At 32.0% G+C, this 72,089-nt stretch overlaps 3 protein-coding genes and 1 pseudogene across 4 annotated transcripts; 3 read left to right on the top strand and 1 right to left on the bottom strand.

Moving 5' to 3' along the window:
* The first annotated feature begins 17,397 nt into the window (after positions 1-17,397).
* On the top strand, positions 17,398-18,685 carry LOC134274349 (olfactory receptor 51V1-like). Its single transcript, XM_062756625.1, has one exon. The coding sequence runs from the start codon at positions 17,398-17,400 to the stop codon at positions 18,619-18,621; it is 1,224 nt and encodes a 407-aa protein (XP_062612609.1). The 3' UTR covers positions 18,622-18,685.
* Positions 18,686-34,620: 15,935 nt separating this feature from the next.
* On the top strand, positions 34,621-36,370 carry LOC134274358 (P2X purinoceptor 7-like). Of its 2 annotated transcripts, XM_062756639.1 has the most exons (4): positions 34,621-34,886; positions 35,293-35,409; positions 35,520-36,002; positions 36,107-36,370. In XM_062756639.1, the coding sequence occupies exons 3-4, from the start codon at positions 35,775-35,777 to the stop codon at positions 36,368-36,370; spliced, it is 492 nt and encodes a 163-aa protein (XP_062612623.1). In that variant the 5' UTR covers positions 34,621-34,886; positions 35,293-35,409; positions 35,520-35,774. The 2 variants fall into 2 exon arrangements, with proteins under 2 accessions (XP_062612623.1, XP_062612624.1); XM_062756640.1 differs by having other exon boundaries at positions 34,621-35,409.
* On the bottom strand, positions 35,867-39,863 carry LOC134274357 (uncharacterized; annotated as a pseudogene).
* Positions 39,864-65,587: 25,724 nt separating this feature from the next.
* Positions 65,588-70,450, top strand: LOC134274348 (mu-type opioid receptor-like). The gene is made up of 2 exons (XM_062756624.1): positions 65,588-65,855; positions 69,015-70,450. Exon 2 carries the CDS (start codon positions 69,015-69,017, stop codon positions 70,203-70,205), a length of 1,191 nt encoding a protein of 396 aa, XP_062612608.1. The 5' UTR covers positions 65,588-65,855; the 3' UTR covers positions 70,206-70,450.
* The last annotated feature ends 1,639 nt before the right edge of the window (positions 70,451-72,089 follow it).

Here is a 72,089-nt window from a genome sequence, read left to right as displayed (position 1 = left end):
TTGGTAACTATAACCAATTCAAAACATAATAAATGGTATAATATATCAAAATTAAAATGTTCCAAAACATTATATTTCTTTGTAACAGATTGTGAGGTCAAAGGGCTCCAAACCTTTGTATTTTTTCTTTGACTGTATATGTTGTTCTTAAACGAAGTACCTTTGCACAATGTTGCAGTGAAAGATTCATCATATCGGCGGATCCAAGTGAAGGATCTGGGGAATGGACCTCTCCTATTATTTTTATAGAGTATACAAGGATTATTCCTAACTTGTTTTCACTCATTAACATTAACATCAGTTCACCACCTTTTTCCCATTTGTTTCTACACCCCAAAGCTTACAATTTTTTAATGCTGTCTCATAGCATTTTCATTTATGAGTGAATGAAAGAAAATGTATATAAAATTCACTATTAGAAAAAGGTTAAGTATTATGGGTTTCAAATAAAAGATTACACTGAATTTTCGGTGCATAATTCTTTTCTATTGATTGATTGAATGTATGTTGTTTAACGTCCCTCTTGAGAATTTTCCACCCGTAAGGAGACGTCACCATTTGCCGGTGCAGAGCTACAAATTTTGTCCATTACTCGGCACTCAGGGCCATTGAGCAAGGAAATTTTTTTCCCCAGCACTTATCGCGACACGGGACTTCGGTTTATACGGTCTCGTCTGAAGGACCGGTCTCCACGTCCCACAGTGGGATTGAAACCCGCGACTTAAGTATTGACTCTTTACTTCGCGATTCTAGAGCAAACGCTCAAACGACTGCGCAACGCGGGCGACTAAAATTTTCCGATGAGAAAACTTTAAAACTGAAAGTCAGGCGTGGCTCTACAATAGATAAGATTGGTGAGAGGGGGGCGGGGTTCGGAACCACTGGTAATTAAGAGTTAATGAATCAAAAAAAAATTTTGTCAGTTTTCCATGATTACACAACCATGCGTGATACTTTATGTTATTGCTTAATGTAACTTTTTAAATGAATAACAAGAAAGACATACAACAACTTTAGATAACCTTTTTACAATATTACCAGTAGTAAAGAAGAAACTCGAGTACTGTGCAACATACATTCATGAGTGGTGTAAATGAGATGATGTATCTTAATAATTCCAAGGAACTTTAAAAAATTTGAAATCAAATCCCCCCCCATCAACGGCATGAAATTTTTTCTACATTTTATACAACCATTCCCAACGATAAATTATACTTGTTGACTAGTATCGGCCATAGAACTTACGAAACTACGCATGAAGGTGATTAAGGTATATTTCTGCATAAGCAAGGGACGACGACGATTGTAAAGTTAAAGTCATCATGTTTATCAGAGAGCTTGGTTATAAGATTACCATTAACATCTTTTTCAAGTGAAATATCCAAAAATAAAATAGACGAGTCATACTCTGTGGTATCTTTTATCTCAAGCACACCGGGATACATGTATATCGTATCGACATAAGAATGGCAATTACAATTGTTAATTGACAATAAGTCGTCAATATATAGAAATGTAGAGTTTTCTTCCTTTCACGTATAAGATTTTGGACAAATTCTGCTTCATATCAATACAAAAATAGGTCTTATAATTATGGGGCGCAGTTGGTACCCAATCTTGTGATTTCAAATTGTCCAAAAGTTCCATGGAAATTCTAAGTATCCAAATCTGGTTTAAACCACTTCTTGACTATATTGTTGCACATTACTCTTAAAGTTTCTCCTTCATTACTGTTAATGGCTTATTGAGGACTAAAGAAAGAGGCTTGGTTGAGCATTTACTGGAACCCGCTCTGTATCTTTGTAAGAATTTTTATGAAGTTTATGAAGTTTTGGAATCCAATATAGATATAATAGTTGAAATTCATTGGTTCTTTGAGATCTAAAAAAGTATTCTTCAAAACTGACATATGATTTTGAAGAATTTCTTCCTTAGAAAGGTAACTATGAATAAAAGTTGGATTACCACTTGTAGAATTAAATCAAAGTTAATATAAATTCTCTCATATTTAGCTTTATACAAGTACAAACAAACAAATTATATGGCTTTGAATTTCCGTGAGTTTACTAAATTTGATATCTTTGAATTTTTTAACATCTATTTTTAGTATCTTTTTAACACTTTGTTGAATGCTTTTAGAAATATGTAGAATCAGTTGATCCTGGTAAACACCATTCTATATACGATTCATGGCTTTCCTGTCTGTCGAAATGAAGAATTTGATTTGCTAGTGTCTTTGTATCTAGCTTTCTAAAAAGGTGAATATTGATATTGATCCCCGATGGAACTGACAGTTATTGATATAGAACTCCGATTGATCTGACAGTAAATAATGTTTTCTTTTTGTAATTAGTAAAAAATACTTTATACTGTATTTGTCATATTTTTCTGAATGTTTATTATAAATATTCTTTATGTGCCTATGAGCACTTATTGTCCAATGTTAAGAGGAATAATAGACCCCGTAGAATAATGGCCGAGATCGAGTCATTTTTCAAAGTCGATAAATCATTCTTAGTCATTCTCCGCGTTGATAAAACATCCTTAATCATCTTCTATTTAAAAACGTCTTCTTTGCCTGTAAAAAAGGCAAGCGCCGAACGTAAAGAAAAATGACCACCCCCTCCTCTCCTTATGATAATGACTCCTTTAAGATTTGGAGCGGATGTACCTGTATTTTTCGTTTTGTGAAAAAGATTGGGAATTGAAAATCAAATCGCCCGTGAACAAAACATTTTCAAATGGGATATACATAACATGGTACAAGGGTGACATGTTTGTCTCAATTTATCTTTTGAATAAATGATCCGCCATCTTTGATAAATTGACATTGGTTGACTTCAACTTACAATTTGTGAACATGATTTCATTTTGATTTGACAAATGCTTTTGTTTAAACTTCTATGAGAGAGAGAGAGAGAGAGAGAGAGAGAGAGAGAGAGAGAGAGAGAGAGAGAGCCTTAAATACCAATTCTTATTAGCCATGAATAGAAATTAAAAGTTTGTGAATTCTTCGAATCATTGTATATAGATCCCTTGCAACCTATTCGTATTTTTTCTCTTGTTCATTTCCACACAAGGTCTATCCCAGTCAAACCTCTATCTGATCCATCAATGTTTACCGACGCTAGTCAGAAATATATAGTAAATAAACACCTTGTATGTCCAATACTAAAGAAATAGAAAAATGTTATAAACACGATTTAACTGTGAATTTCAACTTTCACCAGTGCATATGTATTTTGAACTCAGATTGACAAATAACTTATTGAATAATCTTTCTTAGATCTCTACAAGTATGTTTCGAAACGCTATTCTTTTGAAATAATCAAATGGATCAGAAACAAGTTTTGACATTAACGAGTTTCTCTTCATACCTATAAAACAAAGTTGTTATGCACAATTTAAAACACACAGACACACATACATAAAAATTTTATGACCTTTTTTATTTCATAAAACTAACCGATTCTTTGTCCTGTGTTATTCAGATAAATTTGCAAGCATTGAGTGATTCAGAAAAAAACATGTTTTCGACCATTCTGCCTACCTGATATAAATTCTTGGACCTCACTGTTTGTGGAGCCAGTATAGACAAGATACATATATGCTTATTTTTCATTGACACCTCATCAATCCTCTGGGATTTTCGGGGGTCCGTGTTTTATGCTCTATTCAAATATGTTTATTGTTTGTGGATTTTTTCGTATCGCTGCTACTTATCTTTAACTTTTTCGTCACAAATAATAACAATATGTTATAAAAAATTAAAAATTAATGAGAATGTATCAGATAATAGAATTGACTTCTAGCATCTGATTCACATGTACTTTAAATTATTCAAAAATGGGAGTAAATATTTTATACAATGGACAATAATCGACCGCACAGATAATGTACTTTTGTGCTAAATAATTAATGATACGTAAAGTATGCCTGTGTATTTTAAGAAAAAAATCTTTAATGGATTGCAAATATGTAGCATGCAAATGTTAGCATTGTCATTTGGGTGGATTTTATTTGATGCTTTCATATATTTCGAATTTCAGGATATTCCTTGATACGGTTTCAAAATACAAAAACGGCGTCTATAGTAAATAGCTAATTTGACTGCGATTTTTACGTTTAAAACATTTATTTTAATTATTTTAATTGAAATCTGAAGGAAAGATTAAAGAAATTCCAAGGAGGAAACGGATCTCGACACATCTTGTCCTTACGTAAGTCTCTTGTTACATTATCCTTCTCGTTGCTTTTAAGGATGGAGGCAATTCACGCGATGATAGCCTAGTGTTGGTGAAGCATGAAAAAAAAAATTAAAATCTATTTTTAATTTTTTACGAGGATTTAAGATCCCAAGATTTTTCTCAAATATCTTGACTTAATTAAAGTGAGATTTATGACCCTGCTGTCTTATATATATTTGAGCAACCCGTTATACTTTAAGCTTTTAAAAATGTAATCTTATGCACTTTTAGAATCATTTTGTATTGATATTGCTATTATTGATGTCTATGAGTTGGGAGCTTTTTTGCTAAATTATAATTTCCTTTGATTATTTTTTTTAGTATCGTTTGTTTATCGATAAAAATTAACGTACTTGTAACAAGTAATACATTACTATATACTTAGGCTTTTAACATTAAAAAAAATACTTTTAGACTCATTTTGACGTGAGCAAAGTAGTGTTTTTACACCATTCAGTGAACTATTGCTGTTGCTGAGTAATAATTACATGTATCTGAATCCTGATACTTACACTCAAATTAACCTCAGTCTTGTGTAAACCACAAAATTCTTCCATCACTTTTTTGGCCAGAAAGTTATTTGTTATGTATAAGTAAAATTTTCACATTTAGTTACCCCTTCATGTGGTCTATTTGAAACCTTCTACTCTTAGCGTTTGAGAGATATTATGTATGTGGGAATTTTAACAAGACGCAAATGTAGCAATTTGTCCTGAAAAACTGACATTTTATTTTTAACGAGATGTAACTTTAGCAATTTTAAAATGCTCACTAAAAAAACTATTACAAAAAAAACTGTAGTAATTTTTTAGCGATATTCAATTTTAGCGATCTCAGCACCCTCGCTTAGAATGCCAAAATTAAATCCTCGCTGAAAATTCTGCATATACGTAACTTTCTGATCATTCAACTTTTGCATTATCATAGTTCCTTCACAAGCAGAAGAGTGCTTAAGTTTCGCTCGCTACATTGTTTATAACGTGCATGATCACAATTTATTAAGTAGTTGTATTGTCTTTTATTAAAGAATGTCCCGATTTTTTCTTGGTCATGTCTTATTTGTTTTCATTGGCATGGTGTACTCATGGTTTTAATTTTCAAACGTATGTTGCTTTACTTACGGTACTAAATTGATAAAATTGAGGACACTTCCAAACAACAGTATCATTGAGAACACATGTAGTAAGGAGTAGATACTTACTGAGCTGGTTCGAATTCATAGTGTGACTCGGAGACCAGATATTCGTATGAAACCGTAAAAACCGAGGTCGTATGTCGCAGTAGGCGCTGGCACTGCTCAAAGGCCATAAATGCCAAGTACAGGTCTATTTGCATCCTCCTCTGGCAAGTGGTGACGTTGAATTTGCGCTTAAAAAATTCTCAAAGGAACGTTATACAAACTTGTTACAATATTTACCTAATACAGTGTACCTATCAAAATTCAAATATCGAGATACTAGTAAATGTATAAGAAATTCAAAAGAATATATATATATATATATGTTCCCTTCCTTCTCACAATTGTACAACTTGAGACGCTTAACTGAGTTTAGAACCAAGCCAGGGTCATATTTTTGACAGATAGGGAGCTTTAAAATCGATATCTTGTTTTCTCCTTTTCATTTAAGTACACGTACATAATATTGCCTGTACATAACATTTTTAAACAAACGAAGCCTTAAAGATGTCTTTAATTAAGTAAATGGGATATATTTTAAGGAATGTAGTTTTAAAAATATTAAGAATAAAGATTTTTATTTCAACGCATTAAATCTTGTAAGCTTTTGTTAAAAATACACGTGACATCGGTTTATACGATCTCTTCTTAAGGACCGATCTCATTCATTTTCCACAGAGGATTTCGAATTCCCGAAGTAAGGATCAACTCCTTACTTGGCGACGCTATAGCAGCGACAGACGCTCTTACCACTGCACCACGCTGTCGACCTGTCTGTCTGTCTGCAAATAACTTTAACCTTGTCCATAACGATTGAGCGGTTGACTTTTATGTATTACTGGTGTATTCCTTGTTAGGAGACCCTTTTCAAGTACTTTTATAATTGACCTTGGAGTTTAACCCGCTTTTGCAAAAATTATCAACCTTTTACCTTGGCAATAACTTTGAACCAGTTGATATAAATGCTTTCTGACTCAACATGTGTGTTCACTGTCACAAGATACTAGTACATGTATTTGAAAGGGTATAGTATATTTTTAACTTTTTTAGCTCACCTGAGCCGAAGAAAGTATTCTTGGCTGAAAGGAATTCAAGTTGGTTTAAATGAAGGGCCACGTCCTCTTCCAAGGGGAGATAATTATGAATTAATGAAAAATTAATGGCATCTTTTCAAAATCTTCTCAAGAACCATTAGGCCAGGAGAGATGAATCTCATGTGAAAGCATCCTCAGGGAGTGTAGATTCAAGTTTGTTCACATCATGACCACCGGGGGTGGGGCAGTAGTGCAACAATGGTTAATCAAAGTTTTACATAGAAATATATACGATTAAAAAAATCTTCTCCAGAACCATTGAACCAAGAAAGATGAAACTCAAGTAAAAGCATCCTCAGGTAGTGTAGATTTCACTTTGTCAAATCATGACCCCCGGAGGTAGGGCGGGGCCACAATGGCTGATCAAAATTTTACATAGGAATGTATAGGAAAAATCTTTTTCTCCAGAATCATTTAGCCAGGAAAGATGAAACTTATGTGGAAACATCCTCAGGTACTGTAGATTCAAGGTTGTTCAAATTATGACCCCCGAGGAAAGTGCGGGGTTACGATAGCTGATCAAAATTTTACATAGGAATGTATGGGAAAAATCTTTAAAAATCTTCTTCTCAAGAACAGCAAAGCCATGGCATAATTGATGATATTTATATGGAAGCATCCTAAGGTAATGTAGTTTCAAGATTGTTCAAATAAGAGTTCTTGGGGGGGGGGGTCAAATTTTACACAGGAATATATACTAAAATATCTTTACATGTAAATATTTTCTGGAGAACACCAAATCCATGATTAGTACTGTAAATCACTTTTTATTCGCGAGAACTTTATTTTTGCGTAATTACGCGAAACGGTATGCTCGCGAAAATTTCATTCTCGCGTATAATGGAATTCCTTAAGATTATATAGAGCGATGAACACAATTGGTAAAAATTTTGTCTCGTTTATAAAGAGTCAATGGCTTTCTCGCGAAAATAAGGTGTCGCCAAAATTAAGTGATCTACAGTATATGGAAGTATATGGAACTAATGAAAGCATCCTCAGGTGGTATAGATTCAGGAATTTTTCAAATTATGACCATTGGGTTTAGAGTGTGGCCACAATGAAGGACTAAAGTTTTGCATAAGAATATATATGAAGAATATAGAGGAAAAATTCTTCTCCAGAACAGAAAAGTTTTGTTCAGTCAAACTGAAATGTAAGCATCTGCAAGTAGTGAAGGATTAAATTTATTCAAATAATGTCCAACTGATGAAGAGAGGGGGGGGGTTGTTAATGAGGGGTCACCATGGGAGATCAAGAAATATGTTAGAAAAATCTTTAAAAAATTTCTTTTTCAAGCATGGCAAAGTTATAATTGTATGTTTTATTGATATACATGTAGTGAAATTCTCGAGTAATAGAAAATTCAAATCCCCCTCCTCCAACAAGTGAACTTTTAATACTGAGCTGATTTGTGCTCAGGTGTTTTAATACTGAGCTGATTTGTGCTCATTGGCCAATAGGCCTCTTGTTTGAACTTTTGACGACCTAAGACCTTGACCATTTTGATTAAACTTTAATCTTAACCATAATTTTTGAACAGTACGTTCTAGCGATTTCATATTTCACAGGTGTATGTCTTGTGAAAAGACCTTCCTTTGGATAACATCAATGTTGATCTTTCGATCTTGGAGATCTTGAATCTTTGAGCTTCATTTGCAAAATTCAAAACGTTGTCTGTAACTTTTGAGTTGTTGGTGCTAGGGCTGTATATTTCACTTTGATATTTTTATAACAAGGCATTCCCCTGAGTACAATTATTTTACCCTTTGACCTTGACCTTGGTGTTTTAACCACTTTTAAAACACTTTAATCATGTTAATCTTGGTCATAATTTTTATAGGGTATATATCTTGTATATCTTTTTATGTCTTTCGTATAAGAAAAAATAAGAGATTTAAACATTAAAATTTCCTAAATCCATCAAAAAAATATAGTAAACTTTGGAAAATCAATCCATATTTATAGAGAAATAAATATAGATATAGAGAAATAGAATATAGATATAAAAAGAGGCGACTCTGCGTTTGTTCAGTCTTCTTTCTTTTTGTAGGTCTAGCTTTTACAAAACATTGCAAGGTTTATAATAGATTAAAATCATGGTATATGCCTACAGAGAAATGATGTTATTATAGACGGGGATGCTAAAAAGGAAGCACATCCCGGATACCATTTCCGAGTTCTTTCTCATTAATATATTTGAAGAGTAAAAGATCAAAGAAAGCACGACGAATTTATACCACTGATTCAAAATAAAGATGATTTTGGTCTTAATTAAAATGTTGCTTTTCCTGTATAACGTGTATAGATAAGCCTTTGTTTCAAATGGCGTTTTCTTTCCTTAGATTCAGCTATTACAACCATTTTATGTGACAGCAAAGGTTTTGCACGGTCTTTCCACATATGATATTTATTTTCACGTCTCGAAATTTTTCTATATATAACACGGTGTACATAGTTTTAAAATCACCCACTTACGTTTCTTTGCTAGAACATCAATATCTTTGATAATTCAGCAATTAAAATTTTGTATTTTTCAATTAATGCATACTTTGATTGCAAATTTTATGCGCCATTTCTCTGAAACCATACTTGCAGTAGCAACCATGTAAAACGAAGCTTACTTAATGCGTTTTCGAAATGATGGTATTATTTTACAAATTAGGAATTTACCAGATAATTGAATTAATGAACGCAAGCATAATGGACTTTGCGGTGTTTGCATGGATACAAAACGTGCACAAAAAGGATTAAGGAATGTACGGAACATTGGTTTCACCCACCCTTGACTTGGACGAAAGGAAAAGTTTTTTTTGAAATTGTAGATCATCGTCCGAAATCAGTAAAATAGTTTATGATTCAACCACAATTAATTTGTGCTTTAAAATTCTAATTATGGAAAATAGTATTTTTACCGAAATTAACGACACAATTTATAATAAGAAGTCACAATGGAATTGTAAGGGCGCACGTTTAGTTTCATTGATAATACAAATTCTGGGATTCCAATCACCCTTTAATAAATTTCAAATATCAATATTCACCATAATGGTATCTAAAAAAATAAATTGAAATGTTAACTCTAAAAGAGATTAATCATAGAACAGGATTATACCGTTAATAAAGCCAAAAGTAATGTCACAATAACCGGTCTTTATATCAATAGAATAATCCATGGGGATTATATATGATCATCTTATTTCTTTGCACACTGAAATTTTTTTCATAGACTTAGCCCATCATTTTGATACGCTACTTCCCCTATAACGACCTAATATGTACTCATGCGATTTCATTTCCTCAATTGTAAATGAGTTTTAAAAAAAGAACATAATAATGCTCTCCTCAATTATAGTTATCTTTCCTATCATTGATTTTATATTCCATTAATTGTAGAAATACCTTGTCGAGTTGACTAAGGTTGTTTTTTTTTACCAGACAGGAAACGCCAGTAACAAAGTTGAATTGAAATGTATTCTTATCTATCGAAGTTCGATTTCTTTATATAACACCAACTCTATAAATTACAATGCAAGTATCAATTATACATATAATTATGCATCTAAAACGAGAGATGTCTCGCCAAAGTATAACAAAAGATGTGAATTGACATATGGTGAAAGAAAATTATGATCAGTTTTATGTAAAGATTAAACGGAAATTTAAGCGGACATATGTTCACAAGTAAATGTAATTTTTTTTTTTTTAGGTTTCTACTTGGACCTTAAATGACGGTCCTAAAATTGTTCCAAATAACTTATTAATCGATTGGAAAAAGTAAAAACAATACAAACAGATATTTGATTTGGTTAAAATTGTCTTAAACTATTTTGCTCGGAACATACTGCTTATAAAGTGGTGAAAACCGTTGGAATCTATCATTTCTGATTTCTTTTAATTACAGATGTTATGCCTGAATGCTATACATAGCTAACCTTTGAGTAACTCTCTCTAAAATAAAAATTACACCTCGGTCCTGTCGTTTTTTTTTTTTTCAAAAATATTTTTATGGCTCTGCAGAAAATGTAAAAAATAATACGAAATAAAGAATTATGTGTAAAAAAAATCTTATATATATATTGTTTTAAATTAGAAAAAACAGTTAATGAATTGACAAAATAGGGTCCTCAGCAGCAACTGTACCTGGGAAGTTAATTACCGTAAGATTAGAACCTGTTTATTTCATTTTTGTTATTAAATGTTTTAGGAAACAACTGATAAAAAGTTTGTAAAATTTGTTCTCAGCAATAATTGTCATGATTTTGATCATTTTATTTTATAAACGATAGAAATATAAAGGAAATAAACTATTAACAAATTCATTCATATATTCGACATTAAATGTGATAGATACAGTTGATATCGATTTGATTGAACTTAAATAATTGTAGATGTACATCCTGTTATGGCATAGACTTTCAACAATTCAAAGGCGATCATTTTTAATTTCTAAAAATTGCATATTAACAAAACAATTGGGTCCGATGTATGCTGAAACCGTACCTTCTTTTGGAGAACCTTGCTTCCAGACAACTTTGCTTGGTGATACCGTATACAGAGTCATAAACTCATATATAGGAATATGAATCTTGGTTTTATTGATAACCCATCAACAAAGAATAAATTTTCAACCAATCGCCAGTGTGATAAAAACATGGATTTCTAGAGAATTAAATTATAATATTAAAAGGGTATAAAATCTGTGATCCGTTTAGAAGTATATCGGAAAATTGCGAATAGACTAACGAACTATAAACATCTTTTCTCTCAAAAATTCTTTTCAACGAATAGTCTGTTTGCCTATTCTATAATGAAAAGATAAGTACAGGAACAAGAATTAGGAATTATTTAAGCAAACTTGACAATTGAATCAAAGGTAAGTTTTATTTTCATGCTGTTTCATCAAATGAGCATCAAAGAATTAATAGAATGATCTTTGTCTCTTTTTACATAAGATTGATTATAAGTCTAATTAATTTTCTTTATAGATCACGAAAAGTTCGAAAAAAAAATATGATTGAAAATTCTACGTCAACAACAGAACTTTTCAGTCATCTACCAAACAGCTCCGCTCCAGCAAATATTGCAATGTGTTCCATCAATGATTTTGGGACCTGTTTCTTAATCCCTGTTTGCTCGATCTTGACGTCCATTTCTCTTACCGGAAATACGGCAACTTTTATCAACATCCTTTATAGACGCATGTATAAAGATGTAACATACATGTGTATCCTTCTCTTGGCTCTAAGCGATTTGATTTACGGCAACTTTTATCAACATCCTTTATAGACGCATGTATAAAGATGTAACATACATGTGTATCCTTCTCTTGGCTCTAAGCGATTTGATTTCCAGTGGTGTAATGTTTACAAAAATGTTTGTTCTTTACCCTAGAATGTACAGTTTCTATTTTAATATTCCCCTTTGTGTTGTGTTCTTTTGGGGTGTGTTTACTCCATTTATGTGGAGAAGTGGCAACCTGGTTGTCATGGCATACGAGAGATATTCACTTATTTCTGACCCATTTAAATATCATACATTTCACTCAAGCCGCCTGGTATTAAAAAAATCGCTCATCATATTGGTTTTCATGAGTATTCTTACCATTTTATATGCTGTCGTTTTGTCCTTTATCAAAGTATGTCCAGACTTTCTTCTGGTAACCTCTTATTTTGCGTACATCGGTGTACCTCTAGTTTTTAGTATATTCGGTATGTTGCTATACTTGCATTGTTCCAAATTGAGAAAAATGAAAACACTGCCAACAATATCCCTGAATTTGATTAACAGAAAACGGTCTGTGGAGCTGACAACAAAAGTTTACCTCATTTGCTTTGCTTACGTTTTTGGTCAGTTGCCCTTTGTGCTTAATGATGTGGTGATAGTGTTAGTGGAGTATCAAGTTCTGGATTCCTATCAGAAATTGATGAATATCCTTTATCAGATTGGAACAGTTACAATGCTGGCAAACTATGCTTTCAATCCCTTTATCTACTTCCTTTCATTTGCACGATTGGCTTCTTTTTGTGGGTCTTAGGACTTTTCAAACAGCTTATCTCTTAAAAATGAGCAAAATAGAAACACCCATTACAGAAGCAATGAAGTTGTAAGAAATTTATTTCGTTATTATTAAACTATCTACTTTATGAATTACATATTACTGCTTAAGCTTGATTTTATCTGTTCTTGTAAATTTGTATTAAAAAAATGTGCTGTGCATACTGATTTTACTTCAGTAATTTTTTTAATATGAATGTTGTAACGTAGTTTGTCTACTTCTTATAAACATGTAGTTCTGAATAGCAGTTTTTGTAAATAAAATATTTATTGTTTATTAAGATTTAGCCTTTGTTGTGTTTGATAAATACCTGTATACATGATGCGTCTTTTAAATAAAGATCTTCAAACTGTTTTGTGGAATAATATTATTGTTCATTTATATAAATCAATTAATACATCTTAATTAGGATACTAAAGAAACTTCGCAATTTTGGGGATTATATTTAGCAAACTATGAAATGAATTTCAATTCGGATGAAAAACAGTTAATTTTTTGTATTTCTTAAATACATGTAAATGTAGATTTAAAAAACTGTTTTTCATTTTCATCATTGGATTTCTATCGCACATCACTTTGGTAGTTTGGAATTTTTTCTTCTTACAGGACGCCGGCTACTTTATAAAGCAGTTTAAATCCACAAAACCCTCTAACCTTCTGAGGTTAGCTTATTTAAGGAGGCTAGGGGTCAACAAATTAACCACCAGATGTAACTTTTTTTAGATATGATATCTTAAGCTGTCAACTATCATTTGGCAAAGAAAAATTTCAAACATTTTAAATTAAAATTTGATTATTTTTGTATATCTATATATGGAGCTCTTCTTCTAAAGGAGACAAAAATAGTCTAAAAATGGCCACAACCTCCCAGCCCCTTTAGATCAACACGGAACCCATCAGAGATGGGATCAGGTGCTGTCAACATTTTACGTAATAATAGATTCAGTTTTCTGATAAGATAATAGAATTTGCAAAAGAATGACTTTAAATGTGGTTTCGATATTCCTCTTTCATTAACGTGATTGGCAAGAGCTTTTCTCGTTTTAAAAACTGTTTGTATGTTTGTTGAGAATGCTCTTGCATATCGAATCAAATGAGAGATATACGCCCCATATGCAGGTTATTATTATATATTGCTACACAAGTCAGGGAAAACGATTATTAAAAATCAAGTTAACCATAAAAGTTTGTTGCAAAGGTACTATATAAATGTCTGTTTCTTGTAAAATATCCAAAAATGAAACAAATGTGTACGACTTTATGGTATCAAGCTCAGTGGGATACATTGAGTATACCCGATATACATATACGGCAAGTATTTGTTGCTTATTGTACCTCGACGATGTAATTAAATATTAAACAAAAATATCAAATAGTAGGCTAGAGCAAATGTTTTCTTCTGCTTTTCATGTACAAGATTTTTATAATTTCTGCTAAAAATGAATTTAAAAATGTCTGCTAATAAAGGTACGCAATTGTTACCCATGGGTATTCAGGCAGATTGTTGAAAGTTCTGGTCTCCTAAAACTGTATAGATATTGTCTATCTATTGCATCTTTTCAGTATCAACTTGTGAGAACAAACGAGACTTAGCTTTTTTGAAAAAGAAAAAGTGATTTTGCAAATGACCTGCGACAATGGACGTAAGATTATGTTTCATTTTTATTCAAAACTTAACAGTTTTCAATGATGTCAAAAAGCCTAAACTTTTATCTATTGCGGACAGTAGGTTTATATAAATCGTTGAAATGTCGTATTTTTTATGTTTTTGGTTTTAGTAAAATGTTGTGATTTCGAGTTTTCTAAAAGCTTCTTGAAATTTCTTAGAATAATAAAATATAAATAAATATAACCATATATATATTGAAAAAAAGTTTAATTTTAAATGTTCGTTGAGCATTGTCGAGTGATAGTTTACCATTTTCTGCACCAAAGTCTAAATAGTTTCCTATATACATGATTATGTACATGTATGTTATATGGCTTGTTTGATTGATTGTTTATCGTCCCAAATTTTTCACACATATTGAGAGACCACCATTTGCAGGTGGAGAGTTTCAAATTTAGAGCTGTCCTCCACACTTACGGTCATAAAGCATTGAGAAATTAATTTTCGAGCCAGAACCTACTGCGACTTGGAATCCTAGTTCTTACGATCCCCTTATTATGGACCTATCTTCATGTTACCCTATGGGATTCATGTACATAATAACCACATGAGTAAAACAGCGTCACCCTTTTTGGTTATGTACTGCGTCTTTACGAGACAAACATAATTGATGTATTAAAGTTATCTCCCAATAAAAATCTTCACTGTATATGGTTAAATAATGAACATCTTTGTATTGTGTATAAAAACAGTATTATTATGTTGATATAATGATTTTTATTCGATCTTTATGTTATTGATCATGAATACAAATTTTTTATTTGTATTGATTTTATTCATTTGAATTATTAATTTTTTGATAGTATTTATTTTATTTATCTTGTGTCGTTTGATTTTATCAATGATTACATCTCATCTAAGTGCATAACTTGACATAGCATCAAAAACTATTTAAAATCTTTTGACCTTTGCTTCACCCTTAACTGGGTGGATTTTTTGGTGCAAATTGTAAAATTGAAAATGATAAAACATGTAATACACCTTGTGATAAGATAGACAACTCTATCATCAAGCTTTCTCTAAGTTCTTAAATGAGAAGAGGTTGAGCGATTTAGTTCTAAATTTAGAATTCTTGTGCTGGAATGACAGTTTGAAGTAAAATAAAGAAGGTATTTGTGTGGATGTCATGACTTTATTTTGGTAGTTTGTGATGATTTTGCTTTTCAACATGAACAATGGTTTAGTATATCATTATATTAAGATTTACTTCATGAACAAAAAATTAATGCTCTTCCATTAATGGATATTTTTTAAATATTTTTTTTAATTGTTATAAGCTAGATTACAATTGAATATCAAATTAAAGTACACATTTCCTCCGTTTCAAATGATTGATTATACAACTTCCTAGTATATCATTTTAAAAATATTTTGATCAAAACAATACAACGAATTTAAAATATGTTTTATCCAAAAATTTGTTTGTGTTTCCTTTCCATGATCTTTTTCATTTTAAAAACTGGTATAATTCTTTCTCAACTTCACATTTATGAATTACACACATAGGAAATCTACTTTATTCGTGTTTATGTATTTCTTCTTTAAATATTAAGACAAAATTGACATGTGATTTGAACGTAAAATATAAGACACCGGAAACACTGCCACATCTTTTTCATATTTGAATGTTTTACATATTATGGATGAGAAAGGTCAATAAATACCTATATTGCATGACATTAAACGAGATGACTATGAGAATGGTTGGAATAGTTCGTGATTTTAAGTGACTTGTAATGCAATCAAGAAACCAATAAAAGTTTCACCTGGTTTATTGTACACGTATAAAAAAGCCGATTTAGCTCAGTTTTGTAGGTAAAAAAAAAATATTTTCGGGATATGACGCGTAACTTTCACGTTTTAGGGCGAAACTTTCGCTTTATCATGCAATTTTTTTTACCTTCTCTACAAAAACGAGCTTAGTGGACTTTCAAACGTATAACAGAATATAAATGTATGTAGGGTTAAAAGAGTCATGTGATTGTAAACTTTCTAGCCTGTTCAAAATTCTACCTAATTCTACCTGATTTTTTAATCCATTACTTTGAAACTTATTTTGATAAACAAAAAGACAAAAAAATACCAAGAATCTTACTCATTTAAAATCATCTTGAACTTGTAAAATAAATTCAATATGCATAAACAAAATATAAAATTTTCCTTAAAATACTTTTTTTCTAAATTGATAATTTCCATATGCATGTCCAAAACGTTGACCTTTATTTTTTCTTAAATACATTTCCTTTAGCTTCCATGGTTTTATATCGTCTCATTGCTGTCTTTTTGTGACCCAGTTGCTTAGATTTTGATGTCAGATATGGTCATAAACAATAGTGAGATTTAAAGTATAAACAGGTATTAGAAAACAAAAAATGCATTTTTAAATCAATCTTTAGATGGTATATTCATAATACCTAACGTTTTCTACATTTTCTTTCCTAGGCCTACGTTTTGTCTAACGTTATGTTGTTATGTTATGTTATCCTCTCCGTACCCTGGAGGACGCATGAGACCGTTTTGTCTAACGGAAGGGAAAAAAAAATTTTTTTGCCTCTTGTGTGTATTAATGTTCCTGAAAATAATACTTGTTTAATTTTTTACCGCTGAAAGCAATGCCTCTAGAATTTCAATTTCATTAAACATATAAATTACAGTAACCACTTTTGAAATTGAAAAAAAAAAAATATTTGAGTGAATTTATCCAATCATCTTATTTGGGAGTGACTGCTTTTAGTTAGTGAAATAAACATCATAATGTAAGAAAAGTCATCTAAGAAGTATAAGTAATTCTATAGAAATTACTTTTTCAGTTTGAAATTGGTTACTGAATTATCCACAAGCTTTGTAAATCGAAAGCACAGTAGGAGAAAGTATCTATCTCGGACTCTAAGGTAAACGATTTTGGTCTATTTACATCAATGCTGAAACTCTCTCTCTCTCTCTCTCTCTCTCTCTCTCTCTCTCTCTCTCTCTCTCTCTCTCTCTCTCTCTCTCTCTCTCTCTCTCTCTCTCTAAAACATGTCTACATGTTTCGAGTTGATATTTGTTAGATAGTTTCTTTTCATTTTTTTTTAAATTTGTACCCTCCATTTTAGAGAACATTGCCTGTAACACTGATGCAACAGAGAACCGTTACGCTTTATATACAGGGCATCATGGAGAACTCCTCATCCCAGCTGCAAGACTTTTCAAGCTCCACAACTCAGTTGCCGGACTTTTCAAACTTTACATCTCAGTTGCCGGACTTTTCAAACTTCCCATCTCAGCTGCCGGACTTTTCAAACTTCATATCTCAGCTGCCGGATTTTTCAAATTCAACAACTCAGCTGCCGGATTTTTCAAATTCAACAACTCAGCTGCCGGACTTTTCAAACTTAACATCTCAGCTGCCGGACTTTTCAAACTTAACATCTCAGCTGCCGGACTTTTCAAACTCCACAACTCCGGTGATTGTCACCTTCTGTTCAATCACTGACTTCACTTCCTGTTGGCTAGTTCGTGTATGTACCATTTTGACTTTGATTTCCTTGACAGGAAATACTGCTACCTTCATCAACATACTATATAGACGCAAGCAGAAAGACGTAACATACATGTGTATCCTGTTGCTGGCCGTGAGTGACTTTTTGACTAGTGCCGCTGTCTATTTGGGTATGTTCTTGCTATTTCCACTTATGTACAATTTATATTTCAACGTTCCTCTATGCATTTTGTTTTTCTGGGCGCATTACACCCCGTTCATGTGGACGGGTTGTAACCTAGTTCTTTTGGCGTACGAGAGGTACTCTCTGATTACTAATCCTCTTCACTACCATTCTTCTCATACAAGCTCCCGTGCGGTTAAAATATCCCTGATTTTACTTTTGGTTATGAGCTTAATGTCAATTTCTTACGCAGTTACTTTATCTTTTATAAAAGTTTGTCCGGATTACCTTTATGTCGTGTACTATTTCGCTTTCATTGCTGTGCCGCTGATTTTGATCATTCTTGGTTTGTTGCTTTACTTGCATTGCTACAAATTGTTTAAATTGAGAAAACTCCCGAGAATATCTATGAGAGCCATTGAAAAACGCCATTTTGCAGAACTTACAATCAAAGTATATCTCATTTGCTTAACCTACATTTTTGGACAGTTGCCCTTCTTGATTAACGATATATTAGTACTATTGATAGAGTACAAAGTTCTGGATTCAAATGATGGGTTAACACATATTCTCTTTCAAATAGGAACAATCGCAATGCTTGCAAACTACGCTATAAATCCCTTTATATACTTTTTATCGTTCAGTCGATTCTTTCTTCTTTGCAAATCTAAAACGGAAGTAGTTACAGAATTGACGAGAACCAAAACTGAATCTTCTGATAATTATCTATCTTAATACAGCCACCTCCAAATGAAAACTAAACAAAAACGATTTTAAGAAAACTTCAGAGCTCTTCAAAAATTACACATTTAAAATTACATTGATGAAAAATGAAAAAAAGTATCTTGCTGAAAAAAATTACATATATTTATAAGTTTATTTAATTTTCAAAGACCGTATTAAAATGTGTTTACATTTGATTAACTTAAATATAAATCACAACACGCATTTGATTATCTACACTTGATATTATTCTTAAAGAATTTCGTAATGTTAAATAATAAAATGCATGTTGATGTTTGCAAAACTATGGATTTATCTTAAGTTTTATCAATTTGGTAATTTTACATAAATTTTAGAGAAATTTCACTTCAATGTTTGTATAATTCTTTTTGAAGTTGGTTTTTTACTAGTATGTTTATTTTTCCGTACATCGGACACAAATTAACCATGCATCGGACACTTTCCGCAGCAAAGGTAATCACTACCATTTTCATAAAGAACCCAACTGAAAGATGTTTTTTGTGGAAATAGAAAATAAAAATTTTCAGTCAAAATACAAGTGATCACATATGACGTCTAGAATCTGACTCAATTTATTTCTCCAAACCAGACTATCTTAACCCATGAGAAAAAGGCGCGAATTACAGCATTACAAGCATTTTAAAGCATTTCTAAGGCAAGGTGAGGTATCTTGAATCGTTCTTCATTTGTGCAACGATATCATCAATTAAAATTAAGTTGAGGGTTATTTCTTAGATAAAATATAAAAGTATATCCATATAAAGGATTCTAAAGCATTGTGATAAAGGTATGATATTTTTTCGGTCGAAATACCGTTTGTCCGATGCATGGTGAATAATGTCCGATCCATGGTGAATTTTGAGTTATTTACAAAAAAATTGATTTTTGGTGATATTTTCTCAATAAAAGGCATATAATTGTGTACCAAATTTATATTTTAATTACATTCTAAGTGTTAAGCTCCATTTTGATAATTTTCCGTCGGTAGCGATATCGCTAGAACTTGTTGACGTACAATGGTGTCCGATGCATGGTGAATTCACCCTATGTTGAAATTTCCTGGGGAAATATTTTCCCACCTACCAACAGTCCCAATAATTTTCCCCTGAGTGAGATGGCAAGCAAACATTAAATTATTTTAAAGATTGCCTGATATCAGAGTCAAGTAATATCCCAAATTTGTTTAAAGGTTTTTTTATATTATTTTTTGTACAGCTGGTCAATGTATCACAAATGAACCTATAAGAGATTCTTGTCCATATCAGACCCTCATGATCTCATCTATAATCTTTACAACGAGGCACCTAAAGATGTCATCATTTAAAGTTTCAAATGCTCCATGTTTTGTGATTCGAATCTTATATGAATGATATTACTTTGCTCTTTACCGGGTGTTGTATTTATTTGATGACTTCCTGGATAAAATTTTGTGTTGTGTTAATATTGTTAATATTTACTCATTTTATGTAAATTTATTATATTTTTATTAATGGCAATATGTTTTAACTTGCGGGCGTAGATCTTTCGATTCACATCTAACACCTCTTTATTGGTTATTGTTAAAAAAAGGAAAAATCTCTCTCTCTCTCTCTCTCTCTCTCTCTCTCTCTCTCTCTCTCTCTCTCTCTCTCTCTCTCTCTCTCTCTCTCTCTCTCGATACAACACTTTGTCAAGAAAAAATTCAATCAAATTTTGAAAATATCTGTACATGTATACAAGGTTTCTGAAACTATTGAAATGTTTAAAACCTAGTATATAATAAAATAAATATTGTTTCACTAGTGCTGAACAAATGCAGGTGTAGGATTGTTTAGGCTTATTTATAAGTTAAAGTGTTACAATTGTACTATCTTTCTCGATTTTAGTTTATGGTAATTGTCAACTTTTGTTTTACCCCGTCATACTTATATATTTGGTATTGTAATATTTGTTGTGAATTTAAATTGTCAATAAAATTATATTACTTTACATTCTTTTTTGTGTTATTAGAAAGTTTATAACATGGTCATATTATGTATAAACCATTTATTATTCAGTAAGATTCAATAGAAAGATTCTTAGAGACTGACCAACCCGTGTAATTATAATAGAGAAATATTAAAGGCTTACACGAATAAAAAAAATAATTAACATTGAGCGCACCCAGAGCATGCTTTTGGGGGATGTTAAGCAAATATGCAAATGATATCGAACATACTGTGCTTCACAAATTAGAAATGACAATGGAAAGGCTGAAATCATCTCTTGTGGCATATGTTGAAAACATCCAATAATTAATAAGAATAGTACCACTTATTAATTCAAAATAATGATTCTTGCCTTTGTAGCTTACTTATACTATTAGAAATTGTAAATGATGTTTTAGCAAGACTTTATTTAATCCTTATTAAAATACAAATCAACATAAGATTTTTTGATGCATTGGTGATTGCTAGCTGACTTTATTAGATAACTTCGAAGACATAAAATATGCAAACAACCAAAAATAAATAGCTTAATTTCTAAGAGGTTTCAAAATCATATCATTTTCAGAATAATCAACAGTTATAATGAATTTAGATGTCCTACACTATACTGGGTTCCAGAGCTTAAACATTGTAGAATATAGTGGGATATAATAATAATTGTTCTACGAGACTTCTTTTATTCCTCATTAAATTACAATCAGCAGTGAAGGAAACATCAGAAGTTCTGTGTAATAATATATGAGAAGTTTTGTTTTATTAAACTTAGATACTGAAAAAAAAACTCTAAAGAACTTTTAGAAAATTTGATATCAAAAACTTTTTTTCCAAATCAATAACAACCAAAGTCTAATCTTATGACACTTTGCAAATATTTTTGGATATCACAAAGAACATTATATCATGTAACTGATTTTCTGAACGTACTTTATTAACTCTATCTGTTTCTATGTACAAGTAAGCCTAATATTTTTTTTCAAGTTTGGACTCCTCATTGTAAAAGTCGTCCTACACTCTGTTAGAATTTCCAATGGTGCGAGTTAAGCCAGATGAAAACCTATCCTCCTTCTACAATACACATGTATTTTACTCTGATTGTCAAATTAAGACATACCTACATGTATTTATACTGGTATATACAGCTCCTTTATGTATTTTTTATTTATTCAGTTCATCAAGTAAGTGATAGGAGAAACACCCAGTGTTATTTATGGCGAAAATATTCTTTTTAATCGTAGAAAGTTGATTATTTTCTTCCAAGTTTTTAATGACTCTCCTCTTGGGAATTCAAGACAAGATTATCCCTCTTTATCTGAAAGACGGAACAAAATCGACTTGATTCTAGAATTGACGAGGGTGTAGTGCTCTAGATCATATCCTGAAAAGAAAATTTTTTTATATGTCAAGCCCTTGTAAATATTTTTTTCATCTAATATGCATGAATTTTATAATTAGATTCAGTCTTAGATATATGGGTTTGTTCTAAAAATGTATAAATTATTTTCAATAAGTGAAAGATGTTTCTAAAATTGCTCTTTAAAAGTTTTGATTTGGCAAGCTTAATATTTTGATTTTGTATAACAAATCTGTCCAATGTTTATGTATACATTGAAACTTAGAACAAAAATTATCACTTTTGGAAATTAAAATAGAAACAGACACTGCCCCCTTTAATGTTACCTTTGATACAATATATATGTTTTCTTTTCACCTATATTTTAAAAAATGGGTTTCTCTTTCACTAAATGAAAGGAAGTGGCAAAATATCAGCGGCTAAAAACCATTATATGCATTATCTCAAATTTAGTTTTTACTGTACGTTAAAGCAAGACTCTGAATTTAGAACTGTTCTTGTTTTAACCTTTATAACCTCCCGCTGCCAGGCAGGGGTAAAGGGTGTCGTACATGATTCATGATATACATTTGAATTATTTACGCTGAAGTTACAAAGAAAACTGAAGTCAAAGAATTGTTTATGGAAAAAAAAACGTGTTTTAAAATAGCTCAATACATTTTCTCAAGGACAAACAATCTGAAAAGGTTAACAAGTAATGATATTTATTTTTAGAACTTACAGTTTCTCTTTGTGAAATTATGAATTGTCTGATTTCGTGAAAACAGGGTAATTACCTAAACTTATATTTTATGCACATTGAACAAGGATATACCGATCAATATAGTTGAAATAACGTTATATTATTCCATCATGCATTATTTATTGCTTATATATATGTGAGTGATTTCTAATTTAAATAAAGAAATAATTAAAAAAAAATTCCTGAGATTTAAGGCTTCAAATAAATGTCTTTAAATTAACATTTGTGATTGTATCTCAAATACTATAGATATAAACCATAAAGAAGTTTACAAGAGGATTATTAGAAAATAGTAGAAATAGAAAAAAGTAGAAATCAAAAACTAATATATATTTAAATTATAGGTGCTGTGAGTACTGTGCTCATACCCCGCCTCCAATATTGTTAAAATGGCAATGAAAGTCGATGCTTTGCTCTGAGGTACCCGAAATAAGTGTCAGATCAAAAGGTAAAAAGGAAGATGCACAGTGGCCGTATGTAACAAAGATTCTGTTTAAGTTTTATTAAATTTCATTCAGTGGTGTAAGAGGAGTTGCGGATAAGCGATGGGTACCTTTCAATATTATAGAAAGAATAGCAGTACCAATGTTTTGCTATGGGAAACCCGAAATATATGTCCGATCAAAAAATAAAAAAGGAGATAGACAATGAGACTATGTAACACAGATTCTGTGAAATGAGATATATGGAGATAACGTACAGCATTCAAACTCAAAAGTCCATTAAACAATACAAATTAGGAGCAGAGCAAACACGGAGCCCCAAAATATCAGAGGTGGGATCAGGTGACATGGAGGAGTGAGCATCCCCTGCTGACCGGTAACACCCGCCGTGTGCTCCTTGTCATGATTGAAAAATATCTGAAAAATCCGTCGACAATTCAGTGTTTAAATAATGGCCTAACAATAAGTTTGAAAAACGGTAATCAGTATTTTACTTTATGAAAAATTGTATTTGCTGACAAGGTCATTGTATCGACCATAGATTTTAGGAAATGATGACTTTAAATGAGACTGCTGATATTCTTGTTTCTGCAACTTGTTTTTCAATATCTTACCTCATTTAAAAAATTGTTTATAAGTAGAACATGCTCTTGCATATCGAAACAACTGAGAGATATAAATCCCGTATGCAGGGGATGAAAGTTTCATTTAATTTTATTCAGTGGTTTAATAGGAGTCGCAGATAAGAGATGAGTACCCCAAAGCGTAACGAACGGACGGGCGTACAGACGGACGGACGGACATCCTGATCAATATATGCCCTCCCTATTTTCCAGCCGGGGTTAAGCGGGGTGTATAGTATTTCTTATTTGATTTTTTTCTAAAAGGAAATGGGTTTGTCTTTTTAAATGGTACCTGGAAATGTCATAGACAATACACTTTACCGACATTAATTGATCAATATTTTCCTATTTATGTATTTTCTTGGTTTCCTGTGATATCTAGCTGGAAGTGGCATTATCATACCAAATAATATATGAAGTTAATTATAAGGAACATCTCTATTAAAGGGGTACACATGTACATTATAGTCATCAATTTTGTTTCTTGATATATACATGCATTTCATCGACACTAATGATAAACCTAAATTTATTTTTTCCAAACCTATAAAAGTTATAAATCATATCATTTCTATAAAAGAATTTTTTTAAAAATTGTCAAATGAAAAACGGCGCTTTTAAGTTAAGTGAGTTACAATTCTATTCGAAAACAGCTTCTCTTGAAAGTACAATGTGCAGACAAAAATGTGTCAAAGCTTATAATTTCCAGTGCAAAGCGCTGTACTTATATAGCCTATTTCTTTTTAATACTCTTTTGCTACGAGTCACGCTTTTTCGTTGATTCACGAAAAAATAAAGGCACAGACGCATGTTAAATAGCTTCAATTTTACAGATTCTTTATATCGAAAAAGGAAGAAAGGAATTCATTTTTACACAAATGGTATAGTTCACTGTCCTCTAATATCAAATCATAGACAAATTGTCGTTTTGCGATACTTACAAATAACTCAAACAATGAGAACTTTGCTTAAAAGTACAAGAATAAGGACAACCAAAGGGGTACTGCACTCATTAATATATTGAACAGAGGAAACTATAAAGTACACACTGACAATTGTAATTATTATACTTTATAAAAGGACTTTGATTGTTACTTAAACGATCCTTTTTTTGTCTATGTTAATTATGTCACTGCAAGGTGTGAGAAATTTCTGGTCCTCATAAATATCTGTTACAATGGAACATTCCCTTCCCTTTTATTTAAAAAAAAAAGATTTCATAAGCCAAAAATAGTTTAACTAAATCAGTTATAAAAATCGACATCGGTTGGTATATTTTTCAAGAAAATGAATCTGAGACTCAAATACCCATTTCTAAGAATTTAAAAAAATTTTACCTGCTTGTAAAAGGGTATCATAATATTTTAGAAAGCATGTTTTAAGTCAATTGGAGGTCATGCCCTTGGAAATAACACAGAAAATATTATTCAAAACAATATTTCCTTGTTAAAAGAAGCAAAGCACGTGTCAGTGTGACTCACACACTGACCATTAGAAAACAAATAAGAGTTCTTCTAGTGCAAATTGCAAGAAAAAGAGTACAAACTTTATTGACCACTTACTCTATTGATCTTTTGTTTTGGTCACCAAGACGCAGATCAGCTGATGTAATAAGCAGACGGATTATAAATAACAAAATACCTTAATTGAATAATCAGTCTGATATTTATTACTAAACCAATTATACACTGTATAATCTACAGATGGTTATCAACACCGAAGACATGCTTAATTGCTATATGGCTGAAAATCTTTTGAGTAGCGTCCAAGTTACCGCATAAGAAATGATAGGATCACATCGAACTTACTTCAAATAAAAAATCATAGAGAACGGAAGTAAGATTAAAGATATTCCTATAATAGCTGCATTTCACGAATAATTTCAGACAAATTCCGGCATTCAGTAGAATTAAGATGCATATAATTTTGTATAATAAAATAAATTGTGACAAGCCTCTAGTATATTGCATTGAAATCCATTCAATATTTTGGCAAGAGTTTATCTGGCGAAAAATTCTATTTGGCATTTATGGATTCTTCTTCCTTCACTAACGAGACGTTTTCCGGGTAATAGATAGCAAAATAAAATAAGTTTTTAACTTTGTAAATACTTTAGGTCAGAATACACTGCAAACAATAAAATCTGGACACAGTTTTGTTCTTCATTGCTGCAGAAATCACAGATAACTTTCATTTATCTTAGAAATATTAATGAACACAATTTACCAACAAAAACAAAAAACAAACAAAATTTTTCTTAAACCATGCTCATAGTTTAAAATTTATATGTAAATATTACTTGCTTATCTGTAATTTACTTTATTACTGATTTCAATGTACACGAATTTTTCTAAAATTAACTTTTTATAAAGTCCCGATGCACTCTTTGAAGATGAAAACATTAAACATTCTCCGTGCATCTAGTGCATGCATTCTTGAAGGGAGTTGTACAACATGAATTTATACAAAGGATGCACGAATTCTGTCAGATGCATGTTTGCCCTGTTGTAAGATTACTTGAGATATATAGACTTGTCCATTGTAATCTGAGGATGCTTGGCTATAAAAATCACATGCAGTTCCTGTTTTTGTCTTTCAAGATATATTACAAACGTCTGAAGATAATAGTTGGCGAAGAAACTTATAACAAATGTATATTACACTGAAATGGTTGTAAAAATACATGTTGTAAACTTGAGTTGACAAGATAACAAGTTCTATTTAGCTGGTATTTTTCGTATTGTGTAGAATTTTTCTGTTGTTTCTAGAACATTTTCTAAGACAAATGCTTTAACCAGAAGTGTTTGTATAAGAAGTCTACTGGTATGTTATTGTAATTATAATAAAGAAATACGATTCATTGTATGATCTGTTTGTGAATAAAGTCTTACTTCAATTAGACCAATTCTTTGAAAGAATGTCACAATTTTTACAAAAGTAGCTGTATTTTTTAATCATAGCATTCAACATAAGTTTCTATTTTAATAACCATGGGAAACCGGTTGTGGTTGTTGAAGTTAAATATACATGTGTATTAAGTCATATTGAAATAAGACCAAAACTGAGAGAGAGAGAGAGAGAGAGAGAGAGATAGCGTAATAGAATTTTTGACTTTAGATAGGACGGATGGGGGAAACATTTATATATCATTACTAATTCATAGGTTTCTAACGAGAAAACCTGAAAAAAAATAAAAACGAATGCGCATGCAATGCAAAGTGATATTGTTTATCACATAGATAGACCTGCTTATGTTCATAAAGATATTTTCTTGGTGAAAAAGAAATGTGATTGCTAAAAAAAAAGCCGGTTACTCAAAGAACCCATCTCGTATGGTCCGAATATCGAATACTATAATCAATATTTGAGCACTAGGAAAAATGCAAATTATGTAAGAAATGAAGACAAATAATGCTTTTATTATTATTAATTGTACACATAAATTGTGTAAAAATTTCTATTTAAAAAACTGTCAAACACGTTCTACTTTTAGCTCCACGCTATATTGATATATTTTCTTTATCTTAATTACTAGCAAGATTTTAAACCCTTTTTATCTTTTGAAAACGATTGAAGTCATAAAAAACACAAGCAGTGGCAGTGCATTGCTTTATTGAAAATCAGAGATATGATTAAGAATCAAGATTCAAATCAATTAAATGAAACATGTTATCTCTTATATGATTTAGTAACAACATTTTTTAAAACTATAAAATGTTAAAAATTGAACATGATTTTATTAGCATAATGGACAATTAAATTTCAGTCCGCAGCACTGAGCACAGTGAAAGTAGAATATATATGTAAATAATCATCATAACTGTATAACCTATTAGTCGGATCTACTAAATCGATACGTGTATGAGGACATGAATGAAAATTGATATATTGCTTTCAAATGACCACCAAATCGAACAATAAGAATATCTTATTGTTCGCACATGATCAAAGTTCCGCTAAAATTTATCAATTTTTTGTCTCCATTTTTTATGTCTGCAATTCTTAACTAAGGTATTTTTAATGATCATAAAAAATTTGAATGTCAGATTTTAGAAACAAGAGAGATTTAGAGCTTCTTTTAGGAGTTAAATTTAATTATGTAAACAGGTCCCGTGCCACGTTTTTGTCTAGTTGGGTTAAATTAAGGAATCACTGTCTAGTTTTGAGAGTATGCCAGGGCATCAACAATTGTGGGAAACATGGGATAATTTGCATAACGGGCGAAGCCCATTATGCTAAAATTATCCCATGTTTCCCACTATTGTTGATGTCCCTGGCATACTCTCAAAACTAGACAGTGATTCCTTATATTTCCATTTCATTGTGAAATAAAATTGTAGATTTAGACTTTAAAAATGTAGACATAGACTTAAATCACACGAGGACCTCCATGCTAATTTCAATAGTCCTTGCCCACTGACGTCAAACACAAAGGCAGTCGCACGAGATTTACATGCATATTTCGCCTCCTTAGCATCAGACACAGAGACAGATGCGCACGAGATTTGCATGCATGTTAGGCCTCCTTAGCTCCTGACCTATCGACCTGTCTAATTTACATTCCGGCAGAATTATCAAGAAATAAACTCCGACAACTTTCAAAGAGTTATCACAGAGAAAAAAATTAGAAATGGAAATATTATACTATGTTAGCTCAAAGCAGGCTGTTTTTATTTTCAATAAGCAAGTAAATTCTAAATACAATTAGACAGTTTCTGGTGGTTCGTTGAATCTCGTTTTCTTATTATAAACATGGTATTTTCTATACATAAACAAAATCAAACCACGAGCTTTGTTTACATTAAAGGGAGTATTAAGCTCTGTATATCCTTTGTAAATCAACAAAACACATGAAAATGTTTGCTGATCATTAGAAGTGCCTTAGTTAAGATTAATAAACATTAAAATTGGTCAAAAATTTTTTTGTTGAAACCGTAGCCATGCCCCTTTTAAAAATTATGACAGGCACAGAGAGCTGAATGATAGATGAACAGAGAAACAGAAAGAAAAATGGTCAGTTATGACAATCTTTGAAATTGAGGCACAAAATTGTCAGTGTGGTAATAGCTGATTTTCCTCCTTGTAAAACAGATCCAACAATCTGAAAAATAGGAAAACAAATAATAGAAAAGTAGCATAATCAAATTTGCTCCAAAGGGAACCATTCCCTATGTTTTAGTTAATTAGTAACTCTCATTCAAAATCCTGGAGATTTCTCCAGTGGCATAAAAGATAAAGGTTTTATTCTTCATTATGTTATTGTCTGAAAGTCAATTTTTGAAATTGTTCGAAATTTCATCTAGCTTCCATTTAGATAGGACATAAAGCGTTTTAATTTCAATTACTACTCTTTTTCAGTAGTATTCATAATAAAAAAAAATATGGATATAGCTCAATTTTATTACGGCTTTCTTTCAGACAGCACAACATAGTAAAGGTTTTTCATTTTCCCCAGAATTTAATGAGGTATTGTGTTGCATTTAAGTTTCCATTAAGTAATGACAAGCATATCTTTAATTTCAAAGGTTTCCCGCATTAATAAATTAGTATTTTAACTTACAATTATAGCTACTAGTATTTTTAGTCCAGATTCTAAACCATAATAATCTTTTGCTAATCGTCCCTTATAGATTATTTTTTTTCTTTAATACTGGGAAGTCACCTCTTGCCGCTGGGGGACTCCACTCATTTAGCACTCGGCCTTTTCTGTCAAATCGAGAAAAAAGTCGACTTCACGTAGCAGGCCGAGTGATGTTACGATATGTACTCGGCACGTATAGCCTTTAAGCAATTAGAGGTCTTTTTGTGCAAACATCTACTGCAACATAAGACCTCGGTTTATACGGTCTGATCCTTAAGACCAGCTTCCTTGCTACACAGAGGATTCGAACCCAGAAACTAAGGATCATCTTACTGGAGCATCCGTCTCCGGCCACTGTGCACTGAAACATATTCCTTACAGGTGTTGAGAACTTTAAGTACATTAAAGGATTCGTATTCAATGTTCTTTGCTAATTCAATGCAATCTCAAGAAGTTCAAATTCAAATTTACTAGGTGCACACAAATAAAAAATTATAACATGATTATTTTCCTGTGATCATATTTTTTGTAACGTGATAAAACCAGGTATTGCGGTTTTTCATTCATGTGTAAAAAAATTCTAAGGAAAAATACTTCAAAGTAGGAAAACCTAGTTAATAGAGATGAAATAAAAATTGAAAAATTATCTATGTTTTTATGTATTTGCAACTGCAATTTTCGAATGACGTAATGTGGTAACAAGTTAAAACCACAGTTGCTCAGTGTTGTCTAATAACATGTTTGTTTTTGTTTTGTTTTTTTTTACGAAAACCGCGAAAAGATTTTGATAAGAATTGACAGCTTTTTTCTGATTTACAAACATTTTCGATTCAGGTAGTTTCATTGTATCAAATATCTTAAACATTTAGGCTGAGGTAAACCCCTTATTGGTATAGACAATAATTAACGTGATTCAAATTGAATGCTTTTTCAAAGTTGTATATTTCTATGGAGTGTTAAATTATAACTGCTTTATTATACATTATGGATTTGTTTTATTTATCTGATGAGAATTATGATATAAATGCAATTTTTTGTTATCCATATTCGAAAAAATGTTATTCATATTTGAAAACCAGGTAAGTTACTGACAAACAGGTTGATGATAGAAACTAAGATTATCAACTGTCTCGTTTAATGTCATAATTTCGGAAAATTTATGGTCGATACAATAACCCTGTCAACAAATACAACCTTTTTAAAGTAAAATGCTGACTGACATTTTTCGTACTAACTGTCAGGCATTATTAACTCCTGAATTGACTTCCTTTCCCGTTATTTCCCGATCATGACAAGGAGCACAAGGTGGGTGTGACCGGTCGGCATGGGATGCTTAATCCTCTATGGTGGTCGATGCCACGTCTGATGTTTAAAAGACCCGTGTTAGCTCTGCTCCTGATTAAAACCCATCATTTGATTTAAAAACAGTATCATAGCAAGATCGACAAGAAATGATGTACAGAACCTGACAGTATTTGTGATAGAGGTGTAACAATAGGTTTAACTCCAGTACTATGTTTACCTCTTCCTTAGCTCTGATAATCTAAATTAAAGATAATGGGTTATTTTATTGCATGTTGTGTATCGAGAATATTTGAGAATGTGTCGCTCTACAATGAATTAATATTTTTAAAATAACTCATCGAGAACTATTCCATTATAAATATTTATTACAGCAGGCACACAGAATTCATAATAAACATCTACTTTAACTCTAGTTTCAGTTATCTGATACATGTATGCCATTTGATTTTAGGAAAACATAAACAAACAAACAACCCTAGTTTCAGTGAAATTTGGATAGTGTTAAAAAGGTGCCATCGGTGTTAATTCTATAATAAAATAGTACTCGATGAGTTATTTTAAAAACATTAATTCGTTGAAGAGCGATTATTGATGCATTTTTAAAATTAGGTGGTTTTGTACTGAACAAGATTTATGAATTATAAGTTCATTTATTCTCTTAAAATACCTCTGTATGGTATAAGAGGTACGAATTTAGCACAAGTACCACATTAACACATATATAGATCCACATAAAAAAAATGCAGAGTTATATGACTGCCGTCATGAGAAAAGGGCCCTTATCTTTTGACGTCACAATGCTCAGAAAACGACGTCAAAGTCGCGGTATTGTAAACACGGAAGTAAATGTTGTCGACTACGTTTCGTACACAAGAAATAAAACTGGATTTCAAAGTGTTATAAAAATTCTATGTGTGTTTGATACGGACATTTTTAAAATATATAATATTATCATAAAATTATTACTATTTAGTAGGTAAATTCACTGTTTGATAATAATCTATTTAATTGAGTGTGTAACTTGATGTTGATGTACGCGACATTGGACATGCACATTGCTAGGAACAGCGATAAAAACAATGTCTATGCCTGACTAAATTAAAGATGCTGCATATTTGTTTTTTGAGCAATTTACATATACATGCTTAAATCTGATTCATGTTCAGAAGTTTTAATATAAAAAAAGGTATATTCCATTTTGCACATGTATATTTCTTTTCAGAGAGAGCAAGCGAGAGATCTTACACACATAATATTACCCTTCTTTATAAACGCAACTTTTTGCTGTAAAATTTAAACCGGGGTACCATAATTTAAAATGTTAAGTCATTTTAATTTTAATCCATAGTTAATCGTACTAATTTACCCCGATTGCCAGACCACATGAACTGTCGATTTTCATCTATAAGGGGGGGGGGGGGATGAGTAGCCAGGCCAAAAAAAAAATCCCCCAATACCGGTAAAAAGACAACCGTTTAATTTTCAAGCTAAAAGCATAACTCCTCTTTGATTGGATATAGATATTTGTAACATGAGACATTAAAACCTTCTACAACAGCAATAAATAATTCTATACTAAATTAAAAGCGAGAGAATATGCTAACGATATGCTTATATGCTAAGGATAGAGAAAAAATACGGAGGGAAAATTGGGATGCCATAAAATCTTTGCTAAAAATAAATTTTGTTTCAAAAATTAATTTGAAATAATCAAATAAATGTAAATACATGCAAAATAAATGTATGGTAAAAGTTGTTATTGTTTCAATTTTCTTAAATTGTTCCGATAAATGGAATCCCACTCGGAACTGAACTCAACTGAACTGCAATATATTTCAGAATTAAATACAGCTATCGAAGACTTTTCCCAAAAGCAAGTATACCCAATGTTAAAGAAATTAACAATTTTACATCGACAGTGATATTATGAATTAGAATATTTCTAAACCAGAAGAAAAATAAAACAATATAGATTAAGCGAAAAACAAGTGATTCTGGGTGTAATTTCCAAAAGTTGTGAAAACGTTTAAATCATGAAACACATTAACATCAAATGTAGACAACAAATTAAAGAATTCTAAATTTTAGAAAGATGAAAAAAATAAATGTAAGCACTGGTGATGTTAAATGCGGAAAAAAAGAGGTTTGTGTAAAACTTTCATGAATGTAAAAAATATTTTACTGACTATTGTAAATATGATATGAAATTTAAGCACATTTTAATGAAATCTTGGACGCTGAGTCTAAACTCTGATACATGTATCTAAATACCCCGCATATCTCGAGATCAATTTCTTCCGTTGTAATCAAAATACTTAAGTCTATTTCACAATCTTAATATGGCTTTAAGGAAAGGAATTAATAAACAAACGCAAATATTCTTGCGGTTAAAGAAAAATATTGTCTATTATGTAGTCGCACGCAAGTAGCAGGGGTAGGGGATACATGGAAAGTCCAGTTGCCCCCCCCCCCCTCTTTTGCTGCAGAATACTCAAGTTCGCGCACTACAGGACAAGACAATAAAGAGTCTGAACCTAACCCCCCCCCCCCCTGGAATTTTTGAGTTTAGACAGCCCCACCCCCATTTTTAGTGATGATTTTAAAGGGAAATTGATTTTTTTTTCTGACTTGTCCCTTCCCTCGCTGTGTGGGGACAGCTAGGCGGAAAAAAAAATCACGTGGTGTTTTTTATTCAATTTCGAAATATCGGGAAAGTAGTATGTTTTGAAATAATATCTAAGAAGAAATAATTTGTCTAAATATTTAGGAGAAAGGTGTAATATTAGAGCGGTAGATTAATACTTAACCACATCGCCTCGTACAAAAACCATAAGCGTGTGTTGGACGTAATATTTCATTATTGGTTAATACAATCGCATTGAAGTGTGAAACCCCAGGTGTCAGGTTAGCCGATGTCACGGAGGAAGATGAATAGATGACCTTTCATGGCCGTAGACACCCCCCCCCCCCCCCCCAAAAAAAATATGTAAAAAATATATTCATTCAGTTTTAGTTTCAAATCGATTTCGTCAAACTTGAAATGGTAATCTAATTTTGCACAAAAACGTTGAGTATCGTTTAGTGTGCATATATATATATTGAAAAAAAGAAGACAAGAACAGTACAGATAACCATCTCTTTGGTGACATAATACAAAATACATCTTTTATACATGTGTTCTGTTCAAGTGAAACAGAGCACGGAAAATCAAATGAAGAAAGTGAAATGTAAAGAAATATTTCTAACCGATTTTAATTGTGATTTACTAAGTAAGAGGTTAAAAGAAAGATTCAATTTTAGGTACAGTTTATAAACCATTCATAAGACAATCCTTTCACGTGATTACTATTTGCCTCTTTATTATGTTCCTACTTCATAACTAAAACAGGTGAGGAAAATGAATTATATAAACAATGGAAAGTTGCTTTAAACATTTGAAAATATTCAAAATGTAAAATACGCTTCATGCAAGTAGAGAACATATTTCTTTTAATTGAGAATTGTTATAAAGGAATAAACGTTTTTAAAAACAAGTTTACATGAAACTTTTTTGAAAACAAGTTTACGTATCTTGGCGTATCAGAATTTATTTCTCATTTTATTTTTTTGGCGATACAGAGAATACAGTTTTTTTTTATATCCTATCGTAACAGTTAAAGTCGAGAATTAAGTTATGTGCGTGTGTGTTTGTGAGTGAATGCTGACTCATAACCGAAAATTATACTTTTAAAAAAATTCGGGATGGATGTGCTTTTTTGCGAGGGGATGTCCCAAAACGTAACTAATCGGCCATTTCCGTACAAATGGGGATATCCCGTTTTTGCCATTCGTAACTACTCGGCCATTTTCCGAGAAAGAGTAAATGACAAATACATCCATCAAACTTTGTGTTTGTGTTACTTTAATATGGAAGTGATATGGTCTACATAAGATTATAGGTGTGTGCAAAAAACTAACTTCAGTGAACTTATAAAATTAATTAAAGCCATGTTAGCTATAACTGACGGTAAAATTTTGCATGCTAATCTGTTCTGAAACATTCACCTACTTGTTAAACTAAGATAATACTAAGATTCTGGAAAGAAAATGCAACATGATAAACAAAAGAAAGCTGTTAATTGCATTCCTGCTGTGCACGTTTTTGAACTGGCCATTGCCTTCATTATCTTTCGGACACATGAGCCGATTATTCCCGAGTGTAAGCGGGATGCTGATAACGAGGTCAGACGAAGATGGAATCTGAGGTAAGAAGGCTGCTTTGTCTTTGTTTGCAATATTTTTGAGTTAGCTGAATAACTTTCAAGCTAAAACAATGTAATATACTGTAAATATAAATGAAAATTTAGTATTAAACATTCTGAAAATAAGAACTCGTCAGAATCTTGCAAACTGCTTCATTTACATATAATGAGGCACCAAAGAGGGTTTTTTGTAATCCATATGAATAGCTAGAAAAAATCGTATTTTGGGAATGTTTACCATTTTAATGATTTTAACCCATAAAATATGGATATGTAAAGGATGCCTTTATACAGATATGACACATTTTACCTGTTAGGGAATTTTAAAAATACATAAAGGATATTAAATAATGTTTTGATATTGTGAATTTGCAGAAAATATTATAGTTACTCTATTTCTTTTTTAAAGGACTCAAATAGATCTAGAAGTGATGTTGAATTTAATAGTTCATCGTCAGAGTACTTGCCAGAGCCAAATATAAGAGGAAGAGGAAATACTAGTAGATCAAGACGGGGTCTTACAGCTGTATGTATATTTACCTTACAGAGTGTTGTAACCATTGAAATTTTAATTTTAACTTAGCATATTACATATTATTGAAGAATTATTAGTTACTTTATTAAAAATTGTAACAGGCACTAAGAGGTCGAAATAGAGGGCGTGGACGTGTTGGTGTCAGGAGAGGGAGGCGTGGTGGGCATGCACACCAGGGGCCAAATAGGCAACAATTAGCAATCAGAGCCAGACAGGAGAGGCAAACACATATAGAAGTAATATTTAAACTTTATTTCAATATTTATATCATTATAAATAAATATATAAATACATATAATTCATATATACAAAACTACTAAATATATAATAAAATATTGTGGGAATGCATTTCATCAATGGACACTGAGGGATTAAGAACAGTCCTGAGACTTGTTTGTTCAAAGCAACCCTCATTTATGCTTGACATAATGGAAACGCTTGAGGGTGGTGGACCAGAACAACCAGGCTCTGAGAGCAGGACTGCACCAAGCTGGTGCATCTGCACTTACTGCAGGGAGATGCCCACTGACAGAGAAAAAGTGTGCTGTGGCAAAACAAAGCAGAATTGTCAGTCAAGGCTACCAGTAAGCATACATTTTTTAAAGAATTATACTGCATTTGAACCTGGCAGGGAAATTCAAAAATCAAAGCAAATTGTATGTTAACATAGATCTATGTATATTTTCAGGATTTCTACACAGTGGTTCTTGATGAACTTGTTCTTGAAGTTGCCATGCGGTACTACAATGATGTACTGGCTGAGCCGAGAGATGACAACATCAACAGATCTCGGAGGTATGCTGCCTACAGACAGTTCATCATGTGGGTCCATGGCAAACTTGGGGCAGGCAACAGAAAAGTCATCCCTAGCTGTTGTGTATGGCGGATCAGAGACACTTTCCCAGAACCATCGGGACAGTATGTTGGGTATCTGGAAGGTGTAATGGACTAGGAGGAAAAGATGCTAATCACCAGTTTTCTCACTGAACCTGGATTTTTTTTCTGCTACAAGCTGAGATGTTGGTGGTGGTGGTATTGGTGCCAGAACTGAAGAGATTCTCCTAGGGTCATCAGCCTCGAGAATAACTGGTCTATTCATACCAATCCCATCCAACAGTCTATTCTCCAGGCATTTTCTCATGAGGTCCTCTGTATATGGGTAGCTTTTGGACTTTTTCACCTCATAAGTTGCCCATCTCCCACTCTTCTTACTGTAGTACCTCTGGTGTCTACAATATTTTATTAAAACAATTATATTTATAGAAAACCTTTCACTTTGTAATGTTATAAATAATTGCTATGATAACACACAGTTATAACAATAAATGGAGATAAATACCTCAAGGATCCATCTTTATTCTTTAAGGTATCTCTGTTACAGTTACAGTTGTGATCTAGAGCTGCTATTATGTTTCTTCCCTTGTACACTGGTGGTGTGTAAGAATGTCTTTTAGAGGAATATTTCAGAATAAGATTCTGAAAATTCTCTAAGACAGCTGTACTCCTATGTAAAAACAATAACGTTTTTAAAAGATAATAGGTATGCAATTTGTAAGGCACACAAACAAATATAAAAGTTAAAAGCAAACAAACCTGCAATTCAAATAATAAGGGATTTTTTTCAGGAGTCTTTTATCTTTAGCAATGTCCCTTACAGCAACATGGGCTGGTGATCCAGCCTCTAACCACCCCTTTTCGCGTTCTTCTGTCAGTGGTCCATGCATGCAGGAACTTTTGGAACCAATTCGATATGGTAATATCCACTCATGTTGATTAACAACATGGTGAATAACACCCAACCACATACCCTACAAATAAAAAAAAATCTCCACTGCAAAATTCAAATTTAAAATGCTTATTTGGATTAAAATTTATCTCTTGTAATTTTCAATCCATACTTACAATAAATTCATCCTCTGTCTCTGCTGTGTCTGCACAAAACCAAAAGTGGTTGACAATTTCTCTTGTCCACTGTAGTAAGGGGCGCTTTGATTTCTCTTGCCCTGCCTTTGAAGAAATTTTAAGCATGATTTAAACAGTGAAACAAACAAAAGAACTTTCTCTATTTTATCATAGGTATATGTATTAAATGGTTTGCTTACCTGAATAATTTTCTTTCCCAGATTTTTACAGCCATGCCAAATATCAAAAGAATGTTTGATATGTGGATATTCTCTCTCTGTAACAAACATGTAAAATGGCTTTATCATTTTAATTTAATTTCTTAACTAAAGTTTGTAAGTCAATAATGGATAAAAGATATCAACTTACTCATCAGTGCTTCGACTTGAACATGGGCATCTGTAACAATCTCTGAAATTATTAGGCCTTTGTCAAGAAGAAATTGTAATCCTCTCTGAAAACAGGCTTTCTCCAGTACTGCGCTCTTCCCCCCTGTCATATGCGTTTATCCATGACAACAATATGGAGAATTTTGTGTGTGGTGTTTTCCATAAATGTGTAGGTGCAGAACTGGGCTGAGTGGCCTGGACTATCCATGCGCCCATCCCCTATAACAAGATTAAGGTTACATTAACGGTTTTGTCAATATGTTACTATACCATTCATGTTTGATGAATACTTAAGTGTACTAAATATGCTTATTGTATACCTAAAATCACCAGATTCTTCCCTTGAAATTCATTCATGATTTCATTTTGATGAATTTCCCATATCTGGTCGATGCTTGGCAATACATAAGTCCGTTGCATCTTGCAAAAGGAAGACTGTGAAGGGAAAGGAAGCTTCAGAAACTTTGCAAACATTGCCATTTTTTGGAAGTTGTTCCCGGAAGCTATTAAGGCAGCCGATATCAAAACATCTGTGCTATGCAGGCCTCTGTTCAAAAGGGGCTGTGAACTCCATTTGTTTGCAGTATGCCCTTTCCCACAAACCTGAAAACAGCCATATAAAAAATAATTTTGAAATTTTACAACGAAAGCTTTAATAAAAATTGAATACTTGAAATTTTATTTACAATTGAAAAAAAAAAAATGAAATCCCATCCTTTATACTAACCCACTTAAGATAGACTGCAGAGGATACTGTTTGCAGATTCATTTGCACAATGTCGCCACATCCTTTAACTTTGCAAATGGTGGGCACTGTTGTCCTCGCAAGTTCCATTAATTGCTGAGTATTGACCAAGACAGGATGATCCTCAAGTAGTGTCCCAATTTCATCATTGGTTCTCAGTCTCTTAATGTTGGGACCAAGTTCTACTTCTTGTTCAGTGTCTTGAATGTTATCTTCATCTTCCTCATCCTCTGATTCACTGGGCAGAATGCCATGGTCCAGTCTAGAGATATAGCAAGTCATACATTTAATGAAAACCATTGCATGAATTATTTTTGCAAAAAAAAAAATTGAATTCTTTTAAATATTTTAATCAATTATCTGTATTGGGATAGTGTCAGGCTCACCTCAGTGAAAGATGAAAACTTGGTTCATAGTCATCATCCACTGCATCATCTATGTCATCTTGCACCTCAGATGAATACACAGTGAGACTGAAAAAAAAATGATATATACAATGCAAGTTCATTTTAATTTATTGAAAAATAATTTCATTTGCTTCATTCAATTGACTCACTCAAACGGATTCAAGAAACTGCTTGAAAATGGACGACATGAAATTTTCCTACTGCTACTTGTGGCACCAACAGAATCAATGTCCTCAATTCCAGATATTTCACTCTCCTCTCTAAAAATATTAATTGCTCTTATTTGAAGATTTTTAAAATCATATTTGCAAAATAAATATCTTTTGTGCATCAATGAAGAAAATTTCATTTTTATATTGTACATACCTTTTCTTAAATTCATCTGTTGACATAAAAGAAATTTCAGATTCTGAATCTCTCCTAGCAATTTTACATGGAGCAGGTGTTGAAGTGCCATGTGGAACAAATTTCCCTCTATCGTTAGTCTTCAATGTTGTCTGATTACCCGAGTTTTTCTCAGCATAACTTCATTAAAAATATTAAAATATCTAAATTAAATATTAGAATTACAAAATGATGGAATTTTATGCATTTAAAGTATTTTGTATTCACAATGAGTACATAAATTAATTTATCTGGGTTTTTTTAAAAACTATTTTGATATTTCGTAAAATTTCCCTTCTTGGGGCCCCCCTGTGAACAGGACGAAACCTAAATGTTTACACCACAAGATATACAAGATAACAGTAATCTCTAATATTCTGATGAATTAAACATTCTTTTGTTTTCATATTTATTACTCTTAATCATCAAAGTAATATAAAATGATTCAATAATCTTTGTAAAAAAAGCGTAGAAATAAACCTACCAGTCCAGTAATACTTTCGCCATTTCAGCATTATTCTCGATGGCTAATTGGTTTTTTAGTTCATCCCATTGCTCAATCTGATCCCCAATTGAAATTCTGCACTTGTTCACGGTTGCATTTCTCTCCTTTTTGCGTCTTTTTCTCTCTGAATCGGTCAATTTTACTTTCGGACCACGCTTTCCCGACATTGTGATGATTGTTTACAAGATTGGCACATGCGCAATTAGAGCATTCCGAAGTAGTGACCCCAGGGGTCACTGAATATCGAGATAACGACTTTGGAATTAGTGGCTGGCAGCCAGTATTTCAGATCTTACATTTTATTACCGGTTTGATGGTTTTGGAGGCAAATTATCACGAAAATTAATTGTTACAATAGAAAGGAAAAGCTATGCACGTAATTAGCCGTGTTTTCCCCAATTTTATTTTTGGTACCGTGAGTTATAGCTAACATGGCTTTAAATTACACTAGAGAGCATAAGAGAAATATTATTTATCGTTCACGGAAATGGCCGAGTAGTAACGATTGCCGTTTCTACGCGCGCGGTGTCCTTCTGATCTCTCTCTCTCTCTCTCTCTCTAAAATGTTACAAGTACTTTATATTTTTTATAAATTGAGCTACATTATTTAGAATAAAAAAAATGATTTGTGTTGGTTTAATAAATTATTATTTTTTCCTACTGGACACATTATAAACCGTTCTTAGATTCTGTCTAGAGTCTATACCAACAATTCCCTTCATGAAATTACTAAATATGCTCTAAAATAGAATTAAAATAGTAATAACATACGAAATCCCTTAGGAATAAGTACTCACTAATCGATTGGAAGAAAAAAATTAATATTCAATCAAGTTTATAATCCTCAAAACGTTTTATGTTATTTAAATAACGTAATTTTAATTTTTTCCCCCCGGAAATTGAATTAGACGCAGGCGACGTCATTACTTTTTCCGTGAGTAACGTCAAAGTAATTTTGGTGTAAACTTACTAAAATGCTTATAAAATACTGAAAAAATGAGATATTTTCATAATTTATGTATATTTGCATTCAGAAAGAGTCCGGCTATCAAAATTTACTAAAAAGTCAATTTATGAAAATTTGACCTTAAGGGCCCTTTTCTCGTGACGGCAGTCATATAGCTTTTAAAAATTCACACTTAGATTTTATTCTGGTGAGTACACTTTGATTTGATGTATTTATGTTTCAAATAATGCCATCAGAGTAAAATCCAAATTATCTATGTATTATAAGCCAGTACAGGTAATCTACTTCAAGGTTTATCCGTGAGGTTTCCACAACTTGTCAACACCCGGATAATATTACTCTACTGACTTATCTGGTTTGCCAAATGTCTCACAGTTGAGCTTTTTTTCAAGGCTTAGCCCCGCCAAGGTTTGAACTTACAACCTTTTGTTCTTATTGTGTTACTGCAGCTGCAAAAAAGATTCAAAGAGATGAGAATGTTTAAGTAGCTATCTTAATTAGCCGTGGAATAAAGATTTCCTGGTTCGCAGTATTTATTAAGTACATTTTTCTGTTGGAATCTGAAGCAATAACAGCACTTCCGAAGATGAAATTGCCGAAAATCAAATTAAAACAACAAAATCTACTTACCAGCTCTACTTAATGAAAGAATGGTGCGTATATGCTGACAGGTCAGAGTGACACAAATGAAGCCCTTCAAGACAGTGTGAGGAAGTTAAAGGGAAACGAGTACATAGAAACTGATGTCTTGGTTTGTTGTTGAAGTAAATTCATTTGGCTTAGAACCCAATGTTAGCAAAATAATCTTCATATTGAGTAGATGAAACTGATTCATGTCGAGTTCTCAACATCAATTATGCAGAAAATAAAAAATAGAATGGTAACCTTTTTGAATTTCTTTCTATTTCTTGGGCAGTATGAGAAATTATAGGTTTCTAATGCAAGAAAGGAACACTTTTAATTCTTAAAAAATCTCAAGTCGTCAAAAAATAAATTTCATTTAAGAATTTTTTTTTTAAAAAGCAAGTATTAAGCACATTTAGTGAATTTGTTGCTTATCACTTATTGCACTTGTGTATAATAGTACTTCGCCTTTTGCACCGAATGAAACTCAAGTAATCTATTGACGCTCAGATAAGATATGAACAATTTAGTTACACTATAGCTAAAATACAAGAATTCCTAATGAACATCTATGAAATATCTTGACAAATTACTTTAATCTGTACCTTTTCATGGATGGCACCAAGGGGTATTTCTATGCAATGAGAGAGGATACCATTACCACAACGATTTAATCAAATATACATGAAGGACACTAAGATCGATTTATTCCTATAAAGATCCATTAGATTTGTATATACATAAGTACTAATCTCTATACGGGGAATATTAATCTGATAGTTTGCAGTGTAATTATATGTCAGTGCACTTTTGTGTCCGCAGTGCTTCGCTTTGTAGTTCAGTCTCAGAAAGAGAATAAAGTGAACAATACAGGGATATTATTACATAAAATTCTCTTAATACACATATAATTGTCTTGAAAGATACATGCATATAAATTAAGACGTATACATAAACATGTTATAGATATGTTTCACTTCCTTTACACATATTTAAGGTTTCTATACTATATTTTCTACGTTCTCAGGATACATATTACATAATTGTTTAAATCAAACAATGTGTTAGAATTCTGATGGACAGTAATTTTGCACCTCTATTGGTCGACCTGTTTTTATACCGTTGAAAGCGAATTTATTTTTCAAAGTTATGCATGAAAAGAACACTTTTGCTGTGGCCCTTGATCCGATATTTAGATTTATAAACATCATTTGATAAAATAACAAAAGTTATTTTCATTCAGTGGTCGACTTAATATATCCCAGCAAACTCGAAATTAAAGACACCACAAAGTCTCGCGCATGCATTTTGATTTTTAACTGAATACACATGTAATTGGTTTAATAATTATAACATCTATACTATACGAGCAACGGATCAATTTAAGCTTTTCCATCGCCATGAAATCGAATAGGACCATAGATTACCTCATTGTCTGTCTGGGCTTTTTTTTTCAACCAGTCTGTCCCTCCGTCTGTCTGTCAGTCTGTCTCACTTGGTTTTCTGCATTTTGTATTTTGTTCTGCTTTGGTGATTTTTGACGGAATTATTGCTCTTTAAATTTTTAAGTGGGATAGACTTCCAACTTGATTTTCTATAAAGTTTCCTTAAATACTTCGATACTGAGCTGCTTTTTTAGTAAGTGAGTCGACCTTCTGAGTTGGTGGAACTAGATAACACTCGCTGACAAGGGACCAGATTTGCTGATGTAATGTTCCATGAATGCTTGCTAAAAGCGCCTGCTTACCGTGTGTTTTTGTTTATTCACAACTGATTCGATACGCAAGAACATCCTCTTACTAGAGCAACCGTCTCCGGCCACTGTGCACTGAAACATATTCCATATAGCCAATTTTTAAACCGAGACAAGCTCTTTACAAATACGTGGATGTTACAAGTCATTAAACCTCATAGAAATTACCTTTTTGCAATTTTTTTGATTAATTTCAAAGACCCATTTTTTCTTAATACAACCTATCATTGCTTTTTATTTTGTCCAAAAGCCTAAAAACAATGGCTAAGTCCCAGCTCTTATACTAATTTGATTTAGTAGTACTCCGAACACCTAACCAAAAAGGTCTACGACGGATTTTTCTGGTCAATAGCGGTTGATTACTTTCACTAGTTACCTGATCGACCTCTGCAGTGTCCAGTTGCTTTTTCGCCAAGTTCACGATTTAGTTTGTTTTTTAAATCTTTCAGATACGTTGATTTTCCTTATCTTTTCATTTTACATTGATTTCTGTAATTTTAGCTACTTAAAAATGTCATACCTGCATAAAATACTCTTTCATAAAAATGGCATTTCTTATATAAATCAACATATCCTCTCCCCTCTTTCTTCTTTAGCAATCAATTTATTTCTGCAATATACACAATTATCAAATGCTAGGAATGAAGGATATGGAGATAACGAACAGTATTCAATATCAAAGTCCATAAAACAATACAAAATAGGAGGAGAGCAAACACGGACCTCCAGAACATCAGAGATGGGATCAGGTGCCATGAAGGAGTGAGCATTCCCTGCCGACCGGTCACACCCACCGTGTGCTCCTGTTATTGTCGGGAAATAACAGAAAATCCGTCGACAATTCAGTGTATTAATAATGGACTAACAATTAGTATGAAAAACGTCAGTCAGCATTTGACTCAATGATAAATTGTATTTGCTGACAAGGTCATTGTATCGACATAGAACTTAGGAAATGATGACTTTAAACGAGACTGCTGATATTCTTGTTTCATCATCTTGATTGTCAATAATTTACCTCTAAAATTGTTCATACGTAGAACATGCTCTTGCGTATCGAATCAACTGAGAGATATAAACTCCGTATGCAGGTGATGAAGATATATTGCTGCATAAGTAAGGGACGGAAACGGTTTTTAAAAGTTTTTTTTTAAATGATTGAATAACTAAGTTTTTCTTTAAATTCAAGTCATGGATGCAAACTTTCGTACAATTAACCAAGAGATAACCAACTGCCCACTGTGATTAACTTCTTTTATCTCATAAGTGTGGGGGATACAGCCCATTAGATAAACTTATGCTTTATCCACGGGTACATGCTTTATCAATGGCACTTCCGGTTTTGACACAATCCCTCGCTACAAGATATTATTTTATTCAAACTTTTATTTGTGAAAATTATTGCCCTTATAAAATAAATGATAAAGAGCAATAATATCGTTAAAAGCAAGAAAAGGGCTCGTATATGTAAAAAAAAAAAAGCGTCTTATTTTATCAAGGAACCTGTATTGGCGAGCCTCGCGAATATATACACCATTTCAACTTGTTGGATAAAGCCAATATCAAATCACACAATATAGATATCCTCTATTTATTACCTATTTTGAAAACACAGATGACCTTACATTGACAGGACACTTTTAAATTTTTGATTTCTTTGAAGTGTTTAATTTTCTTGTCTTTATAAATCTGAAGTTAGAACGGTTCATTTTTAACATATCAATATAATTTTTTTTTACATCAGAGCATATTAATACACTGAGGGTGGCAGTGAGTTATGCATGTCGTGTTTTGATAACATTTTACACATCACATAGTTTATTTCAATCACGTGCATCGTGGACAATTTACTTCTCTACACTAAACCAAATTGTGATCAGTAAAACCATTATTCGCTTAAAATAAATACAGTTAAAGGAAAAGTATGTACTTTTCCTTTGAACCGTTCCAAATTGGAGTAAAATACAAGTTCTATTTTATGCGATACAAATAATTATATTCGAATCAGATCCAAAAAAGAATGCGAGATAGTTTATGGCTCTTACGACTAAATTTCACTATTACGTGTATAGTTGTTTTTCCGGAAGTTGATTATTGCCTCTTGACATGCTTTGAAGGTGTAAGGATTTTTTCAACAGAATAATTGGTATCAAAAGATATAAAATTCTAGTTAATGAATTCATTGATTTCGTTAAAAGAGGAAGCCGCCCGCTAGCATCCGTATTTAATTATACTGACAAGTTTTAATTAAACGTTTATTTACCCTGTAAATTACATCAAAATGGTTGACTCTTATATTCATCCTTATCCCTGAGTATTTTACATCATTGAAATTTTGTCGGATATCATTAACTTGTATCAATAACATGCACAACATAAACGATTGAAAAGTTTTAAATCAATATTAAATTTAATATTTTCATAAACTTTCAAAGGCAAATGTAATACATTCTGAAGCAGTATCCAAAAGAAAACAAGCCGTTGAGAAAATGTAATTGCTTATGCATTTCTTTAATAATATACGTTTAACAAAATATACAATCAATCATAACAATAATTTTATGTTAACGTTTCCTTTCTGTTTACTTTGAACGTACAAAAGTACAAGGGAGCTGAGGCAGCAGACGGTGGGCAGTCACCATTCTAACTTAGTTTCTCGTCTTTTCCTTCAAGACAAATTACTTATAAACCTAATTTTTCTCCCAATGAGCACAAGCATATCGTATAAGTTTGCTTCTATGCCTTCTTTGTTAAAGTCGGTATTCTTTAGTGGCAGTTGAGCTTTGCTACTCTTCTACATTTTGATTTTCAGCTGTTTTTCTCAGTACTGTCTTCTGTCTTTCCTTACCTGCTTTCAAGCAGCCTACCACCTTAAGGCTATTTTACAATTGTCTTCCTCTTGTGGTGTGTGTCAGTTTCATTTCTATTGTACTTTACAGCTTAGGCTGTCCATTCCAGATGTTTCCAATATCCTTTCGATTGTAACGCGTCGTTGCCTCAGGATCTTAATTCTATTCCTTTTACGCTCCTCAATTGGAATGCGTTTAGAAGTTTTTGTCTACTAGTATTTTGGTGATGATTAGCAACGTTACACTAGAATTTCAAAGTATACCTTTAAAAAAAACTTTTGATAAACATCCGCATATATATTGGCAAATGGCTTATTCGAGAATTTTGATTTTGTAAAAATTATGTATATCGACTTGGCATTATCAATTAACAATACTTACTTTTATGCATATGTCGATTCGACTTGAAATTATAAAATATGTTTCATATTTAGATGTTTCACTGACTATAGACGATAAGGGCTGACTAATAACTTAATTGTATAACAAACAAGATGATTTCTATTTTCCATTTATCGTCTTCCCTTATTTTTGTAGTAATATTCTTTATTTTCATCTCCCAACTTATTTGATACGCAAGAGCATGCTCCGAGTATGGTCATTTTAAAACTGAGTCAGGCTAATGATATATAAGGAATTTTGCAATTAAATTTTGTGGCTGTTAAAGTGACTTGTTCGCAAATCCATCATTGGGTCGTGTTTTGGCCGAGTTGTTCCATACCTATTGTTGTTACTTTGGTTTATACTGAAATTGACTATGGAATACTCCGTCTACCTGTTTAGTACATAGATCTCACGGAGCGTGTGATCGGTCGATAGAGGATGCTTACTAGGACTGGGACGATATATCGAGATATCGTGATATCTGTAAGGACGATACGCATATCGATACACATGAAGAAATATCGAAATATCGCCCATGAAAATCTGACTTCTAAGTTGTATCGTCCCAGCCCTAATGCTTACTCTTCCTAGGTACCTGATCCCACCTCTGAAAATTTCCAGGAGACATTGTACATTCTCTTTCACAGCTTTGTATTGTAAATTGATTCTTTAAATAGAGCAACGTTGTTACTCAATACATTAACAAAATTGCAATTGGCAAAAACGTTGTTTTCCCCCTCCATACTCTAACACAACTTAATTTTATCAATTCATCTAACAAGCTTAAGACAGTCAAAATCCCATCTAATTGAAATAATTATTTATAACTACAGCTCATGCCTTTGTTGAATACAAAAAAAACTATATTTAAGAATAATTATGTTAGCAGAAATTTAATATAAGACGATGTACAAAACCTATTGTTTCCATTTTCTCTAAAGCTGGGGTATCCTGATAAAATGTAACAGATGTGTTTGTTGTGGAATCAGTGTATCGTAATTGTTGTCTGTCAATGATTTATGTTTTGGCAAATTATTCGCTTCACAGATATATCGTGATGTAACAATAGAAAAGAGTTCGTCTGGTATATCATGTATATATAACAAGAGACAGTCTGTCTTTCTATTGACTTTTCCCGTCTTTTATAACATTTCCTGTGGAACATTGATGAAAGTAATGTAAAAGATAAGTTCTGATATTTGTTTAACAATGCATAATCAATGAACGTATTCATTACTTCCACTTTATGAAACCAACCAAGAGATCATTTTAATTACCAAAGAAAAAAGACAGAAAGAAAAATCCAGTCCAAGCAAAATTTATTCTAAAAAAGCAAACACGAAAGTAAGTTAATTTTTATTCCTCATTGTGCTCATCTTATAGAAGATTTGGTCGCATATACATATATTTTTTTAGACCTGTCCATCTGTCTGTCTAAATATCTACAAAATTTGAAACTTTTCCATAACGTTTGATTGTTTTTAGATGTGGTTTGTATATTACACAGGTGTATTTCTTTGGGTACCAATATATTTGACCTCGACCTTACAGATTGTCTCATGTTTGTAAAATTTTACTAACCTTGGTTTAAATTTTTTAACCTTTGGGGCTACAGCTTTCATACTTCATGTTAATTTCGTATGATAAGTTTAGATCTTTGGGCATATTTTTTTTTTTACCTTTTCCACGGAGTGAGACAAACGTTAAAAAATCTTGACATTAGGTTTTAAAGATCTCCATGTTTCATGGGTGTATATGACCGAACTAGTCCATTCCTTGGGTACCAATAAAATTTACCCTTTGACCGACTCTTAGAGTTTGACCTATTTTGAAAAACATTTAATCATGGTCAAAACGTTTGAACATGTGATGCTAAGGCTATTAGATGTCATAGATTCTTTCTTTCTGCCAAGATTTTTTTTGGTTCCAATTGTTTTTTTAATCTCTTGTCCTTGACCTTTCTTGCAGTTGAGTAATTTTAATCTTTGCCATGAGCTGTCATACGGTAGCATCTGTGATTTTGTTTTCAGGTGCAACTCGAGGATTGTTACCTCATCTTTATAAGTGTTCCTGACAGCAGTGCAATATGCACAACTGTGTTTGTTGGCACCGTTTTTGATAAAAATAACAAAAACTCTTACTAGCTAGTGATTTTTATTTGAGAACTATGATTGATTTCTTGCACTTAATCACATTATAGCCTTGGAGCCGAAAATAATAGAGTAAATGGAGAATGCACAAAAGTTGGCAGTCGGGGGGTCCTTGAAAAGTAAATGTATCTGTCAGCCAAAGGTAAGGATTCTAAAGGAATCGGAATATCAGTTTTGTTTTCGAAAAACCTGAATGATCGGAAGCAATATCTGACTGCATCTTAGCTTGCTAGCCTTAAAAACTTCGACCAGAGAAAGACAGCGCCAACCATTGAAAATGTGTACATACACAAATATATTAAATGAAAATAAAAATGCACTATTTCCCGATATTTAAAATGCAATGTCAAATAATACTAGTCGTGTACCCTTAACATATATTTTTAAGAATATCATAACAAAACATTCCCACAACTATTTTGAAAAGTCCACTTGGAACTAAAAAATTAGACCTTATCTATTGATACTGCCATGTCAGATGGCAAGACAATTAAGTCCAACCTGCAGCGTGCATATGTCAACTGCAAAAGAAGTTGATACAATTTTTATATATATATTTCTTTTTGAAGTTGAAGTACTGGTATGTAGAGAACCGATGCAACTTTCAGTGCACAAAACATGTACTTTGTGTGCGCGTGTGTGTAGGGGGGCACAGTTTTCCATCTTAGGTACTACATGTATTTAGTATTTGGAAAAATGTATAAAAAAAAAAAATTTAAAAAAAATATTTCAACGCAACGTGTACAATACTGTATAAATAAAATTTCAAGTTTTGAAGACAAACAACTGCTTGCAAGCTTATTTTTAGAATTCTGAATGCTATAAATTAACACTCGTATCGACATTTTACTCTTCACCGATGGAAGTAATTAAAGAGTGCAGTAATTATTCATAACACAGGTGCGCTGTCAAGGAACAAATAATACTGCACGGTTCTTCGTCAGCCATTTGGCACTGTATATAACAATAGGGTAAACAGGTACTCATTTTGCCATCTGTGGCACAAAACGAAACAATGACAAAGAAGTCAAAACGTTTCCAAACTTGTGTTGTCGGTTGTTCTTACACATCATCAACTGAACAACTTAACTGAAAGTTAAAACATTTGATAAAATAAGATGTTCATGTACATGGAAATTATTTCAAAAATTAATTTCTGATTTTAAATAATGATATACTACCTGAGAAGACACACACCTAGACACGTGCACCCACATAAGGTTTAGGAATCTATTCCCCCCCAATAAATCCTCATAATTAAGACACTTGCTCTACAAACCTAGATAGATACACACTAAAAATGTTCACTGTTTTCCTAAGAGAAAATTGTCAGACGTATTCTCCATTAATCAATAAAGTATTTATAAAAACGATAATGTAGATTTTTCATTAGAACGTATTTCAAAAGAACACTTAAGTGCCAGTAATGAAACTCAAGAAAATATACGAAGTCATGTTCTGTATATCAAAATTGAAAACTGAACTCCAACAAATTTAATTATGGCGACAATGTGAGATATCAGTATCTGTTGTTAATCTGTTGTATAATCATTTTATTATCAGTAATAACCGAGATATTCATTATCTCGAAAGAGTCATGCAACTAAACTTCCCAAGAGAGTAATATCGTTTGATTTCCGTTAGTCTCATTCGGAATCAGGCGCCGCGTGTATTCGGAGAAAACACATTGGTCTTTGTGGATGTGTTAGAATATCTATCATTTTGTTTGAATACATTGATTACGTAATATCCGTCACTTTAACTACTGCACAAGTCAGCTGTGCTTTTAAGTTGTCTCACAAAAAAGTGACGGACGTGTCTTGTCTTAATTTCTATTTTGCACGTCCACCCACAAAGCTTTTAAAAAAAAGAACTGAATCTATTTCAAAGGATTTTTTTTCATAACACATTTTGCATGACAACTAATATACAATCCCAATAAAAATTTAAGTACAAAATCCTTGTATGTAAAACTGTAGATTTTTTATCATCAGATACGAAGCCAAAAATAAAAAGGTTAGAGTTGATTGAGGTTATAGGTTTCAGACGAAGTATAATGAGCTCTACCAGCATAATTGTAATATTTTAGTTGGGCTATACATGTAGCTCCTTTAATTACTAAGTTTTGATGTTGTTGACATCAGTTGATACTATTAGATCTTTTTAGATAGACCTACATGTACATATAACGAGAAAATACATAGCATGCAGTAGGAAACTATCAAAATAATCAAAAAAAGTATCGTTATATGATTACAAAACACACGTCTTCAGAGTTCATTATACGCGATGTCGGATGCGTGCGGAGACACCGTATTTTGGTTAATTAAGAGGCGTTGGGGTAAGAGACCGATATTCTACATGCAAGTGTTGGATGTCCTCCAAGACGTTTATCCTGTACGACTTCATCACTTTTCACACAAATGTGGATCATTTTCCTCTGAAAATATATTTGATTTTTTTTGTGGGTTGTCAACCAGCACGTTGCTTTTGATTATTTTAACGATATTATACTCTAAAAATAAAATTTGGTAAAAACGATAGCAGTGATGACAGAAAAAATATGTTGAGGGAAAAATCTTATTAAAGAATTACAAAAACTAATAAAGTCCTTAATTTGTTTTGGTGATTATTCTATAGGTACCTGTGCATCCCTTAATATTGGATGTACCTATTCATTTTTTTTTTTAAATTACAAAAATCTTTCCTGTCAAAAAGTCAAGTTCAGATATTGAAGAAAAACATATTTCAAAAAAATGATCTAAAAATATTGATGAAGATATTAATGTATTATTTGGACAAATTTCTTAGAGATTAAATGCATACACATACAAGGAAAAATGTATATCTCCCTTTGTAGGAAAAGAAACAGCATTAGATTTTTTATAGAGCCAGATAATTATTGTGAAGAATAACAACTTTTACTTACCCTGCTTAATTGTTCTTTTATTTCATTTTAAGTCATTTAACAATATTGCTATGCCTAGGCACGCAACGTAGATTCTTACGCATTGCAACATTTAACAGAAGAAATCTTACATTTCAATAGCGTTATACATTTTGAGAAAAATGAAAGGTTAGACCTTTTAATAATATTTTAAGAATTTCATTTCCTTTTTCAGATTCATTAGATATTACATATTTGAAATAAGGAGATAACGGACAGTATTCAAACTCAAAGTCATGCATTTAAGCAAAACAAATTTGGAGCAGAGCCAACTTATATTTCCAATGACATTATAGGTGGGATCAGGTGCCATGGAGGAGTGAATCCCCTGTCGACCGATCACACACGCCATGTGCTCCATGTCATAATCAAGAAAACTGGACAAATCCGTGAACAATACAGTGTATGAAAATAACCTAAACTTACTAGTATGGAAAACTTCTGTTAACAGTTGACTTTAGAATAAGTTTTTATTCTTCGTCTTTATTATATCTATTTCATATTCATAACAGCAATTTCATTTCTATTCCATAATCATTAAAGAGTCTTATGATAGTTCATTTCTATTTCATAATCAATAAAGAGTCATATGATTAATCCAATAGAAAATTTGATAGTTCTTTACAATAACAGAGTTATTCTTTAAAATAACAGAATTACTTAAAGCTAGTTTCATTAGCATGTTAAAAATGAATACTGTAAAGCATATTGCTGCATAATTTAAATTTTAATTGTCATATTTACGAATGCATTTGCATTGCGCCTGGTTGACTTCTTTTTCTGTAATGCAAGTATCTTACTCTTTATTGTATCAATGTATGCATTCGGGATTTTTAAGACTTTTTATCAGATTCTATTTTGAATATGTTTGATTGCCTTTTCTTAGGACGACTTTGAGAAATGCCTACTTAATATTGTATAAAAGTGTTTTCAGTGCTACTATGAAAATTGACAAAATTTTAAATAAATTAAAAGAAACGATGATATTTCTCTAGATTAAACACTGATTTTCGAATTCATCTAAATTAAATTGTCTACTTTTAATACATTGAATAATAGTTTTCTAATAAGTCTCAGGTGTCGAATTTTATATTACTTTTCAGCAGTGAATGTGTGGGAATATAGACACAGCAGATGTGGGTGTTCTATGGATGTTTACGACATACAGAAATCGTAATTGTTTACGACAACAGAAATGAGAATGTTTACGACATTATAGGAATCGGAATTGCTCCCATCAGATGTATTAAAGGATTATGTACTAAATTGCCATTCCTTGTTATATAATAAAGATTGGCGTTCAGTTAAGAGCATGGTCGTCTTATATCATCTTAAGACTTATAAACGTCATTCTACATTGTATTACTGACACTAAGAAATCCCCGAATGTATTCTTGGAAGAAATACTTTCCAGCAACAGATAGAGAGAAAGAGAGAGATAGAGAAAGGAGTGTATCTGTAAAAGCATTTTTATTGCATGTAGTGATTATGTATTGTTCTGTACAGTCAAATAATTATTACATGTGATATTGTTTAATTTTTACCTTTATAAATATTTCACAGTTATAGGATTTTAGCTCTATTTGTAAATAATTATACGGCTTACCAAAAATATTCATGAAAGTTGTTTCTGGCTTGGCTCATCAAATTACAATGACCGAAAAGTCAGACTTAAATATCGATTAACGCCATCTGTATGCATGACTTGACAAAATTTTAGATTTTTTTCAATTTTAAATGATTAATGTACATGAATATGTTTTTTCTCAAAACATGTCACCGATGATGAAAATATTCCATATCTATATCTTAGTTTGGACATTGTAAAGCTTTATCTGCAAATTTAAACCGAATACTTGCTCATATAAAAGAATTCACTTTGACTTTCAAATTTATTTTAGAATGAATATTCTAGAACCAAAACAAAAATTTAATACAAGTTATGTTTCACATTGTGTTCATCATTCTTAGAATTAATGTATCTGCTGAGTTGAAAACTTTTAATTTTGCAGTGGAGTACTTAATCAGTACCTTTGACATTTTGACATTATACCACTGTACACCTTTCGATCATTGGCAATTTTAACATACTACATTTTTTTTAACATTTTGAGTTTTTCCCATTCCAGGACCAATTGACCAACTCACAAAGAATGAAATATATTGAGATAATGAACAGTATACAAGCTCACAAGTCCACTCAATCAATACAAATCAAGAGCAAAGCATCACGGACCTCTAAATCATTAGAGAGGGGACCAGGTGCCGTGGAGGAGTGAACATCCCCTACCGACCGGTTAAACCCACAGTGTACTCAAACTCAAAAGTCCACTCAATCAACACAAATCGAGGGCAGAGCAAAGACGGACCTCTAAATCATTAAAGGTGGGACCAGGTGCCGTGGGGGAGTGAATATCCGCCGTGTGCTCCTTGTCATGTTCAGGAAATACTCCGTCGACAAATCGCAGTGTAAATAATGGTCTAACAATTTGTATGAAAAAGGTCAGTCAGCATCTGTATTTGCTGACACAAAGTCATTGTATCAACGATATAACTTACTAAATGCTGACTTTTATAAATGATACTGCTGGTATTCTTTTTTCGTCAATTTGTTTGTCAATAACTTACCTCGGCTTAGAAATTGTTTGTGAGTAGAACATGCTCTTGCGTATTAAATCAACTTACTTGGAGATATAAAGCCCGTTTGCAGCTGAAAAGGGAACAGTATATTCCTGCATAAGTAAGTTACTCTATGAAGATAATTTTTTAACCAAAAAGACTTTTAAAATCAAACTAAATAAAAACAAAATTCTGCCTTGTTAGATTTATCAATGTAAGTACAAAATTACGAACTCTAAGTCTAAATACCCTAGGAAGAAAAAAACAAAAAGGACTACAACACATTTTTTCGTCGAATTTTTATTAAAAGACGGCATATATTCTCTCTTAATTAATAAGCCCCAACGAATTTGTTTTATCATCGAATTTTTTCCGCATTTTTTCATTCAAACAAGCTATAAATTCTCTTTTGATTAATATTTCTTTGTATAGAAATAAGAATTAAATGAATGTTTGCATTATTATCATTCAGATGTCGAGATCAACTAAAAGACAAGCATCTCCATTTTCAGATAGTAAAATGAATAATTTCCTCCTTAGTCCTGTACTCTGACATTTTATGAACCCATAATCTATAAATACATCAGAATATTTATATATAACGTATCAAAACTTTACATGTGCTAAAAATGTGACGTTTGTGAGAAACAAACATCGGGAAAGACATTCTGTTTATTATCTAAATTCACACAGTTTTGCAAATCTTTGCACATTTCAACATCCTTAGATTTCCTTTAAATTTTGACAAATAAAACTCTACTGTGAGAAAAAATACTCAGTATGTCTTTTCAGGTGTTGAGTAGTTTTTTTAATGTGTGATGGTCAAATGGTTTGCTAAATACTCTAGCAAAAGTATTTTAAGATAATATACTTAAGCAATGGAAAGCATCATCAGAATATCGTAAAAGTGGAAACGTTGACCCTATGGAAACCTTGACAAAAAAGATCTGAGTTTTTACTTTTTCAACCTTATATCTCTATTGAAGGAGCGCTGTAAAGTACAAGTTGATCATCAAAGTTTTCACTCGCTATACAGTATTTCTTATATAATAATTAATTGCATCAAAATTTCATTCCTTCTATATAACCAGTTGACAGTTTCTGTTTAGAATACAAATAATTTTCAGTTACTCTCAACAGTATGTAACTTCTATTCGTTTTACAAATAATTGATTCTGTAATCGATTGTTATTCTTGTATGATTCACATATAAATATTCATTGTGGTAAATAATTAACAAACTTTACAAAAATGATCACAAAACATCATCTCCAATTCTATTACTGCAAACTTTTCAAGTTTATTAATACAAATTGCTCTTCCTGCTTAGAGAGATTATTGATTCAATGGATTGGTAAATACCGAAGCATATAGCCAATATAGGTTTCTTTATCTGAATCAACTCATAAAGAAGAGAAAATACCATCTAAGACAATTTAATGACATGATACATAGAAATTGTAAACCAATACTTCTTCCGTAAGACAAGTTTCTGACCTCGTGACATTGGCATTTAACATATTTATAAAAACAATTCCGTTACTATCTTTCAGAGTGTATAAGTGAAAACATTTTTAGGAAAAGAAAGTTTTATCCATTTATAGAAAGTACAAGTAACCGGAAATAAAAATATTTTTCATGCAAGTGCTCCGTATGTATCATTGTATAGCAAATCTCTGAGTTTTCACAAAACAATTCAATACAATCGCGGATTAAAGCAGGTTTTATTTCAAGACATTAATCTAGGAACTTAGGAAAATGAAATGTGGGATGGAGTACAACATTCATTACTATAATTCGTAAAGAAAAAGCTTATTTTCAGGAGTCTTAATGATAAATTTAAATGATATTGAGAGTTCTAATTATTATTTTTTTTTCTAAATCTTTTATCAATTGCAATGACGTACGGAATTCTGATTTGCATACTACATTGTATAGAAAATGTATCCAAATGATGTCTCCATTGAAATCATTGGGATGTCGAGATCGATTGATTGTCAATTAATTCCACTATTTCAAGTAAATAGTAAATTATTTCCTCATATGAGTAAGTACTTTGACATTTATGAACACATCTTTAAACTCAAATAATTCTTTATATACAACATACCCACACTTTATTTTTTAACAAAAATGTACGAGGCATTTGTGACAAAGCAAACATATTTCACAATAGATAAACATTTAAATACTAACTTTAACATTTTAAAAGATGTATTCCCAAATCCAACGATGATTAAAAATAATCCTACACATTTCAACAAATAAAACAACTCATTCGTGTTTTCTTTCCTTTTCTGAAATAAAAATGTCAAGGTGTTGAGCAGTTTCGTTCTGTGCTGACCATACAATGTGTAGAAATATTTATTTTTCACTTTAATTCCACTTACTAGCATTCTTTTTACATTAGCATTTGCGTAAAAATAGTAAGCAACAAGTGAATACTTGTTAAGAGAAATAATGCATAAAACAACACTTATTCATCTCATTCGGTGAAGGACAATTATCCATGTATGATCCATATATGAATGTCCGTTGTTGTAAAAATTAACAAAAACAAGAGACTGTTCCCAAAAGATTTAATAACTAAAAAATGCTCTTTTATTTGTTTTAGAATTATCAACTCATCAACTCATTTTGTGAAGGACAATTATCTACATATGATCCAAATATGAATGTCGATCGTTGTAAAAATTAACAAAAACAGGAAATTATCCCAAAAGCATCTCATACATAAAATATCTCTTTTCTATAGCTATCTTTTTGTAAGATTAGTATAACTAATTCAACCTCTTTTTTCTACAGAAATCTTGCTTCAATTCAATGTATTGTATTGGGTGTTTCGTCAAAAACATTGTACATTTGTCATTTATATTCGGCTCATCTCATCATATATATTCATGTATATGCAAACAAAATTAAAAATCCGGAAATTAAATGCCGTCTTACGGTCCCTGCCACAATAAGCACTTGTTTTTCTTCATTTCTAATTTCTACGAGTTTCTCCATTTTATTTGATATATTTCAATAAATTCAGAAATAATTTTGTGTTATTAGATTTTGATGATAATTATTTCCATTTCATTAGAAAACAATGCCATTATACCTGTATCGGATTAATTCTCGGTTGACAATGGTTTTGTTCGGGTGAAAATTTTCAATGTTACACTCAAGTACAATGTACATGCAATATTTTCTTAGCATTGTGATGGCCAACAAGATTTTAGAAACAGTGCTATCTCACAAGAAATTCAAGTCGGTCTCTTCAAGTTAAATATTTGGGTGAAAGTTTGCTCTAAGTGCTGCAGTAAGGATATTTTGTACTTAGCTGTATTCCGATTCAAAGTTAAGAAAATAATAGCTTTTTTAAGTTTCAGTTCATCAAATTCTCTTAGTAAACATTCAATTATTTTTGTTGGTTTTTGTATCATTTGTATCTTAATGAGACAACTTTACCATATGTGAAAATAGGAAAAATTTAAATTCAAATATAAGAAGCATATGGAGAAAGCTGATATATCTTAAAATTAAAAAAAAAATAGAGAAAATTCGGATTAGACAATATCCATTTTAGTAAAATTAATGATGTCAATTTGGTTATGTTATAGACCCTATATGGTAGTATCTTTTTATGCAGAAAGAAAAACACTCAACCTTGGAACTGGAAGTATGGATCGCATGATAGGCAACAGTAATTTTTATTCGTATGTCCAAGGAAAAGGTAATGACCTTGACTGACCTTTCCTCTAATATTAAACGGTCAAATTTAATCTAATTGATATAATTACTTAGTGAAATTGTATTCTTAATTCTTTGAAAATTTCATTGATTTTTAAATACAAGAAATATCCTTTATATACATTAAGCAAATTTGCGCCTGTACAAGTGTTTAGTGTTCTGTTTTGGTTAAATGGTGTGCTAAAGTACTCTATAAATGATCGGTAATTTTACACCGATTTTTCTGTATATATTGTAAGAAAATTGTAAAAATACATTTGTATTAAGAAAATTAAGAATAACAATAATTTAAACAAGATGTGTTTGTGACTCTATGCGCCCGGCGGCACCAAAGTTCGAAAAAGCTATTTTCAGCATATAGGTCACGGTCAAGGTCACAAGGTCATTGACCTTTGTGTCATTTGAAAGAACTTGATCATTGGAGTAGGCTTGCCAAATATGAAATCTCTATATCCTATGGTTCAAAAGTTATGACGAAAAGATGAAAGGCTATTTTAGCATATAGGTCACACAGTCATTGACCTTGGTGTCATTTGAAAAAGCTTAATAATTGGAGTAAGCATACCAAATATGAAGTCTCTGACTCTCATGGTTTAAAATATTTTGGCGAAGGTTAAAGTTTACAACTGAGAGACAGATAAACAGACAGAACAAAAAAATATATATTCCACGGATCTATCGATTTGGACACATAAATAATGTACTTAAGCAATGGAAAGCATTATGAGGATAGCGTTAAAGCGGAAACTTTGGTCCTTTCAAAACCTTGACAAAACCTTGACAGAATTACAGATCAAAGTCACTTTTAATATGTACATTGCTATATAAAGAGCAATGTAAAATACAAGCTGATCGTCAAAGTTTCCTATCGCTAAACATGTATTTCTTAAAAACGAATATCATTTAACTTTCATCCTTCAATATAACAACTTTCTGTCTAGAAAAATATAATCTTCAGCTACAGTGTACTTTTAACAGTACATAACTTTTATCCGTTTTACTAATAACTGATTCTGCAATCGACTGTTGTTCATGTATGAAAAAACAAATAAATATTTACTGTTGTAAATTACTTAGAAATTTAACAGAAAATGATCACAAAACATCCTTTCCAATTCTATTCGACTGCAAACTTTTCAAGTTTATTAATACAAATTGCTCTTCCTGCTTTGAGAGATTATTGATTCAATGGATTGGTAAATACTGAAGCATATAGCCAATATAGGTTTCTACATTTGAATCAACTCATAAAGAAGAGAAGCTAACGAACAAATATACTTAACCATTTATCTGATGACATGTTACATACAAATTGTAAACCAATACTTCTTCCGTAAAATCACTTTCTGACCTCGTGACATTGACATTTTACCTATTTATAAAAGCAATTCCGTTACTATTTTTTTGGAATATAGAAGTCACAACATTTATAGAAAAAGAAAGTTTTGAGTAATTTCGAGAAAATAGCTGGAAGTATTAATCTTCATTCAAGCACTCCGTATGTTTCAATATATAGCAAATCTCTAGGTTTTCACATGTCCATTAAATGCATTCGCAGATTAATGCAGGTTTTATTGCGAGCGTAAGTCTAGAAAACTTGCGAAAATTAAATGCCAGCAGGAATACAATATATGGTATATTTATTACAATAATTCCTAAACAAACTTATTTCAAGGAATAATAAGGAATGATAATGAGATAATTTTTTTCTAAATCTTCCTGCAAAGACATAACTAATTTTGACTTGAATACCATCTTTTATCGAAAATGAATGTTTGCATCGGAAGTCGAGATCGAATGACAGTCAATTATCTCCGCCATTTTCAAGTAAGTAGTAATAAATAAATTATTTCCTCTCATGAGCAAGTACTTTGACATTTATGAATATATCTATAAACTCAAAAATTCTTTATATACAAAATATCAACACTTAATAGTAATACATAAAACAGCATTTATTTCCAAACATAATACATGGAATTCGTAAATTTACTTACCTGGTCATTGGTCATTTGCAAAATTATTTTGTTAAAACACATTCTGATTGCACACACAAGTACTCTGAAGTTGACATCAAAAAGATGCATGAGATTTTCGTTGACAATATCTGTGTGGTTTTTGGAGACTAGGTCTTCCAACAATCTATTGGAATCCCCATGGGTACCAATTGCTCTGCTATTAGCAGACCTATTTTTGTATTCATATGAAGCAGAAATTGTGCAAAAAACACTCGCTGTGGCCTTCAACTCGACATTTAGGTATATCGACGTCGTACTGTCAATTAACAGTGGTAATTTCCATTCCTATGTCGATACAATACATCCTGGGGAGCGTGAGATAAAAGATATACAGAATCTGACACATCAGTTTTATACTTGGATATTTAACATGAAAAAGACATTAATGGTAATCTAACAACCAAGGTCTATGATAAACGTGATGACTTAACTTTTCTATTGTCAACTTCCCTTACTTATGAAGCAATATACCCTTCATCGCCTGCATGCAAAGCTGACTCGATAAGCAAGAGCATGCTCTACGTACGAAAAATTTCTAAAACGAAGTAAATTATTGACAAACAAGTTGATGAAACAAGAATGTCAGCAGTCTCGTTTAAAGTCATCATTTTGTAAGTTCTATCGTCGATACAATGACCTTGTCAGCGAATACTATATATCATTGAGTCAAATGCTGACTGACGTTTTTCATACTAATTGTTAGAAGTCCATTATTTATACACTGCACTGACGACGGATTTTTCCGTTACTTCCGTCATGCCGAGCACACGGTTGGGGTTACAGGTCGGCAGGGGATGCTCACTCCTCCATGGCACCTGATCCCACCTTTGATGTTTTGTAGGTCCGTGTTTGCTCTGCTTCTGTTTTGTATTGTTTTATGGACTTTTGATCTTGAATACTGTTCGTTATCTCCATATGTTTCATGTACGCTTTTTATTTATTTTAGAACTATCAACTCATTCGATGAAGAAATATTATCCTTGTATGACCCAAATATAAACGTCCATTGTTGTACAAATTAACAAAAACATGAAAGTGTTCCAAAAATTTCTAATAACTAAAACATCTCTTTTCAGCAGCTACCTTTTTAAAGGTTCGTTTTACAAATTAATCTTTTTTTCTACAGAAATCTCGGTTTAATTCAATGTATGATTATTGGTTGGTTTGTCAAAAACCTGTTATATTTGTGATTTATATTTGACTTATCTCATCGTATGTATATAAGCAAACAAAAATATTTTCCGAAAATAAAATGTCGCCTAAAAGCCCCTGCCACAATAAGCACTTGTTTTCTTTCATCTTAATGTGCTCCCCAAAAATTCAGCAATAATTTTGTGTTATTAGATTTTGATGACAATTATTTCCTACAACATTTCATTAGAAAACAACTCCATCATACCCTTTTCAGATTAAGCCTCGGTTGACAATGGTTTTCTTGGAGTTGAAAATTTTCAATGTTACACTCAACTACATGCAACATTTATTTAGAATTGTGATGAGCACGAAGATTTTAAAAACAGTACTATCTAACAGATAACTGTGCCAAATTTCAAGTCCGTCTCCTCAAATGAAATATTTGAGTGAAACTTTGCTCTAAACGCTGCAGTAAGGACGTATTGTACTTATCTATATTCCGATTCAAAGTTTAGAAAGAAATAACTATTTTTAAATTTCAGTTCATCAAAGTGTCTTCCTTAAAACACTCAGTATAGGTTTCAGTGTATAGAAAACCTATCTGGGTTTACGTGCCACGAATCAAGGATATATTTTTTTAAAATTCCTTTATGCTTCTTAAATATACTTCTCATTTTTAGACTTATTCATCTGCATATGGTTTATGAATACACAATGGAATTCATAAATGTCAAGCAATATTATATGGTACTGAAAAAAAATAACAGTTGATCAGAATTTGTGAATATCAATCTTATATTTTCAGAATAAAATTCGATAGAAAACATATACGACGCAAAATATTTTAATCGTATTCTCTACTTCCTTTTTTAACACTAGCTCACGGATGACTTTTTTTATGGGGTATCTGCGTGCGTTCTTAGTTCTTTCATGGTTTCTTTTGTTTGTTGTTTTTTTTATCATCTAATGACGTGTGCAAATAGGTAGATAAAAAGAACAAGTATATTTTACATATTATTTTTAGATATGAAATTGTAGCGGTTGGAAAGACAAGAGAATTCTAGTACAGAGATGGATTGCGAATCAATGCTGGCCAACAAAAATACAGGTTGTCTTGTTTGCTAACCGATCCTTTGATGCATTCATCGTGTTTGAAAGAACAAATAAAATATCTTATAGGAAAAAATACACATGTACTAAAATCTCATAAACATTCATATAATTTTAATGAGGATTATGTATGCAGTTTTTCTCATTCTTAAATTATATGAATTCCCTACTAAAAATATGAAATGATGCATTGGTGATTACATGTGTAAGGAAATTAATCATATTATAAATTGTACTTTCGTTTACACTTTCTTCACAATGAAACATATGGAGATAAGGAACAGAATAATGAATAAATAATGTACATACACAGGCACACATGAGGAGAAAATTACTTACCTTTTCCTCATCAGACAAAACTTCAAAATCCTTGTAAATTATAGCTTAATACATGTACAATCATTAGATGAAAATAATTTGATCTCGGAGAGGGTAAGGGTTTGTAACTTCACCCTCAGACATTATACTATCTTCCTCTCTGATAACAGCTTTGTCTACAAAAGATTAGAAAGATTGCAATAAGTAGTCAATCTTTAATGTGATAGAGGTAAAATTAGTTTTTATGATTTAGTCTTCTCAATACAAGTGCTTACTTTATGTAAAGCCAAATATTCTGCATAAAATTGTCCTCATTCGAAAATATCTCATTCTATTCGACGTGTATTCAACATCTTTTTAGAACTGCTTTCTATTATTTGTAGAATACCTATTAAAACAAAGTCGCAAAAAGGACGTGAGCTGAGTGGTTAATACTCACCATAATCAGCTATTTTACAAAGGTTTCTTAATTGTAAACAATGCAGGTGTCTTCGGGGTTTTTTTTAATTCCAAGTGCATCCATACCTAAAAAACAAAGAGAGACAATCATTGAAGGAAAGGTTAACATTTCTGATGTTCAGATGAATGCTAAGTATGCAGAGTTCGTTACTAAAAAAACAAATGAAGATAAATCAGTGTAAAAAGGATTAATATTGTGGTTTTTTGGGGTTCCTCAGAAACATCCGTATGAATGCTGAGTATGCAGAGAACTACACTAATTACTATGGTTGTTTCTCTTTGCTTCGGTACAATTGTGACGATCACATTTTAACGCGACGTGGTTTTATTTTAATGAGTGGGCTGGAGGTACAAGTAATTAGACAAGACTTGGAATCCCAAAGAAGTGCACAAAAATTAACCTATACGATCAAAGACTTAAAGCAAGACATCTTTAAGGGACATTCAGTAAAGAAGTTTTTCAAAGTAACTGGATTTAAAATACGTTGATGTTGTCTCTTCAAAAGACCAAAGAAAGTATATTTTCATGCGGCTTGTCTTCTAGAAGTTCAGAAGTAAAGAAGAGAAGTTCGATATACAATGGCCAACTCAGTCAAACCCTAGGCTCTGGTTCCTGGGAGTGGGTGACACAAATATAATAATTCTTGTAGATGGCTGATTACTGTATTGTTATACGTCCACAAAGAATGAAGAATTTCACAGATTTAATAAAGTTAGTGTACACATATTCCCAACTCAGACGTCCCTATCTAGGCCATGAACATTTGCATGGAGGCCATTAATTTGCAGACAGATAGTTTTGCAGAGTAAATAAGAATTTCAAATGTGTAATAAAGTTTCAATAAATGAATAACTAAGCCGTAATCTTTGGAGTTATGGACCAAGGATATTTGTTTAAAATTTTGAGAAGTCATTGGAGTCAAGCAGAAAGATTAACTGGTACTAGTCAGTAATTAAAAGGTAAAAAAGATATCAAAGTGAGGATTATTTTCAATATATGACCAACTGATCCCTACCCTAAAACCTGAAACATGGTCCCGAGACTTAAGAAGAGAACATTGAATTTTTAATTTTGGGCTTAATATTTATTACAAATATGTAAAGAATTCATTTTCTAGATGATAACTGAGCAAAGAAAATTTTCAAAGTGTAAAAAGTGAAGATGACAAAAGTGACCAATCTTATCAATCCGGTAAATGAATCAAATCAAACGAAGAATAGACCCCTTACAATAAAAGAGAGGTGGAAGCCATCTAGGCCTAGGAGGGGTAGGCACCCACTGTTGATATTAATACGCCTTAAGCCCCATCTTGATCGTGTTAGGGGGTACTCAGTACTCAAATTATTTAAAAAGCAATGTGTTACTATTAGTATCATACATGTCAGACAAAATATTACCTAATACTTAATCATTATTTATAGTGACCATAGGACTGGAAAAAAACTGAAAGAGTAACTGTTATCTTTGTAACAACAACTTGATTGTCAGTAACTTGTTCGGTTAAAATCTGATCGAACTAGCTCAGAGCATGCTCTAGCATATTGAATTAGCTAAAGATACTATGCAGTCGATGTTAAGATATTACTATACAAATGGAGAGGTGAACTCTGACCCAGCAGGACATAACTTTCATAATTTTGGAAAAGGTTATACAAATGTCTATATGACGAGGAGAAGATTTTCGGAGATTTTACATGTATGTCAAAATGTGATCAATTATTTCTACCCAACTATAGGACCCGAAGCATTAATTTTGGTAAAAGGTTGAGAACTCATTATATTAATGCAAACAGGTTGCCTGCTGGACGCCCATGAATGAAGATCTTATCATAAATAATTAATTTTTGATACATATCCAGACTCTCCCTTCAAAAAGACTGAATCTTGAATTCAAGGTGATGAATGTCGCAACATAGCAGAAGGTTTAATACTTACAATCTTGATTCTACCAGTCTAGTTAGCTGTCTGCTTGAGGTGTAAGAATACGAATAATGCAGATTTCAGAAGATCGTATTAATTATGACAGATTTGCCGCGTCCACCAGACCCAGAGGAAGCAGACATCATGCAATTTACAATTGGTTCCGTGCTTCCAGAAAAGATATATAAAACGTTCAAAAGTTTATGACCGACGCACGATTGACGACGACTAACAAAAACAAACCAGATAACAATAGGTTAATATAACGACTCAGGTGCGTATATACATGTAAATGTTTTTCATACTGTAATATTTCAATTTTGAAATACTTCTATTGACTTAATCAAGGACCATTTATCCGACTTATAAAAAAATTTTGGTTTGTTCCCGTGAAACAGAAATCTCCTAAATCATCACTAATACATCCCTCAAACTCTTCACAACTTTATAAATTATGCGTGTAAGTTTGAAGTTTTTATTTGACACGACAACATCCGATATGGTTGAGTTTAGATAACTTCATCCTGTAAGATGTTCCATATGTATGGTAACCTGGGAAATGTTTAAGTTTGTCCGCCTTAAATTCTCTGGAGGAGTTATGTACAGTTCTGCGGTTGCATGGACTTTATAATGCAGGCAATTGCAGGATTTTAATATATATTTTAGAAACTTCCCAATCATGAAATATATGTTAAATAAGTAAAAGAGGAAAACGTGTACTTAAAAAAAAGATTCACGAAACAGTCATGTTGCCCCAGTGGCAAAAATGTTATGTAAATATTGGTTAATAAATACAAATATGTGTATGTATGAGTGTTAATTGACAAGATTGTTTCGGTGCGCGAACCAAAGTCTCAGCTTTCGTGTATAAATATCGACCAACCAAAATGCACCCTGGTCCGGTGTCATTTCTATCGAAGCGCGGAAGAGTTAACCACGTGGGTTTGTGAAATTGACGCTCCGGGATTAAAAAGAAAAAAAGCATTTTATTATCAAATATCTGCAATTTCTCAGTCAGAAATGATTTTTCTCCACGGATTACTTTCTAGGATGTGGTTTTAAAGGATGTGGGAAATCGATTAAAGAAAAAACTCTCTGTATATAGCAGAATCCGGTAAGTTTTTTTAACCACCAAAGGCATTTAATTCTTTCTCTCAATTTCAAAAAGAAAATCTGTTTTAATCTTTAAAAAACTTTTTTCTTCATTTTTCAAAGGATCTTAACCTTAGTAATACAAAGATGTATAAAATCCCTATTACTGATACGGATTTCATTCCACACAATTCTTCCCTAGGTTATGGAAGATAAAAATATAAGCCAGAAATAATTAAGTGGCCCGAAATAGAACTATATTATCCTCATCGTAAGTTTTGCTAGGTTTCTTCTCCGATTTGATGACCATGATTTCGCGTTTCCTCTCGTACAATTAAATCTTCAGCCAGCACAACTGGCGCACCTTTAGAATTACTCACCCCAGCCAGAATATATGACATGTTATTTCTGTAAAGAATTACCATTATATCGTAAAGCTGTTAGGGAGTAGGATTAAATCATAGTTATAGCTTAATTTCTTTGATTAATTAATGTGAATCTAAGATAATTGCACTGCGAGATTGAAAGCGGCATTCTTTAATATGCTATAGTGTTTTGACAAACCTGACAAAGGGATACATGGGCATATGCTATCAAAATCTTAATTTATAGAAAGAATTTAAAACAAATATGTTCAAGATTATCTTTCAAAAGTCATTCTTTCCCCTAGAGAACAAAGAGGAAATTAACTGATATTATCGAACTTTTATGTAATTATAACTTTGAACTCGAACTTTATTCCAATGCACGAAGTGTCTTTGATTGAATTTCGAGGGGATGCAATGCATGTGTTACGTCATTAATTGACTTTGGGGAGGAAATGGGGGGTAGTTAACGTAGAAAACGGGGATGCTATGGAATAATGGTGTAAAAAATTGTCGATTTGATCCGATAAAATAAAAACTTCTAAACTAAACCCATCTCGTTAATCGTAGAGTATATGTTCCCCTAATCTTTGCAGTGGGTGTAATGATAACTATCAAACCCCAACGCCGTGTGGATCGGTTAATGTTATGTCACATCGGTTAACGTTCAAGTGAGCAGAATTAGCCAATGGAGGTTATAAATAATTCTTTCGTGAAGGCAGGGAACAAATAGATAACAGTGAATTATGGTTGTCAGGGCAATCAGCTGTTTTGAGATATATCTGTAGCGAGAATATTTTCCTTGCTTTAAAGTGCAACAATTCAATAACAATTTAAACACTTGTACTACACGGATATGTTAGCTATATTTAATTTAATTTGTGTCATTGTAATCTCCACTTACATAATTTTTATTAAACTTTGATAGTTTTTGATAAAATTATTGGGATGAAATATATTGTATCTATAAATTTCCTCTTGCATGACCTTCTATCATTCTATGCCTGAGAGAGAGAGAGAGAGAGAGAGAGAGAGAGAGAGAGAGAGAGAGAGAGAGAGAGAGTTTGCCCAAGTTTGGTTAACTATTTCATTTTTGTTATTACTGAGCTAGTTTGCCCAAGTTTGGTTAACTATTAAAACATTTTTGTTATTCAACGTTACCCTAAGTACGTTATATAATATGTGAAAAGAAGCAGCACAAAATATATGCTTACATAGAAAAACAGACTTCGATTTTATTCATATACATGTAATTAAAAATGACATACCGGTATGTAAGCCAGTACGCTCTATACTTGGTGAATACTAATTCTAGAATTTCAAAAGTTTATCACATTCAGTTTGAACTTATAGCTTTTAAAGCTATATAAGCATAAAATCCAAGGGTTTGGGAACTAAATTAGAGGATTAACAAACCTAATAATATACTGGAGTACATGACGTTCAAAAGTTAATAAATAAAGTACGGAAATCCGTAAATGATGTAATTCTTTCAGAAATTGCAAAGTCCGAAAATAATTTATATTTAAAGAGTTCGATTTAAAAAATATTATTTTTCTACTTAAAAAATACCTAAATCAAAAGTTTGTATGTTTTTTTTTTTGTTGTTGTTTTTTGTTTTTGTTTTTTTGTTTTTGTTTTGTTTTGTTTTTTTCTTGCTATTGTTCTTGTACGTTGTTGTTGTTGTCTGGAGCTTGCTACCTTAATTGGGAAATTATAGATATATGAATTTGTAATCAGTGTAAACATGTAAATATCGGGTGATAGTGTCTATGCCTTTTGGCGTTCGATGCATTTTTCATAAGGTATATGGCAAATGTTTTATGATCTCATCAGAAGAAAACCAATCGTTTTTAAGACTTCGACAACAAAATGAAGGCATATGGACTTCAGTTTCCCATCCTATTGCAAAAACGAAGATTAAAATAATAAATAAATAACAAATTAATACGGAGATTTATGAAAATTATTACTCTTCCTGTGCCGGCAAGCAAGTTGAGTGAATTAAGTGCATCATTAAATCTCATGCTTACAACGACTCATAAAATGCGAAATCCATTATATGCAGGCATTAATTCAATTTGATTCTAACCCAACAGCACTCACTAGTGCTAAAAATTCAGAAATAGATATATAATTGCAAATATATTGTATTTTTATAACTTTAGAACAAATGCGTTTTATTTTTCAATACAAAAATTCCGATATCGTCAGAAATTTTGATGACGCTATATTTTCTAAAATGAAATTTACCACATCAACAAAACAAGCAAAAATAGAATTAAAACTTTTCCTTTTTTAATAAAATCAGTGTTGCGGATTAAAGCACTTCAAAAAGAGATATTATTTTTGAAAAGAAATTTCCAATAGTGTGACAGAGCGCCATTCGCGGAGTCATGTAAAAGAGTCGGATGGCTCGATAGCAACTTCCTGTTTGTCTGTCATATCTAGCTTTTCATCAATATCCTTTGTTCAATTGAAAATCGAAGATGCCGTCATTAATAAAAGATTGTAAACAGTTCTGTCTAACCTTGGCGTGCAGAGCTAATTAGGACACATCCCTCAAAAATAAGCTGTGGCTAAATATTTTACTTTATTGACTTTAAAGTTCGATACAGTAAAATATAAATACCTTGACATCTATCGCGAGCTCCTACTTAATAAAAGAGGATGTTTTGACGTTAAATAGGCATTAAATGTCTGTTTGCAGGGAAGCCTATGCGTTACAATGTATAAGCATTTTAACCATACTTAAGGAAATAAGGTTCTTAATATTCTTACTTCAGGCTTAACAAATTATCTTTTTAAAATTTCAGATGACGTTGACAATGCAAAATTTAACGACATCTCTTGATACGGAAAAACTCCTCCAGCAATGGAACCACGAGATATCACGCTCATTTACGCTCAGTACTGTGGTCCATTCCGTCTTATTTACAGTCGGAACATTTGGAAATCTTTTCATTATTTTCATATACAATTTTAAAATGAAAGGATACAAGGATGATCGTTATTTCATTCCAATTCTAGCCGTGGTGGACATGTTGGCTTGTGCATTCTCTACGTGGTTCGCTCTAACAGTTAACATCTTCCCGGTCATATTTCCGGATGATGTTCTTTGCAAGTGTCTCCTCTATGTAAATTACTTGGCAACACAAAGCTCAATATTTCTATTAGTAGTGATTTCGATACAACGTTTTCTGAAAATCTGTCGACCATTCCAAAAACAAATGACCCTGTATTGGAAAAGATTTTCATTAGTTACCATTTCGATAGTGACAACCATTATTCTGATACCGGAACTAATATTTTACGGCAAAGTTCCGGTAAGGAGTACCAAGTATAATGTGACTGGGTACATTTGTGGTCCAATACGACAACCAGAAAGCATGGCCACTGGACTGATAAGTTTTACTGCAGCCGCTATGTCTGTATGTGTTATAAGTATTGCTATTGTAGTGATCATGTATCTTTATATACTTAAACATCTCCTAAGACAAAATAGAGTCCGGAAGTTGAATCATTGTAGAAGTTTTTCGCGGTCTGAGGCATCGGATGTTCCGGTTCCGAGTGAAGAGAAAGATCAGAGTGAATCCCCTCCACCGAAACGACAGGAAATTAATGGCAACCGCGAAAAAGACAAGGAAGTGAAACTTCCAAATTATAATACCCTTCAAGTTCCGAACGAAGTGCCAAAATTAAAACGGTCAAAGGGATCCAAAATTAAACTGTCTACTCGACGACTCACTTTCATGTTTATGACTATATCTCTGACGAACGTCGTGTCTAATATTCCTACAATAGTCTATGTGATACTTTGCGTGAACGACCCGGAAGCATGGTTCCGGAACCCTTACGGTTTCCTACAACAGCTGTTTCAGTTCATGCGTGCTATGCGGGTTGTGAACCATGCCATGAACCCGTTCCTGTACGGACTTTTTGACGGGCGTTTCCGTGACGAAATCCGGAAGCTGTGTTGTAACACTATCAGTAAAATTGACCTGTGAAATTCCCGTGTTATCAAGAGATGATATTACACGATTCTTTCATGCGTCATTTAAAGTTAAACGAGAAACACGTGCGTTAGCTTCTAGTTCCAAAATGAATACCTCACGCAAAAAAACCGACTTTACTATATGATATGCTGATTGCAAGTTAATTCAAAGTGTTCTTGAAAATGACACATCATATAAGTTGTATGATTTTTTTATGACTTGTGACTATATTGAGTATTAAAGTGAAATGTTGTTAACAGTTGTATTATCATTATTATTTTTTTTTTTTACTTATGATAAAAGTAATAAATTTCTTACTTCTCGAGGTATCGAAATTTTCGAACTTTTTAAACTTTTGCCAAAAAGCAAAAATATACCTTTTTATTCTCTTATGAAACACACATCTATGGTAGCATGCACTTTCATTTTTACAATTTTTCAAATGATATCAATTTTCTTTTATTATTTTGATAAACTTGGCAAAATCGGGATAAAAGTTTTGTAAATAGAAAAAAACTCTGAAGAAATTTTATCTCCCATAGACGATTTTTTTTTTTGTGAATTAGTTGTACGCCTTTCGAACACTTAACAAAGTTTAATTTGCAACAAAACGCCTTAGCCCACCGTCTTGAACTTTCCATCCCACGGCGCTATACGGACTACAATATTTACTATGTTCTTTTTTTGTGCTATCCAGCTGAAATCAGGGCGGAAAATATGATAATAGATACACGTGCAACCGTTTATCAGCGTAAATTGATCAAAATTAGCACAAAGGAATATTTTTTTTTCTTCTACAGGCGGTTTTGTTTTAGGATCGGTGGGCTGATAATTTAAATGTATTACACAGAAAAAAAAATGTCGTTCTGACAAAATGAAGGGTCGTGATGTCGTGTTTACGAGATTGCATCATCTTCGCTCGTTTCTGTGGCTCCATGCACAACTGAATATAGCACAGGGCACTTTATAAATAAAATAACCCTGTCAAGTTGTATACAAACTATTTTCAAGTCAACGTTAACGTCATGGCATTGTGAGATTCTTTTCGTTATAAATTTCCCAGAAAAAAACTTTGTTTAATTATGAATGATTCTTTAATTAGAAAAGTACATTATTTTCCTCTTTTATTCCAATTTGTAAAAGGTTAAGTGTACTGCTTAGTACACCAAGATAACATAAGGAATTTCAGTAAGGGCTCAGAAAAAAATCTTTGTTTTTCTTAATAAAAGGGTTCCGTCCAAACAAATAATGAACACACCTGCGGGGCAGACGCTCTCCATAGAGAAGCAGTATAGTTCAAATAAATACGGGTCATAAATTCCTACAGCCTTTTCTATTGACTTTTCCAGCAAACTACAGCTCCAAATCTTACATGTAAATATAACTTTAGCATACATGTATACCACCTAAAAGCTTTCAATTATCATTATATCTGTCCAAATCTGAAGTGAACTCATTCCCCCATGCGATAATTTAGATGGTTTAATTGCATAAAAAATTAGGTTTAAAGCAGAAACTTAATGGCTTTGAAATATATTTTTAGTTTTGAAAAAATGTAGTTTATAGATTAATTGAAGAAAAAAATACATATCTCATAAAATGTAAGCCTTTGATCTTTGAGTCTGTTTCGGTTTTGTGCTGATTGCAATTGATAAACATTTCTTCATCTCATTGATCTGTCTTACATCAGGGTCCCAGATATAGAATAATTTATCGGTCTGACACACATTTAATACAATTTATTCCATCGTTGAGGGTATATTTAAGTAAATCCCCCGACATCTGTCGGTCATATGATATAAACAACTGAAAACGTGTGTAAACAAGCTAATTATGTCCGAAAACAAGGAAAATTTCCGCCAAACTGGCGCAAAAAACGTGTAGAAAAATACAAAA

Source organism: Saccostrea cucullata, unplaced genomic scaffold (assembly GCF_032062105.1).
Source record: "Saccostrea cucullata isolate Sc308-1 unplaced genomic scaffold, CSIRO_AGI_Scuc_v1 ctg791, whole genome shotgun sequence".
NCBI classification, from domain to species: domain Eukaryota; kingdom Metazoa; phylum Mollusca; class Bivalvia; order Ostreida; family Ostreidae; genus Saccostrea; species Saccostrea cuccullata.
This window is presented reverse-complemented; position numbering and strand designations above follow the sequence as displayed.

What these genes read in the sequence shown, in the direction of transcription:
- LOC134274349 (XM_062756625.1), top strand. Translation starts at nt 17,398, where the DNA reads ATGGAGAACTCCTCATCCCAGCTGCAAGACTTTTCAAGCTCCACAACT.
- LOC134274358 (XM_062756639.1), top strand. Translation starts at nt 35,775, where the DNA reads ATGGACACTGAGGGATTAAGAACAGTCCTGAGACTTGTTTGTTCAAAG. An exon ending in ATTGTCAGTCAAGGCTACCA is followed by an intron (nt 36,003 to 36,106) that starts GTAAGCATACAT and finishes GTATATTTTCAG; the next exon opens with GATTTCTACACAGTGGTTCT.
- LOC134274348 (XM_062756624.1), top strand. Translation starts at nt 69,015, where the DNA reads ATGACGTTGACAATGCAAAATTTAACGACATCTCTTGATACGGAAAAA.